We start from the raw sequence: 69,686 nt of genomic DNA on the forward strand, positions 1-69,686 counted from the left end.
GGTTCACTTATAATTAATTTTGTTATTAAAAATATTTTTTGGCACCTTGGTCCAATGAAGTTCTTTCCTTCTGGCCCAGAGCTCCCGTTGGGACCCAGACCCCAGCCACCCCCACTCCCCCAGCGGCCTGCCTGTACAACCGTCTGTCTGGTTCCTTCTCTTCCGAACTCAGAAGGGGCTGGACCTACGTTATAGGTGTGCTTTGCTCCCAGGGTCTTGGCTGCTCCCATGGTCTTGGCGGCTCCTTTCTTTCCCAGATATGAGGTTAGAACCTCCTATTTAGAATACGGCAACAGCCTGACCTGTGGTGGCGCAGTGGATAAAGCGTCAACCTGGAAATGCCCCGGGCTTGCCTGGTCAAGGCACATATGGGAGTTGATGCTTCCAGCTCCTTCCCCCTTCTCTCTCTCTCTCTCTCTCTCTCTCTCTCTCTCCCTCTCTCTGTCTCTCCCTCTCCTCTCTAAAATGAATAATAAAAAAAAAAAACCCAGTTCACAGTTGTACACCCATTCAAAAATTAAAAAAAAAAAAAAAAAAAAGAATACGGCAACATCCGACCTAAGGACTCCTCGTGCACGGGAAAACTTCTCATGGTCATTCACTTGCTCGGTCACTGGCCGTGGTTGTGGGTCGGCACCTGTGCTCTGAAGCCAGTAGCCTGGATATGAAGGCCAGACCTGCCCCCTCCTAGCTGTGCAAACCTGGGAAAATAGCTGGACCCTTCTGAGCCTCCATTAGCTCAGCGGCAATGATAGTATCTTTTTTGTTTTTCTTTTTTTTAAGCAGAAAGCATTGAATTAGAACTTGTAAGGAAAATGCTGAGCACAGTAGCTATTGTAATGGACAGGGCTTCCCAGGTCCTGGCCGATTTATTGGTGGTGTGTTCCCGTGCGGAGCGTGTGCCCCTGGCTCTCCGGGGCCCTTTCCTAGTCATTCATTTTTCATCAGACTGAGTGCCCACTACCTGCCAGGCACTGTGCAGGGGCTGGAAATGCCCATAGGACAAGGCGAAGTCCCCGCCCTCCAGAGCTTACGGGATAAACACAGTATGTTGGGGCTCCACAAGGGGGCAGTGTGTGGGACTTTTTCTTCCAGGTCCTGTGTAAGAGTCTTGAAGGAACAGTGCTTGCTGTCTAGGTGGAGGGGGTAGGAGGGGGTAGGAGGGCCGTCTGGGGCAGACCAGAGCATGCGCCCAGCTGAGAGGAAGTGGGAGAACAGCCCCGAGCCACGGGTGGTCAGCATGATGGCCTGAGGTTTCTGGGGGAACCAGGTGACAGGAGGCTGCAGGGGCTGGGAGACCCCATTGCAGAGGGTCCCCTCCACTATTCCAAGGAGTCTGGGGGCAGCATGGAGGCTGTGGGGGAAACTCGCCTCTGGGGATGGGCTAGGAGGTGGAGGTGATGAGGAAAGTTGCTGACCAAGAGTGGCCGTGGCTTCTCTGTCCTTTCCCCTACTGCCCTTCGGCGAAAAACAAAACAAAACAAAACAAAACAAAACACTCGAGGTCCCATCCTCGGCCAAAATGTTAAGTGACTGTGACAGCCTTTCCTTCGACCCCTCAAATCAGGCCTCCGAGCAGCGATGGACTCTGTCTACTCAGAAAATGTACAGAGAGGGCTTCCTTTGTTCATGAGATGAATTCCCTAGGTCTGCACAGAGAGTTCTGGAAACGTAACTCCTAGGTCAGAAGTGGCTTGCTCGGTGGCCCCAAGTGTGTCCCCTGCGTCTCACTGTCCCATGGGTTATTCTCTCATGGGCTGTCCTGTCCCCACCACGCCGCTCTTGTGAGCGGTGCGTGGACAGAACCCCTCTCCAGCTGTCCCCCACTCAGCAGAGAGGGCCTGGTTCCACGGGGACTCACCTGGGCGCTAAAGGAGAAGGAAGGGGCAAGAATCCAAAAACACACACCTGTCGGGTTTCAGCTGCAGCTCTCCCCTCTGTCCCTCTGACCTCTTCCGTCGGTGGGCTGGACCCATGGCTCAGGGACTTTCCTGACCACACAAGGGCCACCGTCTTTTTCTTTCTGAAAGCAGGAGCTGACCCTTGTGTGGCCAGCTCTCACAGAGCCGCCGCCTGTGCTCTGCTCTGCCACGGGCCCCTCCTCCCTCCGCCACCCCAGGCTGGGCTCCGAGCAGACCTAGGGCTGCCCCCACCCCCACCCCAAGCTGCTGCTCAGCTGCGTGAGCACCACGACCAGGCAGCACGAGGCGCCCCTCCAGCAAGTCTTTCTCTCCTCCTGGGTGGGTGGTGGATAAAAGGGGGGAGGGTGCACTTTTTAGAGTGATCCACACAGACTCAAAGCTCACTATAGAGCGAGAACACCTCGTTTCATTAGCACACAGCCTCCTAGAGATCGCTCGCTGTGACTTCCTTCTCTAAAGCAGAGATAAAGACAGCGGTGGCAGTAGAGACATCTACGAGGGGCTGCTCTGGAAGCCAGCGAAGGAGCTTGAGTCCCGGCAGCACGGGGTGCGGGTGGAGCCAGCAGCGGAGGACCCTAGAGCCAGGAAAAGGCCTCAGGGAGGACTGTCCCTCCACATTGGGGGAGTTTGCTCAGCGAGACAGGGCAAGTCTTGCAGGGATGAGCAAGGTGCTCAAACGTGGACCCGCCTGGGCGAGGTGGGGGTGGGCGGTGGGGATCAATGGGTGACCAAGTAGCAGAACCACTAAAGGAGACCTGGAGGGCCCAGCAGAGGCATCTGGTCAGTGCCCCAGAGGACAGTGCTTGTTAGGAAGCCCCGGGACAATGCTTTGTCTTCGCTGAATTTCCATTTGGGCTGTACATGAGTTGGTGCTTTATGGTACATACTACAAGCTCTTCAACCCACAGAGTGGGCTTGGTCCACCTGTTTCTCTAAATCACCCCTTTGGGCAGCACCGAGAAGCACCTGAACCAGGTGGCCCTCAAATAACAATTGCCTCTGAGTATCTGGTTCCCAGGAGTTGAGACCAGGTGAGCAACTTCAGGGAAAAGGCCCGATTTCCAAACAGACACCGGTTCCTGCAGGGTGGGTGGGGTTTGGGGCACGAAAGGAGGCGGGAGGCCATGTGATCGTGAGCCCACGGTGTCCGTTCTCTCCTTTCCGCATGGCCGGTCCTGCGATTCCTCAGACAGATCTGGCTCAGGTGGTAGGTGGTGTGAGGGCCTGATGAGGTGGGGGCTGAGAAGGGGCGGCGGAAGGGCGGGGAAAGTGATGCTTATGGGAGGGGCTGAATTTGTGCCCTTGGGGGACAGGGAATCTTCGGTTGTCCCTTTGGCAAAAGAGCTTTGATACAGAGACTGGGTTCCAGGTGTGCCCAGCAAAGATGGTGGTTTACAGACTACAGAAATTTGCTTCTAACCATTAAGAAGGCTGGGAGGTTCAAGACCAAGGCTCGGGCAGAATTGTATATGATGAGGAGCCACTTTTGGTCCATGGATAGTGGGAGGGGCAGGGGAGCTCTGTGGGGTCTCTCCTATAAGGACACCAATCCCGTTCATGAGTGCTCCACCCTTATTACCTGAGAATCTCCCCGAGGCTCCACCTCCAAACACCATTGTGAGGGGTGGATTTCAACATGAATTTTGGAGGGACACAACCAGTTTCTATGCTGTGTGCCCTACAAAGAGTAAATCCTGCCTAAGGTGAGGGGCCTGCCACCAAAGACTATCCCTTGTTCCTCTGTGTCCCTGTTGGCCTCTTTTTCAGGGTTTTGTATTGTTTTTATTTGCTAAGCCAGAAGAAAGCCAGTTACACTGTTACATCATCAGTGCCTCCAGCTCCTCTCCCACCTGTGTGACGCACCCATGCGGGTCCAGTCCCGAGCGAGTGAATGCTGAGCCTCCCCTGGGCCCTCACACTGTCTCCTCTCCTCATTCTGTCTTCTCGCTGGATGTTCCTGGCTCTGCGCTTCCTCTTGGCCCATCTCACTTCCTGAAACACCCCCGAAGAGGCTTGCTTATCTTGATGGGGTTTGGGACAGGGGAAGGCGGAGTCCCTGAGCGCATCTGTCTGGGGAACTAAGAGCGGTAGCTCACTCAGATTCAGCCCACGGCGGAGAACTGTCCTCCAGGCTTTCGGGAACGTGGGGATGTGTGGCCGGCAGAGGAGCTGGAAATAACTGCCTGTGATGGGCTCTCTTCTCTAAGGAGAGGAAGTCCGGCAAGAGAGCACCCCACCACAGGCGAGAAGGAATGGGCGAGCTGTGAGTTTTAGACCGCGGCTGCTGCAGCTGGACCTCCGGCCAGAGCAGGACTTGCCGGCCCGCACGGGTCCTGTTCATGTGCGTGTCACCTGGGAGGCCAAGATGACTTTCAACAGCACCGCCGGGTGGTTGGCTGACATTTCCTACATCACCATGGAGATTATCATTGGGCTCTGTGCCATAGTGGGCAACGTGCTGGTCATCTGGGTGGTCAAGCTGAACCCCAGCCTGCAGACCACCACCTTCTATTTCATTGTCTCTCTAGCCCTGGCTGATATTGCTGTCGGGGTGCTGGTCATGCCTTTGGCCGTTGTCATCAGCTTGGGCATCAAGATCCACTTCTACAGCTGCCTTCTCATGACCTGCCTGGTGCTGATGTTCACGCACGCCTCCATCATGTTCTTGCTGGCCATTGCTGTGGACCGATACCTGCGGGTCAAGCTCACGGTCAGGTAACCTGCTTGGAGAGGGCTGGCGTGGGGCAGTGACAGAGGCACCTGGGAAAGGGGACTGCAGAATTCAGATCCCAGACTTGTTTAAGTGGAAACAAATCTGACTTGGCCTCTGAGCTTGAAAGAAATTCTTTTCACCACTTGGTGTATGAGGGGTTTAGCTACAATGGACTGAGACTCAAGAACAAAAAAACACCGACTGAGGGAGTGTATGCTCTGTCAGCCGGGGGAGCTAACAATGACTAAAGCTTGATGCACCTTTAATTAGTTAAAAAAAAAAAAAAAGCTCTTGACTTTTAGAAGTGATAGAAACTTACTAGATAAGATAAGATGCACACAGATCAGAATAAGAGGAGATAAACTCATGCTTTTGTTCATTGCACATGTAGGTTATTCTACAGTTGTTTTAACTTTGCTTCCTCTGCCCTGTTGAGAAGGGGGCCAAAAAGAGTTCTCTGTTGCACAAAGTAGTGACAATCTTTCAGGCCACCATGTGAATGGAACAGACCACCCAAGAGAGACATTTGATTCCCCAGGTGCCCTGACTGCACGGGTCCTGTGTTTCTCCTCTCCCCTCCAGAGCAAAGAGCATGACAAGGAATCTTGAGACGAGCTTCTGATGTGAACAAGCCTGGGTTCAAATCCTAGATCTCAATATCTAATCTTGGGCACGAGATAGAACTTTTTCTGTTTAAGTCCCTTATCATAGCATCGCGGTTAGGACACTGTGCGCCCAGCCTCATCTCTTTTCAACCTTAGCTTCACCACTTCCAGCTTGTACAAGTGACTTAGCTTGCCTGATTCATTTTTCTCACCTATAAATCGGAGACAGTGATTGCACCTTGCTCGTATGATTGAGTTTGCATATACAAAGCTCTTAGAAAAATGCCTGGCACACAGTCTGTGCTCAATTAATGGTAACTCTACCCTTTATTTTCACTATTATCATCACGAGGAAATGGAGATTATCATACAAACAGCCCCAGTTTGTTGTGAGATTTCATCCAGAGAAAGTCTGCTGAGTGCACAGTACTAAACAAAGCCAATGTTGTCAGGAAAGGTGATTTAAGGAGAAATGGTGACTCTCTCATTGAGCTTTCTATGTTCCTGGAAGCGTTTCAACATGACCTGCCCAACTCCATGGATTCATTTCAATCAAACACCAAGTGTGGGAATCAGTGTAAGAAGAGAAGCAAGGCATTCAAAGAATGAGGGGGTGGCTGGGAGGAAGAGTATAATTAAAGGACATCAGTACAACAAACAAAATAAGGCAGGCAAACACGCTTTCAGGTCAGGTCTGACCAGGTAAGCAATCCCAGGAGACTTAGATGGCTCCTACCTCCTAGGAATTGGAGAATTCTTGGGCAGGAAATGGACTTGTGAGTGGGGTGTGGAAGCCCCTGAGTCTAGATAACATATTCCTGATCCATTATAGATCATACTTTGTGTGTGTGTGTGTGTGTGTGTGTGTGTGTGTGTGTGTGTGACAGAGACAGAGAGTGATAGAGAGAAGGACAGACAGACAGAAGGGAGAGAGATGAGAAGCATCAATTCTTTGTTGCAGCACCTTAGTTGTTCATTCATTGATTGCTTTCTCATATATGCCTTTACTGGGGGGCTACAGCAGACTGAGTGACCTCTGGCTCAAGCCAGCAACCTTAGGTTCAAGCTGGTGAGCTGTGCTCAAACCAGATAAGCTTGCATTCAAGCCAGCCACCTCGGGGTTTTGAACCTGGGTCCTCTGCGTCCCAGTCCAACACTCTATCCACTGCACCACCACCTAGTCAGGCTAGATTGTACTTCTTTAGAAAGCTGCCCCACAGAAGTCTGTGGATTGTTCTCTAATTATGGTCTGCTCATCATGTCTTCATATGTAGTGGCATGTAGCCGAAATCACCATGGAGTGCCCGCATTCTCCATCCCTCTCTCCTTGGTCAGCTGCATCTGCCCCCCGGCCCTTTAGCCAATACTGTGAACTCACCCACTCCCTTCCATCCAAACAGATACAGGAGAATCACCACACACAGAAGAATATGGGGTGCCCTGGGCCTTTGCTGGCTGCTGTCCTTCCTGGTGGGGTTAACCCCCATGTTTGGCTGGAACATGAAACTGTCCTCCGAGTCCCACGGAAATATGACCTTCCTTCCTTGCAAGTTCCGTTCCGTCATGAGGATGGACTACATGGTCTACTTCAGCTTCTTCACCTGGATTTTCATCCCCCTGGTTGTCATGTGCACCATCTACATTGACATCTTCTGTGTCATTCGGAAAAAACTCAATCAGAACTTTTCAGGCTCCAAAGAGTCGGGGGCATTTTATGGACGGGAGTTCAAGACAGCCAAGTCTCTGTTTCTGGTCCTCTCTCTGTTTGTTGTGTCCTGGCTGCCGATATCCATCATCAACTGTATCATCTACTTTCACGGGGAGGTGCCAGAAGTTGTGATAAACTTGGGCATCCTGCTGTCCCATGCTAACTCTATGATGAATCCTATCGTCTATGCTTTTAAAATAAGAAAGTTCAGGGAAACCTATTTCTTGATCTTCAAAGCCTTTATGACCTGCCGGCCCTCTGATTCCTTGGACCCAAATGTTGAACTGATTTAATAGTCATCCATGAAAGATGACCGTCTGTCCCACTGATCTTCAGAGTCAGCGTCAGCACAAGCTTCAGGTCCTATCCACCGGGGCCACGGTCTTGCACATCCTTGATTCCTTCCACTGATGGGAGCATTTGTACCTCTTCTACTTCCGTCTTCCTCTAATTCAATGATTTTTTTTTTTCTGGTCCTTCCTCTGGATGCCCCACTTGAGGACAGCGTTCTGTTGTTAACATTGTCTGTGCGCCTCCTTCCCAACCAGAAGTCATGGAATCAAAGGACGCCTCTCTGACTTCCTGACAGAAGGCCCTTTCAGGCTGGGGGGTGTGTATAGATGGTGACTCAGGCCCTCTCGATGGCAGAACTGAAGCAGAGAACTCTGCTCTCAGCAGGTCCCTGGGAGGTGGTGGCAACAGCAGTGAACTGAGTTTAAGGGGGTGCTTAAACGACTGAGTTCACCTGTCAATGTAGATGAGTAAATAAAAGATGACAGCCAACTATGATGTAGCTCTTTGCTGAGGGTCAGTGTCACCTGGGGCTTGACGACCCGGCTGGCTGATGGTGGCATTCAGGCTGCTTGCGACCTGGAGCCCTGTGGCACGTTCACCCGTGTGAATTCTGGGGCCCTCACCCCTCGTCTCAGAACACTCTGCTTTTTTTCTCCTGGGCTGATCAGAGCATTTGTCAACCTTATGTTCCATTCACTGATTGATAAAGAGGAAATGACTGTCCCTCTAGAGCTCAGTCTTGTATTTCCTCTGGTGTTTCTTTGTAACAGGAGCAGTGGGAGTGGGCAGAATGGGACCCTGCTTACTTGTTATCAGCCAAGCACTTTCTTTTTTTTTTTTTTTTTTTTTTTTTTTTTCATTTTTCTGAAGCTGGAAACGGGGAGAGACAGTCAGACAGACTCCCGCATGCGCCCGACCGGGATCCACCCGGCACGCCCACCATGGGGCGACGCTCTGCCCACCAGGGGGCGATGCTCTGCCCATCCTGGGCGTCGCCATATTGCGACCAGAGCCACTCTAGCGCCTGGGGCAGAGGCCACAGAGCCATCCCCAGCGCCCGGGCCATCTTTTGCTCCAATGGAGCCTTGGCTGCGGGAGGGGAAGGGAGAGACAGAGAGGAAAGTGCGGCGGAGGGGTGGAGAAGCAAATGGGCGCTTCTCCTGTGTGCCCTGGCCGGGAATCGAACCCGGGTCCTCCGCACGCTAGGCCGACGCTCTACCGCTGAGCCAACCGGCCAGGGCAGCCAAGCACTTTCTATGCACTAAACACTTGGCATACATTCTCTTTTTAGGTCTTGGTGATCCTAGAGGTAGGCACCCCAGTACGGTGGTACCTTGAGATACGAACAGACCAACATCCAATTTTTTTTTTAAGATACGAGCTGCAACTCGTTTCGTATTTTTGTTCCAGATCCGAGCGAAATTCTGAGATACGAGTCGTGATTTAGGAAGCTGCCGCTAGTTGGCGCATTGGCGCACAGGTCCAGTATCGGCCGTTGACTGACTTACGAGCTCGGTTACAGAACGAATTAAATTCGTATCTCAAGGTACCACTGTATCCACATCTCCACACTGCAGATGAAAGAACTGCAGCACAGAGAGGTTGGGTAACGTGTTCAGAGTCACACAATTAACAAGTAGGAGAACCAGGATTTAAACTCACCCCTGCCCTATGGGGAAACCCCCAGCTTCTCATCACCTGTTCTCAGATATGAAGAGGGACTTGGAAGGTCTCCAAAGTCCAAACTGTCAAGTTCACCTAATGTACGATTAGCAGATACCTGGGCATAAGCTACCATTTGTAAACTCTAGGACTGCTGGTTTTTTGTTTTATTTTGCCTCCATTGGTACTGATGATCTCTCATTAAACAGGACACTATATACAGGGACAGAGTCTAAGTCACATTATTCACTGAGTGTGGCTTTGGAGAGGTCAGTGGGCATTTCTGGCTTGGTCTGTCTGAATTTATTATATCTGTGGACGCTTGCTCCCGAGACAATATATGAACTTGATGAGAATAGTAAGATGGGGATTTCAATTAAACCACATCCAAGGGGACAACGATCCTAAAGTTTTTATGAATTCTTATCCAGTCCTGAAGGTTTATCCTCACCCCAGTCTTAGGCTGGAGCCTAAGCAGATAAAGCCATATTTATCTGCTTAACATTTCAGGGAAGGGTCCTTGTTTCTCCTTCTGTCCCCCTGGGAAGAACTGACCTGATCGGGGAAGTCTTAGCTGGTCACCCCACCACCCACTTCCTGGTGTCACTTACAATCCTGTCTCAGAGACAGAGGGCTGGAACAGAACCCCGCTGTTCCTGCGGGTGCCTCGGAGCGGGACATGGTTTGATTCCTGACCGTCTTCCCTTCAACAACTTGGGGGCTATTCTCCCTTAAGAATTCAACCCGCTCCCCAGTTTTTGTCACAGTGGTATCCTCTTACTTGATTCTACACTTTCCCCTCTGAATTAATTTTTGTGTTTAGTTAAAATGCCCCTCCAGGACCAGGCCCTGGGGTTCCCTCTGGGGCTGCTGGGCGCCCTGGCACACGCGTCTGCCAGGAGCCGCCTCTGCCCGGGTGGCAACTTGAGAGAAGTACAGATCAGTTCTCAGTTCCCGGGGATTTTCACATAAGCTTCTTAATTTACAATCCCAAACTTAGTTGCTATAGTAACAGTCAGCACCTGCCCTTTTTTGGACACTTGATTTAAAGTGATCATTTCCCTCCAAACAGAACAGCAGTCTGTCTGCGTCATCTGATGTTATCACAGGAGCTCTGAGGACTAGAAAAACATGTTTGTTTGTTTTCTCTCTCTCTTCCTCTTCTGTCTTTCTTTTTCTTCCTGATGGAGGTTTATTTGGTTTTTTGGGGTTTTTTTTTTTTTTTTTACTCAAATGAGCATTTCCTGAGCTACAGTGTTCCATCAGCTCAGAAGAAGCCCTTAAAGTGACAATATCCTTTGGAGTGAATTCAAAAAAAGATGAACCAAGATTCATGGGTGAGGAGCTTGGGGAGAAGCGGTGAGGTTCACCCTGGTTTCGGGGTTAGAGAGACTGTCACGGGGGCTCCCGACTCTTATCTCCTCACCAGCTCCCCACAGCTGAGCAGTCAAGGAATAAAGTGAAAATACCAATGAGACAAAACCGAGGTTGCTTCCTCTTCCCCGTATGATTTCACTGGAACAAAGACATATATTGAGTAGCTGGGTTTATTTACCCATTTAAAAAAAAAAAAAAAAATCAAGTCAGCTACGGAAACAAGCGAAGGCCAAATGAGAAAAGCAAAGGCTATTTATTCTGAGTTGACTGCAACAAGGGGGTCAGTCAGCCATGTCACTTGAGCCTTGGCAGAGACTCTGGGCGGACAGAGGCGTTGGAGGGCTCTATGGGGGGAAGAATGGGGACTTCAGGGCGCAGACTGGAGGCTGTTGTCCGGGGGAAGGTGTAGGTGGGTTAACGACAGGGGGCCTCCTGGGTGCTGGGTTAGGGGAGCGTATTTGACCTTCTCCGGCTGGTCCCAAGGCGAACATGAGGGAAGCTGTCAGTTGTTATCAAGTCCTGGCCATCTGGGGCTGTTTACTGGGGCTGTTGTTTGGTGGTCGGGGCTATTGCTAAAGAGGCTGGCCCGACTTCCTGCCAGCCTGACTTGGGGCACTTCCTGGGCCTCTTACTGTAGATAAGGGGCTGGTTTCGGGGCTAGTTTTGTGCCGGCTCACACACTGCCCAGGCTGGGCACATGTGCTACTGACAGTTTCATATGCGACCCCCTAACCCAGTGGTCCCCAACCCCCGGGGCCGCAGACCGATACCGGTCCGTGGGCCATTTGGTACCAGTCCACAGAGAAAGAATAAATAACTTACATTATTTCTGTTTTATTTATATTTAAGTCTGAACGATGTTTTATTTTTAAAAAATGACCAGATTCTCTCTGTTACATCCGTCTAAGACTCACTCTTGACGCTTGTCTCGGTCACGTGATACATTTATCTGTCCCACCCTAAAGGCCGGTCTGTGAAAATATTTTCTGACATTAAACCGGTCCGTGGCCCAAAAGAGGTTGGGGACCACTGCCCTAACCCCACCCCCCAGTGAGGCTCCTGGGCCAACTTGGGAGCCAGGAAGTTAGGAATCTCCTGATTTGTCTTTATCTCAGCTAAGGAGGAATCAGGCCTTCCAGCATGGTGGACGAACAAGGGGAATGGTGTCCAGTGAGACCCGGAACGTTGGCAGGGTGAGGCACTGTACACACGATGTGTGCCAGCAACGGCGTGTGCACGTGGTCCTCAGAGTGTGTGCAGGTCTTTGTGTCGAGGCGGATTCATTCAAGATGGGAATATCTATTCCTGCTTTGAGCTCCGCCAGGAAGCCCAGGATTTTTCTCTGTTGCCCCATTTTATTCTCTCAGTTTATGTCCGCGAATGACATCCCTCTGCTAAGGTCCACTTGTTCAGGGCACACCCTGGACACCTGCCCATGGCAGCAGGGCCTAGATTAACTGGTCATCCCCTTTTCCTTGGTTTCTCCAAACAGGATAAAAGCATCAGATGCTCAGAGATGCCTGTTTCTCTTAAACAGATCCAGGCTTCCCGAGATCACAGGAGACATCCTGCCATTCCATCTGAAGGCTCATTTCTGTCCAGTCATGGGGTGCTTCGTTCTGCTCTCTTTGGCGGTCTTTTCAGGAGGACCCATCGCCAGCCCTCCCAACTTCCCAGAGACCTTGCATTTCCTTCCCTGCGCCGACTTATCAGTTTGAACTGCGGAAGGATTGCGATGGGGAAGTAAAAGAAGTTGAAAATAGATCTCGGCCAAAACATTTCTTGTTCTTAGCTCTGATGAGAGGGCTCTGGGGGAATTTGAAACCCTCAGCTAAAACGAGGGCCCTGTCTTCTCTCTTTCAGTTTAAGTTCCCCTTCCCTTCCCCCTTCTCCCCCTTCAAAATGTTTGTGCAGATCGATGAGGATGGGGCATTCCCCTTCCTGCGGGTTCACATCTCTGAAGACAAGACTCTGAGGACTGGTGGCCCTGGCTCTGCCGCCCGGCAGCCACATGACCTTGGAGAGCTGCTGCCTGTCTCTCTGGTCAGCGTCCGTGCCTGTAAACTAAACATCATACGACCTTCTTTGTGAGGTTGATATGAGAACAAAATATCAAATGATACCAATTGATATCAAGGGCGTGAATCTGCTTTGTAGGCTTGTCCCACTCACCGTGAGCTCCATTGTCGGTGGCAGTTGAGGGGACCCTAGCACACATGTGGAGACTGAGACCCGGTTGGGCTGCCGCCCCCATCTCTCCTCCTTGGTTGGACACTTCCTCAATAACAGTCAAGCAGGACATAGTGTTCATGACTTCCCCATTATGCAATATCCTGAGATGATAGAGATGCTCACACTCGTCTTAGGGGGAGGAAATAGAAGTTCTTGATCATCAAGGACAGAGCCTGGCTCCCTCTGTTTTCAGCCCCATTTAGCCAGCAGAATCCCGACACCTTCTCGTTCTCTTTATGAGCGTTCAACATAGAGTGCGGGGTTAGGGGCAGAGGATCTGTAAGCCTCAAGCTCTTCATGCCTCCCACAAAGCAATGGTGAGAGCTCCCCTCGTTTCTGCAGTGGGGATCCATACTCTACCCATCCTTAGGCCAGACTTCTCCCGGGCTGCTGGGCCATTTGCTAGGCCTGCTGCAACAAACACCACAGATCCAATGGCTTAGACCAGGGGTTGGGAACCTATGGCTCGCGAGACAGATGTGGCTCTTTTGATGGCTGCATCTGGCTCACAGACAAATCTTTAATAAAAAATAATAATGTTAAAAATATAAAGCATTCTCACCTGACCAGGCGGTGGCGCAGTGGATGGAGCACTGGACTGGGATGTGGAAGGACCCAGGTTCAAGACCCCGAGGTCGCCAGCTTGAGCGTGGGCTCATCTAGCTTGAGCAAAAGCTCACCAGCTTGGACCCAGGGTCACTGGCTCCAGCAAGGCATTACTCAGTCTGCTGAAGGCCTGCAGTCAAGGCACATATGAGAAAGCAATCAATGAACAACTCAGAAGTCGCAACGTGCAACAAAAAACTAATAATTGATGCTTCTCATCTGTCTCCATTCCTATCTGTCTGTCCCTGTCTATCCCTCTGACTCTCTCTCTGTCTCTGTAAAAAAAAAAAAATAAAAAAAAAAAAAATATATATAAAGCATTCTCATGTATTACAATCCATTCATTTCCTACCGCTCATGTTCATGGTTGCGGGTGGCTAGAGCCAATCACAGCTGTCCTCCAGGACAACACCAAATTTTTATTGGATAATGTGTAAATTACACGGGTTGTTGTGAGGTCAGGAAGTAAACATTCTCCTTTTAATCAAATATTCAGCTAGTTAATTGCAGAAACCCTTTTGACAAAGAAGATGGCTAAAAGAAAAAAAGATGAGGAGTATCGTACTTTTCAGCAGGAATAGACAGAGAAATTTGCCTTTGTGGAGAGAGCAGGTTCTGCAGTGTGTCTAATATGCAATGATAAAATTGCATTGATGAAATGGTCAAATATAAAGCAGCACTTCGACACACGCCATACTACATTTGCATCGAAATATCCAGCATGGGACAGCAGGAAGAAAGCATGTCAAGAGCTACTGTGCAGAGTGCAAGCTAGTCAGCAGCAACTCCATGGTTGGACTCAACAAGGTGACTGGAATTTGGCTAGCTTTGCTGGTGCTTTAGCAATTGTGAGAAATGGAGAGCCATTCACAGATGGGGATTATGCCAAAACATTCATGCTTGATGTTGCCAATGACCTTTTGATGACTTTTCGGATAAAGACAAGATAATCAAACGAATAAAAAACATGCCTCTGTTGGCAAGAACTGTTCACAATTGTACCATCATGATGGCAAATCAAATTGAGGCAACACATGTGAAGGACATAAATGCAGCACCATTCTTTTCTCTCGCTTTGGATGAGTCAACAGACGTTAGCCATTTATCCCAGTTCAGCATGATTGTAATGTATGCTGTTGGTGACACATTATGTAAGGAAAGTCTTGCTGTTTTGCCTATGAAAGAGACAACAAGAGGGGAGGATTTATTCAAGGCTTTCACTGAGTTCACTAAAGAAAAAGATCTACCGATGGATAAACTTATTTTGGTGTGTACTAATGGTGCTCCGTGCATGGTGGGGAAAAACAGAGGATTTGTAGCGTTCTTCATGAACATGATAAGAGACCCATCCTAAGTTTTCACTGCATCCTACATCAGGAGGCGCTTTGTGCTCAGATGTGTGGCGAGCAGCTTGGTGAGGTGATGTTGCTGGTCATTCGGGTGGTCAACTTTATTGTTGCCCGAGCTTTAAATGATCGCCAGTTTAAAACACTGCTGGATGAAGTTGGGAATAATTATCCTGGTCTGCTTCTGCACAGCAGTGTGTGTTGGTTGTCAAGAGGGAAGGTGTTCAGCCGTTTTGCGGTTTGTCTGAGCGAAATCCGAACTTTTCTTGAAATGAAAAATGTCAAGCATCCTGAGTTAGCTAACACTGAGTGGCTTCTGAAGTTCTACCATCTCGTGGATATGACTGAATATCTGAACCAGCTCAATGTAAAAATGCAAGGCATTGGAAATACAGTCTTATCCCTTCAACAAGCAGTGTTTGCATTTGAAAACAAGCTGGAACTCTTTATTGCCGACATTGAAACAGGTTGTTTACTACACTTTGAAAAACCAGGAGAGTTTAAAGTTGCATGCACAGCAAGTGACCCTGCTCAACATCTTGATCTCCAGCAGCTAGCGGGCTTCACATCTAATCTCCTGCGGTCATTCAAAGCATGCTTTGGAGAATTTCGTGAGCTCACTCATCTTTTTAAGTTCATCACCCATCCACACGAGTGTGCGGTGGACAGCACCGACCTGAGTTACATCCCCGGTGACTCCGTCAGATTTTGAGCTACAAGCTGCTGACCTGAAGGAGTCAGAATAAGTTCAAGTCACTGAATGAAGATTTGGAAAGACTTGCACGACAGCAAGCAGAGTTGGCGAGCAAATACAAGTGGGGAGAAATGAAAAAACTTCAACCCACGAACCAGCTGATTGTCAAAACTTGGAATTCACATACCACACACTGCAGCGTGTGAGTATTGCTGTACTGACCATGTTTGGCTCTATGTATGCATGTGAGCAGTCTTTCTCACATCTAAAGAACGTTAAGACCAACCTACAATCATGTTTAAGGAATGAAAGTCTCAATACCTGCATGAAGCTTAACCTCACCACGTATCAACCAGGCTACAAAGCCATCAGCAAAACCATGCAGCACCAGAAGTCGCATTAATGGTAAGAAGTACTTTATTCATCATTGGTTAGCAACAGCATAACAATATTATTAAAAAGAATTCAGAGAATTATTATACTTTAAAAGTGTTGGTTCTACATAAAATGCACACATTTACTTGTATTTAGTGTTAAACATATTGTATGGCTCTCATGGAATTACATTTTAAAATATGTGGCATTCAAGGCTCTCTCAGCCAAAAAGGTTCCCGACCCCTGCTCTAGTGTCCCCTCCCAGAGCCTTCGGCTGGCCTGGGACTCTTTAGCCCTGGGCCACTTCAAGCCCACACAGGGCTCTTGCGCGAATCTGCAAGGGCGCCCCCTGTCCCTGGTGCTCGGAGCCCAGCGGCAGAGTGTGGCTCAGCACACAGAGTGGCGGCCGGGTCAGCCCCCTCCTGTTCCCTGGTACTTCGCCCCTGTGCCGGGCACATTCACACTGCCGCACTCGGAGCCTCTGCCCAGCCCATTCTCTGGAGATGGGAGGAATGACAGGCAGGGACGCAGAGGCGGAGATGCAAAGGGCTGGGCTGGGCTGGGAAGGGGCTTTGCTCGCCTCTCAACTCCTTTCTGATGCAGACTTGTTGTGGAACAAGAACAGAAGCCGCAGGGCTTCCAAAGCTGTGCGCAAGACAGACAGATCACTCCAGGTGAGCAGTAACTTAGGGGACAGACCCACCTGGCGGGGGGTAGGGGGAAGGGGGGAGGGGGGAGGTGGGGGGAGGGGGGAGGGGGAGGGGAGGTGGGGGGGGCAACCGAACACGACCTTTGACGTGCGCCTGCCACTTTCCAGCTGCGTGCTGTTTCTCCACCTCAACTAGGTCTCTTCCATTTGGTTTCTTTCAAAAGGATACAGCTTAGGGCTCTTGGTTGCAAGCCGCCAAAATGCCCTGTGGCTGTTTTTATTAAGAAGGCGAGTTCATTGTGAGGCACCAGGGTCTCATAAATGCGAGGGCAGGGACGTGGCCACCCTCAGAAATGGCCAGAGCACGGACGGGCAGGACTGCGCCTCCGCCTCCCCTCTGCTACCCTTGTGTGCGCTGCCTCCACTCGGTACCGCCCCTTGAGGCTTCATTTCTGCCCTGGGAGAGTTCACGTCTCCCCTGAAAGGCCCAGCCAGCCCGACACCCACGGCCAGGTCCCATCTAGTGCGGTCGGGAGGAAAGGGGCCGCTCTGGAGGAGCACGCTTGCCGGGAGCTACTGGAACGGGGCCGAGGACAGGGACAGGGCGGAGGGGACTCTTCATCGTCTGCGTGCTGGTCACGGGGGTGGGGGTCATCGCTATAATAGTCATTTGTTCGAAAGGAGGAGCTGTCAGAGAAACAGAATAGGTAAGTAGTGGCTGGGGACGGGTGGTGGAGAGAACGGAAGGGATCAAGAAGCAGCTTTCAAATGAGGGACGTGACCCTCCTCCTGTGGCCTGGGAGCCAATGCAGCCAACCAGGGGCCTGGGGGGACCCTGCTGCACGGTGACAAAGGCTCCAAGAAAGGTGACAGAGAGCACTGTACCCTTTCTAAGTGGCGGTGTGTGTAGACCAGGGAGGAGGGAGGCCCCGAGTCAACCACACCGGAGTTCCCGTGTCTGGAGGGCCACCTGCTTCCCCAGCACACAAACTTTGGGAGACAGCCTTGCTCCTTGGTTGAAACATTTTGTCCGGGCCATCTTTGCTCCACTGGAGCCTCGGCTCCGGGAGGGGAAGAGAGAGACAGAGAGGAAGGAGAGGGGGAGGGGTGGAGAAGCAGATGGGCGCCTCTCCTATGTGCCCTGGCTGGGAATCGAACCTGGGACTCCTGCACGCCAGGCTGACGCTCTACCACTGAACCAACCGGCCAGGGCCTGTTTGTTTTTTTTTAATGCTGGTAAGCCTCAGAAATATCTCGGTCAATGGAGAGACTGTAGGTATAATTACAAAACAGACTCTAACTTCCTCTGGCTAGGAAGACGTAGAAAAGCAACATTTCAGAGAATGAGAGAGAACAAACCTGGAACACCTGTTAGTGAAACACAAAGGTCTACGGCCAGAGGGATCAGCAACTCCGAGCTAAGGCTGAGAGGTCTCATGACCACCCGGGACAATGGGGTGCAGTGGCCAGAGCGGAGCCCGAAGCAGTCAGAGGCCCGGCGCCCCCAGCAGCCCCGCCCTTCGGTCCTCTGACAGCTCGCAGAACTGTGCAGGCGGAGGGTAGACACAAAGCAACATCTTTGTCCTCTCTGTCCAACACCCCCCCTTTGGGACATGGTATTATAGTCTAGGTTTTTGCAAATACCATCGGCACTTAAGGCATGACCTTTTTTTTTTTTTTTTTTTTTTTTTTTTTTTTTTTTTTTTTACAGGGACAGAGAGAGAGTCAGAGAGAGGGATAGACAGACAGGAAGGGAGAGAGATGAGAAGCATCAATCATCAGTTTTTCGTTGCGACACCTTAGTTGTTCATTGATTGCTTTCTCATATGTGCCTTGACCATGGGCCTTCAGCAGACCGAGTAACCTGTTGCTTGAGCCAGCGACCTTGAGTCCAAGCCGGTGAGCTTTTTTGCTCAAACCAGATGAGCCTGCGCTCAAACTGGCGACCTCAGGGTCTCGAACCTGGGTCCTCCACATCCCAGTCCGATGCTCTATCCAATGTGCCACCACCTGGTCAGGCCCACCCCCCTTTTTTTTTAACAGCCTGGGCCACCTTTTACTTCTCTGGACCCATTTTCTTTTCCATTACTTGAGGACCCCGTTCTCATACTCCCCAGGATTTTTCATTCAGACATTCAACTCATCAATTCAATAAACAAGGACCTAGTGGTAGGATCCAAAGATGAGGAAAAACAATGACATGTGTCTCCGTGGAGCTGATGCTGTACAGTGGGAGGGAGACAAACTAGCTCTCTCTCTCTCTCTCTCTCTCTCTCTCTCTTACACACACACACAATGTAAAATTGTCAGCTAGAAGAAGTACGGTAGAGACACGTGATGCTATCCAGGTTGAGGCGATGGAACCCAGCCCTTTTTCGCAAGGAGCAGCCCAACCTGCTCTAACCAGAGCCTGCTTCCTCACCGTCCAGTGACTGAGGCACGGCGGCCTGAATCCCTCTGGCTTTGACAACCCTGGGTCCTGAAAGAGTCCAGTAGCGGTCACACCACCAAAGCCTAGTGAGCGGTGAAGGCTAGCCCATTGTACCCAGCTCTCCTATTGACCAACCGACAAGCTTCTGAGTCATGACAATGTGATTTCAGCCGTGAGGACAAACTTCGGTGTTTAGTCTCCACAAAGACTTCACAAGAGAGTTGGCGCCTTCGGCTGAGACACCCTCCGTTGGACTAGGCAATACACCTCAACTCCGTTTCTCCTCTCTGTGTCCAACAAAGCGGACACCTCCTGGAAAGCCCTCTCCTGTGTCCTGACTCCAAAAGACATGGCTCAAAGTGGACCGATGGGACCGAAGATGTCTTTTATTTAGTTCACAAGCAATGGGATGCTCCACTAGAGTCACCATGACAACCGGCCCACATCTGCAGCTAGGTAAGAACGGTGGTAGCCAAAGGAGCCACACCAGACCACGCCTGTGCAAGGCGAGTCAGAGGACACCTCCAGACCTTAGTTCTCATGCAGCCGGCCAGCCAGAAGCCAGGAGGAGGGGCAGAATCTTGGAGAGGGGGCCCAGGAGGTCACTTGTATTTAATATGTGAGCCAATCAACTTCTAACCAGCGTTGAATGAACTCCAAAGTATGACTAACTTCTCCCGGGATGTCACTGGAAAAGTATTTCTGGAAACATTTCTGTTCAAGCACAGTACCCCAATTTATTCCCAAATTGGCATTAGGTGCTGTCTTACCCCCCAACAGGGAGGGAGACAGGCTGGAGCCGTGGCTCTCAGATTCTCTTGGTGGAAAGATTGTCCTGTTATGGGAAATTGCCCCAGACCGAATGGATGCTGCTTTTGATCAGTGAGAAACCAAAATGCGAAAACTAAAGTGAAATATTCATTCAAATCAGGGAGCACAACTCCAGACCCAGACATCAGCCACTGAGGGTGCAAGTGAGGTTATATCGTCATTAACGCCTGCATCGCCAAAGCTCTGAACTCACGCTCGCATGTCTGCACCCTCTCCCCACGGGAGTTCCCAGGGTGGCCCCATCACTGCCTCTGCTGCCTTCATACAAACCCTGCTCCTCTGGTCTCCTCCAAGAGGGTGCTGGCCAGTCTCAGCTCTCAGGATGCTCAGCTGGCCCTCTGGTCTGAGCAGGGCCGGGACAGGGAGGTTGGTTCTGGCATGAGGCTGCACACACCCTCCATGTTTAGGTCCGGGCGCTCACAAAGTCTTCCATGAACACAGCTCTTTCAGAGTCCACCCTAAAGGGCCCCTCTCTCTAGGCAGAGCACTCGATGCTGGCCGACAGCCTGACGGGAAGGAGAGGGAATGTGGGCATCATCTCCTTCCTGCATCCCTGTGTTTCTGTACAGCCAGGCCCTCTTCCTCCCAGGATCTCAGGTCAAACCTCAAAAGTGCTGCTTGACCAGATGGTGATGCAGTGGATAGAGCATTGGCCTGGGATACTGAGGACCTAGGTTCGAAGCCCCGAAGTTGCCAGCTTGAGCGCAGGGTTGCCTGCTTGAGTGTGGGATTGTAGTCATGACCCCATGATCGCTGGCTTGAGCCCAAAGGTCGCTGGCTTGAAGCCCAAGGTTGCTGGTTTGAGCATGGGGTCAGTGGCTCAGCTGGAGTCTGCCGGTCAAGGCACACATGGGGGGAGGGAGTCAACGGACAGCTAAGGTGTTCGCATCTCTCTCTCTTCCTGTCTGTCTTTCTCTGTCTGTCTGTTTCCCCTTCTCTTAATGAGAAAAGGAAAAAAGGAAATCAAAAGTGCTATCATATTCCTCAGCCACCAAACAACCCCACCCCATCCCCTGCAACCATGTACTGAACTTACATAAAGAGCCACTAGCCCACGGGCTCTGCAAATAACACTCCTGTCTGGGCTCAGTTAGGACCTCTGGTGACACCAGGCAAAACAGCAGACAGCTATCCACCTTCTAGGTGTCTGGGAAGACTGACATTCACCTCCCTGGAAAACTATTTCTCTGAGAGCCCTACGGATTTGTTCCCTCATCTACGAAGACTTTTTCCGTCTTTAGCCAATAATTTTCCACTCATTTTATTCTCCAGCAAGGCTACCTGTACACCATTTTCCATGCAAAGGGGACAAAAACAGCTTCATACTCATAGTGCTGTGCTGTTACAAATGGGAAGCTTCAAGAAACCAGAGGGCAGAACAACGACTCTGACCTTTCATGTGCAAGTGTACTGCCCTAGGACAAGGCTGAGTCTTCCTCTCTGAGCTTTTTTACGGCACTGGCTCTGAACTGGAAGGCTGGAGTGGCTTCTAGCTTCGGGTTTGGTAGCACTGTTTGATGTCAGCCTAGAGTCTGGGATCAGGTGACAGAGTGGCGCCCCCTAGCGGGTGCTCCCAGCCTGGGAAGAATAGAACTCATTGGGCTCTGCTGCCCTCTTGGGGCTGGCCGCTCAGCTGTGCTGCGGGCTCTCCACAAGACCAGGGGTCCCCAAACTTTTTACACAGGGGGCCAGTTTACTGTCCCTCAGACTGTTGGAGGGCCGGACTTTAAAAAAACTATGAACAAATCCCTATGCACACGGCACATATCTTATTTTAAAGTAAGAAAACAAAACAGAAGTAGTACCGTACGTGAGCAACGCCGCGCTTTGCATCCGCATCCTGTGCTCCTCTCACTGACCACCAGTGAAAGAGGTGCCCATGGTCAAGGCACATATGAGAAAGCAATCAATGAACAACTACGGTGTCGCAATGAAAAACTGATGATTGATGCTTCTCATTTCCGTTCCTGTTTGTCTATCCCTATCTATCCCTCTCTCTGACTCTCTCTCTGTCCCTGTAAAAAATTAAAAAGAAAAAAAAAAGTCACAGGAGAGTTTTATGGGAAAGCCTAGTCCTTCCATCCCTTCCCTCAGTCCTTCAGTAATCAAGTGACATGGGGCAATCACCAGACCAGTGAACAGTGTTTTCTTCTGGAGACATACTGAGTATATGCAAATACGGGTGGGTGCATGTGCGCGCGCATGCGCACACACAGCATTTGCTACATGAATAAAGAATATGCAAATTCTGTTCAATAGCGTGCCCTTTTCATACAACAGTATCACTTAGAGATATATATTTTTTTCTTACCACCTAAGTAAAGAGCTGCCTCCTCCTTTTTATGGCTACATTGTACTCCATCCCTTCTCAATAAACATTGAGGGTTTCCTCAGTCTTTCACTGTTCAGAGTCCAGCACAATCGGTAAATGTGTGAATGCCGGGGCCAGCCTACCTGGGTAGGGTCCTTGTGCCTCATGCTGGCGGTGTGACCTCGGGCAAGCAATTTCACCCTCTGTGTGCCTCCATTTATGAATCTAAATGGTAAGAATAACTGTAACCTAAGGCCCTGGCTGGGTAGTTCAGTTTGTTAGAACACTGTTCTGGTATGCCAAGGTGGAGGGTTCAATCCCTGATCAGGGCACATACAAGAATCAACCAATGTCTGGCTTGTGGTGGCACAGTGGATAGAGCATGGACCTGGAACTCTGAGCTCATGGGTTTGAAACCATGGGCTTGCCGAGTCAAGGCACATGTGACAAGCAACCAATGAACAGCTAGAGTGAAGCAACAATGAGTTGATACTTCCCATCCCCCCACCTCAGTAAAATCAATAAATAAAATCTTAAAAAAAAGAATTAATGAATGCATAAGTAAATGGAACAACAAATCCCTCTCTTCCGCCCTCCCTCTTTTTAAAACCAATAATAATAATTTAAAAAACCCTGTAATTTAGTTTTGTGAGGATTCCACAAATACACGCCAAGCATTTAGAATACTATTCAGAATATAATAAGCCTCACTGAGTTTTAGCCAATTTGATGAATGGTATAATTAAAATTAGAGGTATCAGGGAGGCAGAAATGTTCCTCTACCTTTCAACAGAAGACCTCTTAACAGAGAAAATCAAATTTGATTTTGTGCGCACAGTAACCCCATACACATGAGTCAGAGAACCCACATACATGTGAGATCAGAAATAGAAAGGGGGAATGAGGTATATAAGACAGTCTGAGCTGTGTTAGGGCAGCAGAGGAGAGGAGGGTAATTCACGGGATGATAAGAAGAGCAGATATTCAGTAATTAAATGTTTGCCCTTTCATACAAACAGGTCATAAAAAGTTATTTCTGGTGATAACTCTTTTATTTTAAGTGAGAGAAGGGGAGATAGTGAGACAGACTCCCACATGTGCCTTAACTGGGATCCACTTGGCAACCCCTGTCTGGGGCCTATGCTTGAATCAACTGAACTATTTTTAGTGCCTGAGGCATACACTTGAACCAGTCAAGCCACTGGCTGTGACAGAGGAAGAGAGAGATAGAGAAGTGGTAGAGGGAAGGGGAGAAAAGCAGATGGTGGCTTCTCAGGTGTGCCCTGACTGGGAATTGAACTCGGATGTCCATACGCCAGGCTGATGCTCTGTCCACAGAGCCAGCCAGCCAGGACTGGTGATCACTCTTATTATGAGCAAGACCTCTAATTTAAATTCTCAAGGGAGAGGTAAAAAGTTTCTCAATTGCCTTCAGCATGAAATAATACACATGCCAAAGTGGCACATTGTGGCTGACACCTGTTCTGAACCCCTTCACAGGCGACTTTCCACATGTTTAAGTAAGATAAATTTTTAGAAATAGAATTGAAAACATTGTTAGCTATTGCCAAACTGCCTTCCACAGTAGTTGCATCAATGGACTCTCCCACCAGTAATATGTACATGTCTTGGTTCCCACAATCTTGCTCAGTTTGTTAACAAACACTGTGAATTTTGCCAGTCTTATTGAGGGAAAATATCTATCTATAGTTCTTGTCACTGTTTCTCTTATGATGAAATTTGAGTATCTCTTCATATGTGTAAAAGTCATATTTTCTTTTCTGTGAATTGCCCAACCTTATCCTTTGTTCTTTTTTTTTCTTTTGATTGTTCTATTGAGTTGTTGAGCTCTTAATTATACTAAGAAAATCAGCCCTCAGTCTATGAGATGCTTTGCAAATATTTTCCCATTTGTCCTATGTCTTTGAATGGTATTTCCCAAGTTAAGTTCATCTTTTCTGGTTTCTGGGCTTTGTGTCATATATTCAAAGGCATGCTCCATTGTGAGATTATTTTTAATTTTATTTATTTATTTATTTTTACAGAGACAGAGAGAGAGAGGGAGAGAGAGGGATAGACAGGGACAGACAGACAGGAACGGAGAGATGAGAAGCATCAACCATCAGTTTTTCGTTGCGACACCCTAGCTGTTCATTGATTGCTTTCCCATACGTGCCCTGACCGCGGGCCTTCAGCAGACCGAGTAACTCCTTGCTGGAGCCAGCGACCTTGGGTCCAAGCTGGTGAGCTCTTGCTCAAACCAGATGAGCCCGCGCTCAAGCTGGCACTTCGGGTCTCGAACCCGAATCCTTCCGCATCCCAGTCCGATGCTCTATTCACTGCGCCACCGCCTGGTCAGGCTATTTTTAAAATTCATACTTTCTTTTAGTACTTAAATGATTTTCTTACAGTTAAATTTTTGACACATCTGGAATCTGTTTGATATAAGGAGTGAGAAATGGATCCAACTATATTTTCATCTACCTGGCTACTGACTTGTCTCAATACCATTAGTTGAATATGCTATTTCCTCCCAAATGATTGGATATGCCATCTTCATCATACTCTGAATTTCCTATGTGTTTCGGTCGATTTCGGGTCTTCTTATTCTATTCTAATGGTTTATTCATTCATGTACTACTGACACATCATTTTAATTAGTCTTAATATGCTTAATAAAACAGTACTTTCAGTTAACTTTTAGGGGTAGGCTTCCCATATTACTTTTACTTATTTTCCTGGATTTGCTTTTTTGGTTATTGTTAATATAGGAACTTTAGAGAGTAATCTTGCTGAGGAAAAAATAATCTTATTGGTGTTTTTGCTGGGGTCGTCTGGAATTACCTATTGGGGTTGGGGGAATAATAATTAGATTAATTTTGAGTCCCCATGAAATGTTACGCATGTCTCATGCGACGGTGGGGAGGTGAACGTCTGCATGTGAATAGTGGTTTATGCCACAGGGGCTCCTGTTTTTGTGGACCTCCGGGATACACAGAGGACTCACTTACATCTCATTTATTCTCACTCTAAGAGGCGTTTTCTGTTCTGTCTTCAAGATGAAGGAATTGAAGCTTTACAAGCTTAGTGAACTTGCCCAGAGGAATGTAGCTAGTTAACGGGCGGAGCCGAGACCCGTGCCGGGTCCCGCCCTGGGCTTGAGCACCACGGACTCAGTTAGTTTCCTGCAGCTGTGGCAGAGGCTGGACCTCTGGCCCTGATATCTGGAGGAGACAGGGACACGGGATGAGGAAGGAACCAACCCGGAAGGGGGTCTGCTTTTATTTGTAACTCTCGCTGGATGGCTCATTTGGTGAATTCCTCCCAAGTTGATGGACAGCACTGAGTGAACACTCCTCGGGCACTGGGCTGTAGCACACACTCTGGAAGAGGACAGAGGGAGGCAGTCTCGGCCCTCAGGGGGCTAACATGCTGTTAGTCCAAGCGGGAGGGCCAACAATCCTTTCTCAGAAAAGACTGACCCCGGGGTCACAAAACTGCCGGCTAAGACTGCCGGATGGCACCCAAACACCTCCATCTGCGGGTTCATCCAGATCGTGGTCCAAGATGTCTAGAAAGGGAAAGCGACGTGTGCAGATGGAGCTGGCGTGAGAGGACCTGGATTCAAGCTTTGTTGGCGACGCTGGGTGAGTTTGGCACGTTAATCTGAGCATAGACAATGGAGTCCGAGGCTGCAGAACGGTTCGCCATCGAGTGGTCTGTCTTCTCTGTTGAGATGCTGAAAGCCATGCCGGCGGAGGTAGGTTGCTTTTCCCGGCTGGAGGACAGCTGCGGAGGAAGGAGGGGGCGGAGTGAGCGAGGTCGATTCGGAGGACTGTGTCCCTCTAGAAGGCAGGGCCTCTCCACAAGCAACTAGAAAGCTTTGGTTAGAAGAACCACGTGACTGGCATCCGGGAAGCAATAGCACTAGTCTGGGGGACAAGGCACAGAGGGCCCGTCCAACGGCAGTGGGTCTCCAGTGTCACGGAAACCGCGTGGTCACCTTACCTTGGCAAGTGAATCCGAGTGAGGATCCAGAGCCTGGTGACTTGAGTGACCTGCCACAGTGCGAAAGGGACAAGTCTCACCAGTGGGGTCTGGAGGAATTGGAAGCCTCTCCTTCAGTCTTGGGTGAAGGGGTGGGCCAGGTGGAGGGGTTGCAGGTGGGAAAGGCAGAGGGTCGGGAGGGCAGGCGGGAAATGAAGGGCTTCGAATCTGCAGCCTTGTCCCCTCCCTCTCGTTATCCACTCAGGGCTGAGTCTATTCTCGTTGGTTAGAGAAGGAGAGAAGAGCTGCCCCATCTCCTGGAGCCCGCTTACCTTTCCTGTAGCACTTTACAATGAGGAGGACAAGGGCCATCAGCAGCAGGGTCAGCAGAATCCCAGCAAAAAAGGCTAAGACCAAATGAAGTTCTTTGCTGTTGGGGCAAAGGAAGGGGGCAGATGACCTTCTGGGCTTTGTGAAGGCCCTTCCTGAAGACCAGGGTGTAACTTTTCTCTCCTGTGGGCAAACCTCTGAAATGGCTCTCAGATTGGATTTTAATTTCCACCTTCACCCACTGGTCTTCAAGTTTCTGGTTTCGAGTTCCAGATACGTTTGAGGACTCAGTGGAAGCCGTGGACTCTCCTTCCCCTCAAGAAATGTTCCTAGTTCTCAAACTATTCCAAAAAATTGAAGAAGAGGGAAGGCTCCCAAACTCATTTTATGAGGCCAGCATTATCCTGGTACCAAACCCAGGCAAAGACGCTTCAAAAAAAATAAAATAAAACTATAGGCCATGAACACAGATGTAAAAATCCTCAACAAAATATTAATAAACTGAATTCAGACATGCATTAATAAGATCATACATTATGATCAAGTGGGATTTATTCCTGGGATGCAAGGCTGGTTTAATAGCCACAAATCAATTAATGTGATATACCACAGAAACAAAATGAAAACAAACAGACAAACCCCATATGGTTATATCAATAGATGCAGAAAAAAACATTGGACAAAAATCTAACATTGATTTATGATAAATACTCTCAACAAAGTGAGGAAAGAGGAAACATACTTCCATATAATAACCGTTATATGTAATAAACCAGAGATAACATTGTACCCAATGGTGAAAAGCAAAAAGCTTTTTCTCTAAGATTAGAAATAAGACAGAATGTCCACATGCATCACTTTTATTTAACATTGTATTGGAAGTCCTAGCCACAACAATCAGACAAAAGAAAAAAAAAAGAAAGAGAAAGGAAAGACATCCAAATTGGAAAGGAAAAAGTAAAACTGTCATTATTTGCAGATGACATGATTTATATAGAGAGAACAATAACAAAATTCACCAAAGACTATTAAAATAAATGAATTCACTTAAAATAAATGAATTCAGTAAATAGAAGAACACAAAATTAATATTCATAAATTGGTTGCATTTTTATATACCAATAACAAACTCTCAGAAAAAAATTAAGAAAATCCTATTTACTATTGCAACAAGAATAAAATAACTAGGAATAAATTCAACCAAGGAGGCAAAAGACCTGTACCCCAAAACTACAAAAGTTGAAGAAAGAAATTGAAGAAGACACAAATCATGAAAGGCCATACTGTACTCATGATAAAGAAGAATTGACATTGTTAAAATGTCCATACTACTTAAAGCAATCTGTATGTATTCAATGAAATCCCTACCAAAATACCAATGTAATTTTTCACAGAACTAGAACAAATAATTCTAAAATTTATATGGAACCACAAAAGACCTTGAAGAGCCAAAGCCATCTTGAGAAAGAAGGACAAAATTTGAGGTATCACCATGTCTGATACCAAACTACACCAGAAGGCTATCATAATTAAAACAGCATGGCTTTGGCATCAAAAGAGACACACAGTTCCGTGGAACAGAGTACAGAATCCAGAAATAAGCCCACAGCTGTATGGTCGATCTATAACAAAGGAGGCAAGAATATACAGTGGGGTAAAAACAGACTCTTCAATAAACAGTGCTGGGAAAATTGGACAGACACATGCAAAAGAATGAAACTGTATTACTTTCTTACGTCATATACAAGAATAAACTCAAAATGGATTAAAGACCTAAATGTAAGATTTGAAACTGCCCCTGGCTGGTTGGCTCAGGAGTAGAGTGTTGGCCCAGCATGTGGGAGTCTCGAGTTTGATTCTCAGCCAGGACACACAGGAGTAGCGACCATCTGCTTCTCCACCCCCTCCCTCTCCCTTGTCACTCTCAATCTCTCTCTTCCCCTCCTGCAGCCAAAGCTCAATTGGAGCAAGTTGGCCCCGGGTGCTGAGGATGGCTCCATGGCCTCACCTCAGGTGCTAAAATAGCTCGGTTGCTGAGCAACAGAACACCGGCCCCAGGTGGGCAGAGCATCGCCCAATCGGGGGCTTGCCGGATGGATCCCGGTAATGGCACATGCCGGAGTCTGTCTCTCTGCCTCCCCGCTTCTCACTTAAGAAAAATTAAAACAAACAAAAAAAAGTCTTGAAACCATAAAACTCCTAGAAGAAAACATAGGCAGTAAATTCCTTGACATTCACTCTTAGTAATATTTTTTTGGATGTGTCTCCTTGGGCAAGAGAAACAAACGAACAGAAATAAACAAGTGAGACTACATCAAACTAAAAAGGTTTTGCACAACAAAGTTTTTAGCCCTGGCCGGTTGGCTCAGTGGTAGAGCGTCGGCCTGGCGTGCAGGAGTCCCGGGTTCGATTCCTGGCCAGGGCACACAGGAGAAGCGCCCATCTGCTTCTCCACCCCTCCCCCTCTCCTTCCTCTCTGTCTCTCTCCTCCCCTCCCGCAACCGAGGCTCCATTGGAGCAAAGATGGCCCGGGCCCTGGGGATGGCTCTGTGGCCTCTGCCTCAGGCGCTAGAATGGCTCTGGATGCAACAGAGCGATGCCCCAGATGGGCAGAACATCGACCCCTGGTGGGCATGCCGGGTGGATCCCGGTCGGGCGCATGCGGGAGTCTGTCTGACTGCTTCCCCGTTTCCAGCTTCGGAAAAATGAAAAAAAAAAAAAAACTTTTTAAAGGAAACCATAAAGAAAGAGATTAAGCAAAGATATATATATATTATATATATATATAATATATATAATATATATATATATAATATGTATACACAGACAACAGTGTGACAATAGCAAGAGGAAAAGGGGAGTGAGGGGGAGGGGGAGGGGCAAAGGGGGATGGGACGAAAGAGACTTTGCTTGGGGCCATGGGTGCACCATGCAGGCTGCAGATGATGCTTTACTGAGTTGCACGCCTGAACCTGTACTCCAATAAACTCAATTAAAAAAAATATATTTTTTTTAAAAAATGAAAAGACAACCTAATGAATGAGAGAAAATATTTGTTTGATGAGATATCCCATAAGGGGTTACTATCCAAAAAAGATAAGGAACTCATACAACTTAACACCAAGAAAACAAACCAATTAAAAATTGGGCAGATATTACCCAAAGCAATATACAAATTTAATGCAATTCCCATCAAAATTTCAATGACATTTTTTAAAGAAATAGAGCAAAAAATCATCAGATTTATATGGAACTATAAAAAACCCCTAATAGCCAAAGCAATCCTAAAGAAAAAGAATGAAGCTGGGGGCATTGCAACACCTGACTTCAAACTATATTATAGGGCCACGACAATCAAAACAGCATGGTATTGGCAGAAAAATAGACACTCAGACCAATGGAACAGAATAGAAAGTCCAGAAATAAAACCACATATATATATATATAGTCAAATAATTTTTGATAAAGGGGCTAACAACACACAATGGAGAAAAGAAAGCCTCTTCAATAAATGGTGCTGGGAAAACTGGAAAGCCACATGCAAAAGAATGAAACTGGACTAGAGTTTGTCCCCCTGTACTAAAATTAACTCAAAATGGATCAAAGATCTAAACATAAGACCTGATACAATTAAATGCATAGAAGAAGACATAGGTACTAAACTCATGGACCTGGGTTTTAAAGAGCATTTTATGAATTTGACTCCAAAGGCAAGAGAAGTGAAGGCAAAAATTAATGAATGGGACTACATCAGACTAAGAAGTTTTTGCTCAGCAAGAGAAACTGATAACAAAATAAACAGACAGCCAACTAAATGGGAAATGATATTTTCAAACAACAGCTCAGATAAGGGCCTAATATCCAAAATATACAAAGAACTCATAAAACTCAACAACAAACAAACAAACAATCCAATAAAAAAATGGGAAGAGGACATGAACAGACACTTCTTCCAGGAAGAAATACAAATGGCCAACAGATATATGAAAAGATGCTCATCTTCTTTAGTTATTAGAGAAATGCAAATCAAAACTGCAATGAGATATCACCTCACTCCTGTTAGATTAGCTATTATCAACAAGACGGGTAATAGCAAATGTTGGAGAGGCTGTGGAGAAAAAGGAACCCTCATTCACTGTTGGTGGGACTGTAAAGTAGTACAACCATTATGGAAGAAAGTATGGTGGTTCCTCAAAAAACTGAAAATAGAATTACCTTATGACCCAGCAATCCCTCTACTAGATATATACCCCCCAAACTCAGAAACATTGATACGTAAAGACACATGCAGCCCCATGTTCATTGCAGCATTGTTCACAGTGGCCAGGACATGGAAACAACCAAAAAGCCCATCAATAGATGACTGGATAAAGAAGATGTGGCACATATACACTATGGAATACTACTCAGCCATAAGAAATGATGACATCAGATCATTTACAGCAAAATGGTGGGATCTTGATAACATTATATGAAGTGAAATAAGTAAATCAGAAAAAACCAGGAACTGCATTATTCCATACGTAGGTGGGACATAAAAATGAAACTAAGAGACATTGATAAGAGTGTGGTGGTTACGGGGGGAGGGGGGAGAGGGAGAGGGAAAGGGGGAGGGGGAGGGGCACAAAGAAAACTATATAGAAGGTGACAGAGGACAATCTGACTTTGGGTGATGGGTATGCAACATAATTGAATGACAAGATAACCTGGACTTGTTATCTTTGAATATATGTATCCTGATTTATTGATGTTGCCCCATTAAAAAAATAAAATTATTTAAAAATAAATAAATAAAATGGAACAATGAAGTGGAAAAAAAAAATTGGGCAGACAACCCGAATAGACATTTCTCTAAAGGGGACACACAGATGGCCCAACAGACATATGAAAATATGCTCAACATCAGGGAAATAAAATATTAAAACCACAATGAAATACCACCTCATACTGGTCAGGATAGCTATCATCAATAAATCAACCTAGAAGTGCTGGTGAGGATGTGGAGAAAGGGGAACCCTCCTGCACTGCTGGTGGGATTGTAAATTGCTGCAGCCACTGTGGCAAATAGTATGGAGTTTCCTCAAAATATTAAAAATAGAACCATCTTATGACCCAGCGATTCTACTTCTGGGTATTTATTTGAAGAAATCCAAAACACTAATTTGGAAAGACATACTTGTGTACCCTGATGTTGACTACAGCATTGTTTATAATAGCCAAGAAATGGAAGCCACCCAACTGTCCACCAATAGATGAATGGATAAAGATATAATACACATACACAGACAACCACACACAGTGGAATATTAGCCATAAAAAAAGAATGAAGTCTTACCATTTGCGACAACACGGATGGACCTAAGAAGGTATTATGCTAAATGAAATAAATCAGACAGAGAAAGAAAAACAGCGACGATTTCACTTGTACGTGGAATCCAAAAAACAAAATAAACAAACAGCACAGAAACAAACTCACAGATAGATGCAGAGAACAAATTGATGGTTGACAGATGGGAGGGGGGCTGTCAGGATGTGTCATAATTTATATAAATGTGGAGTCCGTATGTTGTACACCAGAAACTAATATAATATGGTATGTCAACTGTAACTTATAAAAAATGCTCATAGGTGGCCCCGCACAGCAAATTTTATTTATAAACTTAGGCGATTCATGGATCTCTTGAGGCTTGGGGGGCCCTAGGTTAAGAAAAAACGCTATGAGGATAAAAAGCTGATTTAGTTCTTTCACTGTTTCTGGCCCCTCCTCCCCAGACGTCCCTCCCCAAGTCCCTAAGGCAAAGCTGTCAACACACAAAAATCAAACCCCATGTGGTACAAGATGAAATGGTGGGAGCCGCTCACTTACTTGGGGCTGTTGGAGAGGCAGGGTGGACAGGTCAGTCTTGGGGTTCTCGTGGTTTGGAGTCTCTGTCTGTCTGTGAGAGAGCAGGAAGAGGATTAGTGTATCTGCCACTTCTCATGAATATTTCCAGCTTTGGGGTCCCTGGGGGCCCCCCCACTATTGAAGCGACCTGGCAGAGAGTAATAATGGGGCTACAGCTCTGCACATGAGGCAACATTGTTCCTTAGATCCTGGATCCTTTAACATGGAAATCGGAGGTGGAACTTTTAAAAAGCCATCAGCTACATAAATCAAAGAAAGCCTAGCGTTTCTGCAGCCCGTATATGTTCCTTGATAAACAAAAATATTTGATAAACAAAACGATTTAAACAGGACTCCAAGGGAGATATGCTCCCGTGGATTTAAGCGGAGAGTCTCAAGGCCAGGGAATCAAGTAGCAAAACTGAATTTCAAAACTAGTGTTTCTCAAGGTCTTTGGGAATCTGACTTTGCACCTGTTGCCTTTTCTTGTTTGCTTGTTTATTTGTTTGCAGGGAAGCCAAAGACGCGATTTTTCCCAACACCTACACCACAAATGGGGTGGGTAGTGAGGGAAGCAAACTGGATTTCCACAAACTATCCAGCTGGTCCGATTTCAAGCACAGAGGTACCCTTCACTCAGCTTTGGAGGATCAGTGTTCTCTGGTTTCCTTGTACACTCTTGGCATTACTGCATCATGGTAAACTCTGGTCCTCCTGACTTCAGAAATGTGGTCCTGGCCCTGGCTGGTTGGCTCAGTGGTAGAGTGTCAGCCCGGCATGTTGATGTCCAGGGTTCGATTCTCAGTCAGGGCACACAGAAGTGACCTTCTGCTTCTTCACCCTTCCCCTGCCCCTTTCTGTCTCCCTCTCTCTTCTCCTCCCATAGCCATGGTTCAATTGGTTTGAGCACATCAGCCCCAGGAGCTGAGGATGGCTCTGTGGAGCCTCTACCTCAGGTGCTAAAAATAGCTCAGTTGCAAGCATAGCCCCAGATGGGCTGTGCAACCAGACAGGATTTGCAGGGTGGATCCCGGTCGGGGCACATGCAGAAGTCTGTTTATCTCCCCTCCTCTCACTTGGAAAAAAAGTAGAAGACGAGAAATGTGGTCCCATTATAACCTTTCAGCATGGTTTCCAGTTATTCCAGTTCATTCTAACTTGGCAGTGAGTCAGGTAATGGTTTCTATTCCAAACTTACCAGTGTCAGAGTCAGTTTTGGATTGATTTCCTCCCATGTTGTCTTCCCTTGGAAATAAAGATGGTACCTCTGGAAGAAAAAAAAATAGACGATACCTCTGAGAAAGCCTCGGAGGGAGAGGCCATGGGTGGAGGTGGGGTCAGCTGTGATCTCAATCGGAGAGCAGTAACTGAGAGAGAGGCAAGTTGTGGGCAGGTGTTCTAGTGAGGTCAGGGGTCACAGACTTTACATGGTGTGGTCACCCCAGCTCAGCAGCCAGTCCTCAGCTCTGCAGGTCCAGGAGCCTGATCTCATCAGGGCACCTAGAATTGACCGATTCCTCCAGAACTAACTCCCACCAACCCATTCACAGGAGACTGATGTATAAACTGAAATGAGTCCTGGCCGGTTGGCTCAGTGGTAGAGCGTCGGCCTGGCGTGCGGGGGACCTGGGTTCGATTCCCGGCCAGGGCACATAGGTGAAGCGCCCATTTGCTTCTCTACCCCCCCCTCCTTCCTCTCTGTCTCTCTCTTCCCCTCCCGCAGCCAAGGCTCCATTGGAGCAAAGATGTCCTGGGTGCTGGGGATGGCTCCTTGGCTTCTGCCCCAGGCGCTAGAGTGGCTCTGGTCGGGGCAGAGCATCGCCCCCTGGTGGGCGTGCCAGGTGGATCCCGGTCGGGTGCATGCGGGAGTCTGTCTGACTGTCTCTCCCTGTTTCCAGCTTCAGAAAAAAAATACAAAAAAAAAAAAATAAATAAATAAAATAAAATAAACTGAAATGACATAAGGAACACATTGGTGTAATAAATAACATTCTCTCATAACACATAAGGTAGACAATTAAACCCATAATTTTGCTTGGTAAACATTGAATTGAAATAAGAATGGGAAAAGAAGAATGAAAGTTTTTAACATTGTTGTCTAAATCTGATGCGTCCACCTCCTTCTCCCCTGGAGGTATCGAATAAACTGGACAAACTTGCTGTTGGAGGTCCTCCCAGACATTTCTATTCTGTTCACATACTGTCTTTTCGAGTGCGTCAATACCCTGGCCTAGGCTATGGTTCTATTTGCTATGTCAAGCCTTCTATATTTCCCCTCTTTGATTTATTTATTTGTATCAAAATGTATAAAGTACCGCCTGACCAGGCGGTGGCGCAGTGGATAGAGCGTCGAACTGGGATGCGGAAGGACCCAGGTTTGAGACACCGAGGTCGCCAGCTTGAGCGCAGGCTCATCTGGTTTGAGCAAAAAAAGCTCACCAGCTTGGACCCAAGGTCGCTGGCTTGAGCAAGGGGTTACTCGGTCAGCTGTAGCCTCATAGTCAAAGCACATATGAGAGAGCAATCAATGAACAACTAAGGTGTCACAATGAAAAATTAATGATTGATGCTTCTCATCTCTCTCTATTCCTGTCTGTCTGTCCCTGTCTATCCCTCTCTCTGACTCTCTCTCTGTCTCTGTAAAAAAATAAAACAAACAAACAAAAAACCATATAAAGTACCAAAAAGCAGAAAAGTTAAATCATACAAACTCCACTATCCATGGTTAACATTTCAATGTCTTTCCTTTTGGCTGTATTTCTATGAATTTAAAATGTTTTTTTGTATTTTTACTTTTTCCCAGTTTTATTGAGATATAACTGACATATCACATTGTATTAGTTTTAGGTGTACAAGTTAATGATTGGATGTGCACATATATTGCAAAATGATCACCAAATTAATCTAGTTAATATCTATAACCTCACAGAGTTACAAGTTTTTTTTTCTTGTGATAAGAATATTTAAGATCTAGCCCTGGCTGGTTGGCTCAGTGGTAGAGCGTCAGCCTGACGTGCAGGAGCCCTGGGTTCAATTTCCGCCCAGGGCACACAGGAGAAGCGCCCATCTGCTTCTCCACCCCTCCCCCTCTCCTTCCTCTCTGTATCTCTCTTCCCCTCCTGCAGCCGAGGCTCCATTAGAGCAAAGTTGGCCCGGGTGCTGGGGATGGCTCTATGGCCTCTGCCTTAGGCGCTAGAATGGCTCTGGTTGTGGCAGAGCAATGCCCCAGATGGGCAGAGCATCGCCCCCTGGTGGGCATGTCTAGTGGATCCCAATCGGGCGCATGCGGGAGTCTGTCTGACTGCCTCTCCGTTTCCAACTTCAGAAAAATACAAAAAAAGAATATTTAAGATCTATTCTCTTAGCAACTTTCAAATACACAATACAATATTATCAACTTCAATCACCGTGCTGTACACTACGTATTTATCTTGTAACTACAGGTGTGTACCTTTGACCACCTTCAAACTTTCTCCCCCACCCCACGTTCCACCCCCCTCAGTCTCTGACATCTGTTCTCTGTATATACAAGTTTGGCTTTTAAAGATTCCACATATAGCCTGACCAGGTGGTGGTGCAGTGGATGGAGTGTCGGACTGGGACAAGGAGGACCTACATTCAAAACCCCAAGGTCGCCAGCTTGAGCGCAGGCTCATCTGGTTTGAGCAAGGCTCACCAGCTTGAACCTAAGGTCACTGGCTTGAGCAAGGGGTCACTTGGTCTGCTGTAGCCCTCCGGTCAAGGCACATATGAGAAAGCAATCAATGAACAACTACAGTGCTGCAACAAAAAAATTGATGCTTCTCATCTCTCTTCCTTCCTGTCTGTCTGTCCCTATCTGTCCCTTTCTCTGTCTCTGTCACACACACACACACACACACACACACACACACACACACACACACACACACTCTACGTATAAGTGAGATCATAAGAGTGTGTGTCTTTTATGTATCTTTAAAAGACTAGTGCCTGACCAGGTGGTGGCGCAGTGGATAGAGCGTCGGACTGGGACACAGAGGGCCCAGGTTTGAGACCCCGAGGTTGCCAGCTTGAGTGCGGGCTCATCTGGTTTGAGCAAAGCTCACCAGCTTGGACCCAAGGTCGCTGGCTTGAGCAAGGGGTTTCTTGGTCTGCTGTAGCCCCACCGCGAAGGCACATATGAGAAAGCAATCAATGAACAACTAGGGTGTCACAATGAAAAACTAATGATTGATGCTTCTCATCTCTCTCTGTTCCTGTCTGTCATTATCTATCCCTCTTTCTAACTTTCTCTCTGTCTCTGTAAAAAAACAAAAAAAAAGACTAGTGAAGATATTTCTTCATATTTTTTTTTTTTTTAGACTAAGCTTTTTATCATAGGCATTCTCCCATGCCACTGAAAACCTTCTGTAAGCATTTTTCATGGTGATGGGACTTTCTGTTACAGCTATGTACTATAGGTTGCTTAACCAGTTCCCTGCTTGTTGATAAGTGTTGTTTTTACTTTTATTATGATTTACATTTTATTATTATTATTTTTTTTCTTAAGTGAGAAGCAGGGAGGCAGAGTGACAGATGCCCACCTGTGCCTGACCAGGATCTACCCCACAAGCCCCTACCAGGTGATGCTCTGTCCATCTGGAGCCATTGCTCTGTTGCTCAGCAACTGAGCTATTTTAGCACCTGAAGTGAGGCCATGGAGCTATCCTCAGTGCCTGGGGTCAACTTGCTCCAATTGAGCCATGGCTGCAGGAGGGGAAGCAAGATAGTGAGAGAGAAGGGAGAGGGGGAGGGGTGGAGAAGCAGATAGCAGATAGTTGTTTCTCCTGTGTGCCCTGATAGGGAATCAAACCCAAGATGTCCACTCACTGGGGTGATGCTCTACCACTGAGCCAACCGGCTAGGGCCCTATTTTACAATAAAATAAAACAATTATAGGAGGCTACCATTTTACTTCATATTAAATCCATGGTAAGAATTTTTGGCTCTACTCTATCAGTTGTATTTTAAGGTAATTTACTTAGACAACAAATGCCATCAATTATTTAATTGTTCAGCTCTCAAAAGTGAATCAATTTCCAAGTCTTTCGACATGGTGGAGGGTCGGGAGCAGGACCTCGTTGCCACGGACCAGTAGCAACAGCAACGTTATATCAAGGGCCGTACAATTCAGCCAAACTTTTTTTGATCATGCACGTAGGACAATAAGACAGGTGCCAACAGAGGAATCAGGTGAGAACCCGGAGCCAGGAGAGCAGGCAGCCCACCGCGCGCGGCAGATTCAGCAGTGGTAACGATCTTTCCAGCTCTTTTTTTTTTGCTCCTTTTTCATTTACAAGTGGACAGTGCTCTTTGTAAAGCACCACACAGTATTCCTAGACCATTTTAAATGTATTGAAATATGTGTTTCTCCTAAACAGAGTATGAACTTATCCTATGAACTTCCGCGAGACCATACCACTGAAGGGGATAGTAGGTTCCTGTAAAATCTCAACCTTCAGGGCCTGGCCGGGCAGCTCAGTATGTTGGAGCATCGTCCTGAAGCGCCGAGGTTGTGGGTTCCATCCCCAGTCCGGGCACACACAGGAAGCAACCGATGAATGCATAAATAAGTGGAACAAATGAATGCTTCCCTCTCCTTCTCTCTCTCCCTCTCTGTCTCTCTAAAATCATCACTAAACAATAATTAAAAAAAATTAACCTTTGCATCAGGTGCTCTGAATTCACAACTTCCCAAAGAAATGGGAGCACAGGTACCTCAAAGAAGATTTGGGCCACCCCACCCTGAAAGACAAAACCATCATACAAGCTGCCACAGGGTGACAGCTACTCACAGATCCAGGCTAAGAAGAGAAGGAAACACGTTTCCTTGTAAAAATAACACTCACACACGTGATAGAAACATCAATTCAAGTCGAAACAATGCTAAATACAGCTTCTCACAGTTTGTCCGGCACCGGAGAATCTTCCTGATTGCCACTAAATTCAACTCAGTGCAGACATTCAAACACAGCCCTTTCCCCACCAAGTAAAGTTGAAAAGAACAAAACAATGACAGAAACCACTAACAACCCAATGTCACTCCCCTCTGGTGAACGATTATTTTGTCTAGGTGAAAAGCACGGGGTAAACGTTTTTACCTTGTAAGATGAAGTCCCGTCCTGCGCAGCCGCACGGGGTAAACTCATTTACCTTGTAGGAAGTCCCGTTGTGCGAAGCCACGCTCTGAAAGTGGTCTTGCGCTTGCTTCATAGCTCCTCCTAGTTTTCAGAAATGATGAAATAATTCCTGCCACAGCCACCATCAAGCCACGCGTTGCAAAATCTACAAAACTTGAGAGCACACTTCCTCTTTGAGGCCAGCACTATTTTTGTAATCCTATAAGTAGAGCACTTCTGTATCTTCTGAGGCAGGAACGTCAGAGCGCAAGGGATAAGACAAGTGCATTTCTAGTTAAGTACACGTCGCATGCCAGATACTATGGGGATGGGGGGTCACGGCGGTATGACACGCTCATTGTCATCAAGCATCGCAGTATAATGTTCTTTATTCTAACCGCGGAGATGAGGTGAATCATCATCTCCCCGGCAGTAGTGGTCAGGGTTAAGCACCAGTTGTGCAGACTGTGTGTTAGGAGCGTGGGGAGCTCTTCAATGAAAAGCAAATCATTTATAAACATTTTTTCATGAAACAATATTAAAAATATGCTCATTAAGTGAACACAATTCATCGTCCAGCGGGCTAGGTGCTGTATCTGAGCACCAGGCAGAGTGGTGCCTCCCAGAGCCCCGTGGAACTGAGAAGAGACACAATGGCCAGGTGAGCGAGAGATGAGCCGCGGGCCCTGTTACGGGCCATAAAGAAAAGCAGGACACCGTGCCCGAGAGTAAACGGGAGAATGTCTTCAGGTAAAATGGGCGACCTGGGGCGGCCTGTGTGAGGAGCAGATGGTACACCCAGAGCCAGAGGGCAGGATGGAGTCGGCCAGAGCCCAGGCAGGACGGGGGCAGGGCCACCCACAGGTCCAGGGGAAGAGCTAGCAGAGCTGAGCAAGTCACGTGAGGCTGCGTGTGGATGGGGCTTGGATGGAGGGAGGAGAAACTTAGTGAGCAGAGCACCAGGCCCTGGACTCGTTGCTGGGATTCAAGTGATGTGTTTCTGAGACATCAGCATGGTTCAAGGGTGGGCATTTGTAATGGCTGGGAAGTAAAAATCAATAGTAAAGGTGGATGTCAGCCAGGATGTGGAGGTCTTTCAATCCAAGCAAGAAATATATTTTAGCCTGACCAGGCAGTGGTGCAGTGGATAGAGTGTCAGCCTCAGATGCAGAGGACCCAGGTTCGAAACCCTGAGGCTGTTGGTTTGAGTGTAGGCTCATCTGGCTTGAGTGCAGGGTCTCTGGCTTCACTGTGGGATCATAGACATGACTCCATGGTCACTGGCTTGAGCCCAAAGGTCACTAGCTTAAAGCCCAAGGTTGCTGGCTTGAGCCCAAGGTTGCTAGCTTGAGCAAGGGGTCACTCGCTCTGTTGGAGCCCCCTGGTCAAGGCACATATTAGAAAGCAGTCAATGAACAACTAAGGTGCCACAATGAATTGATGCTTCTCATCTCTCTCCCTTCCTGCCTGTCTGACCCTGTCTGTCTGTCTTTATCTCTCTCGCTAGGAAAAAGAAAAAAGAAAAAAGTATATTTTAAGTGTTAATAAGGAACCACTAAAGGTTTTCGAATTGGCCTTTGAGGAAGACTGTACACATCCCAGAAGATAAACTGTGGGTAGAAAAGGAGACAGGGAAATAAGTGGGAGAGTAGGGTAGTGGTTTAATCTTTAACACAGGCGTGAGCAGCAGGCGTGGGGAGGAACCCACAGGAATCCTGCGGTGAGACTGGGCACAGCTAACCAAATAGCGGGTTGAGTCAACGATTAACGTCAAGTGTTTGATTCTCAGCAGCTGAGAGAATCCATGTTTTCATTCACTCCGCCGTGAGCAATTACTTTGTGTCCCATGTGAGCCTAAGTCCTGAGGACGTAATGGTGAGCACAAAGCAGCCCTTTTCCAGCCTTCAAGGATGAGAAAGTCCTTTCCCGACCAGTGAAGGAGGCTGTGACCCTATGTAGAAATGGTAGATGGTAGCAATTCCGTGAGCTGAGAGGGAGCAGGACCCCCGGGCGGTGTGTGCCTGTGACAGGGGACACAGGCCTCCTGGAGGAACACAAGCCCAAATCTGTGGTGTGAGATGGAGTGTCACTAGACCAAGAGCAGGGGCGAGGGGTGGGGACGATTACAGAGAACAGCACATTAAAACTCGAAAGGCCTGTGTCAGAAAGGACAGGAAGTCCAAAGAAAAGAGCAAAATAGTGTGACAGAGAACGTTTCCAGCAAGGAAGCGAGCGAGTGAGTGAGGGGCGCAGGCCGTTGGGGGACGTGGAGCGTGGAGGGGACGAGGCTGTAGGGGCGGGAAGTTGCCTCAGAGCTTTCGTCTTTATTGTGAGAGAAGCGGGTTTATCGATCCTAAAGGTGTTTAACCGAGGGTGGCATAGCCAAACGTGCAGCCTGGGAGAATCACCAGAACTGGCAGAGAGCGGATCGGAAGGCAGCCAGAACGGATCCGACAAGCCCGAGAGGTGGATTGCGGCCAGAACGGATCCGACAAGCCCGAGAGGTGGATTGCGGCCGTCACCCGGCCGAGGGACAGCCGGGGCTTGGACGGGCAGTAGAGAGATGAGTGAAGGGTTATGGATTCATTTCAGAGACATTTAGGAGAGTGGTAGCAAACAAGGGAGGGTGCAACACCAAAGACTGGGACCCTTCGATATCACCAAAGGGCCGGAGGAGGTAAGGGAGCCAGAAGAGGAAACGACGGCAGCTCAAGATTTTGAGTGAGGATGAATGAATGAGTCAGCCATTCACCGACCACCTACCGTGACCCAAACATAAGCCTAAGGAAACGTAGATGCGATGTTGGGCATCTCCCTGGGATGGAGTGGGACCCAAAAGAGAGAGGGGTCAGGATACCCAACAAGGAGGGAGAAGGGGTGTCAAGGAAAGCATCCTGGAGATGACGTCCGAACTCAGAACATCACACAGATGACGTCTGGACATTGAAAGATGACTCATGCTCCAGGCAGAGGAAGGAAGTGTCTTCTAGGCAGAGGCCCAGCGTGAGCGAAGGCATGCTGTCACCGCTGTGTGCTATGGGGTGGGGGTAGGGGGGCTGGAAGAGGAGAGGCTGGATGTGATGGAGGACACTAACGAACTGGACCGCAGAGGGACTGCTGACGAGGAGTGGCGTGATGGCATTCGGGCTTAGGCAGCAGAGTGGAGGAGGGACGGGTGAGGGCCAGTCCGTGGGTCTGCAGCATCGCCGAGGTCCAGACCAGAAACAGGGATGAGCTGACCGGAGGCCGTGGCTGTGGCGCTGACGATGATGAATGTTCCATCTGTGTATTATTAGTTGTGAGAGGAAGGTAAGGGCGAGCGAGGACGCAGGATAACTCCCAGATTTCCACAAGGGCACTGACCAGTAGTGAGTATGGAAGAAGGGAGTGTAGGATTGGGCATCAGTAATGAGCCTGCTTTTGGACACAGTGAGTTTAGGATGCTTGCGGGTCACTCAGGTAGAGACGCCGAGAGGGTAGCTGGAGGCACAGGTCTGGGCTCGTGAAAGCGATCTAGACTCGTGTGGTAGACGGTACTAGCGCTCGCCCATAGCCAGTTGTCTTCTCCTGTCGTCACAGAGCCTCACTTGTGGTTGGGTAGTGCCCTGTAACAAGTTCTAGCCAATGCACCACAAGTGATGCATGTCCCTTTGAGTTGAGTCACTGACTTGCCAAAGACTTCCTCTGACCCCTTCCCCAGGGTGGACTTGGAGATTTGTAATGAGGAAATCTCTAAAGCTGGACCACTGAGGTGTCATGAAACGGAAAGATGACCCGCAGGTCTGGGTGCCTGTAGGCCTGGGAACTAATCACGTGACACGGAAGCTGGTGAGAAGGAGAGAGGTTTATTCAAGTGCTGGCCGCCTGAGGTGGAGAGGCTCCTGTCCTCAAAACCCATCACTCCCTTCTGGTGCAGGCAATGGTTTGTATAAGGAGGGAAGAGGAGGGGGTGGGGAATGAGCAAAACTAGAACAAAGGAATCAAAATGAGGGGGTTGAGATGTAGTGGAATAACCCATTGCATGGCCTTGGATGGGAACACAGCCAACAAGACAAGAATGTTTTGCCTAGAGAATTGTTTTGTGACTTGAAGGCGGGTCACTGAAACAGGTCTGTGACTGAAGGCAGTTGCTGGGCTTTTTCTTAGTAAAACATTCTCATAAGATTTCTGTACCTTCCAAGGTTAGCCCTTGAGATAAAGAGAAAATGTTGTGGAAACCATAGAAGCAATAGCGATTAATGCTTTTTGATATTATGTTGTTATTAAGCTATCATGCAGGTGTACTCCATGTATCTTTAAGTAAAAGTTACGCTTGATGTTATGCCAATTTCTCAGTAAACAAGCTTTTTGAAGTCTTGTGAATAAAAATAGGACACAGCGTGAACTTGGCGCCATTTGCCTGAGCGAGTGGTGGTCCTTTGCTAGTCCACGATGATTTCGTCTGCTGATCTCTCTCTCTGCGCCCCCGACTCACAACAACATTGAGAGGTCTTTGCTCAGGGACCTCCACACAATTTGTTCAGATAAGTGGAGGAAGGTTGCCTATGTCTCAGAGCTGGCATATCTGAAGGTCGGAGTCTGTTCCATTTTTAAAGGAATTGAAACTAGCAAGTAACATAAATTAGGATTTATTTTCTGTAACAGGTGTCCATAGATTTCCACAGGCCAGCTGTCCTCTGGCCGTAAGTGAGAAATAGAACTGCCAACCTCAGCACAGGGGTGAGGGGAAGTGGCTATTCCTCTTGCTCCACGTTAACCCTTGATGTGTGTCAGCCAGAGGGGAACTGGCCTTCTCACTGTCATGAGAACTGGGCCAGAGGTGAAAGCACAGGATTGGTTATATACTATTGATGTACTAGAGAACATAACTGTGATCACTAAACTAGTATTACTGAATCATGGTTATAAGAGCAACAAACTGGATTGAACAGATTACAGAAATTCTTTTATAAGCTTACTTTGTTAATATATATATATTTTTTTCTTTTTTTTGTATTTTTCTAAAGTGAGAAGCGGGGAGGCAGTCTGACAGACTCCTGCATGAGCCCAACCGGGATCTACCCGGCATGCCCACCAGGGGGCGATGTCTTGCCCATCTGGGGCATCGCTCTGTTGCAACCAGAGCCATTCTAGCACCTGAGGCAGAGGCCACAGAGCCATCTTCAGTGCCTGGGCCAACTTTGCTCCAATGGAGCCTTGGCTGTGGGAGGGGAAGAGAGAGACAGAGAGAAAGGAGAGGGGGAGGGGTGGAGAAGCAGATGGGCGCTTCTCCTGTGTGCCCTGGCCAGGAATCAAAACCGGGAATTACATTCTTATTTAGGTCTATTTTATAGCTAGTTAGATGAACATCAACAAATCAGTAGCATAGCATATTTATTCCTGGTTACAATCAGCTGGGGGACAGTTTCCCTGGAGGGTCACCAGGACCTGTGGTGGATTCTTTATGAGCAAGAAAGAAACTCTTCTGTGTTACTCCACTGAGATTCTGGGCTAGTTCCTTAACGCAGTGGTCCCCAACCATTTTTGGGTCACGGACCGGTTTAATGTCAGAAAATATTTTCACAGACCGGCCTTTAGGGTGGGACGGATAAATGTATCACGTGACCAAGACAAGCGTCAAGAGTGAATCTTAGACGGATGTAACAGAGGGAATCTGGTCATTTTTAAAAAATAAAACATTGTTCAGACTTAAATATAAATAAAATCGAAATAATGTAAGTTATTTATTCTTTCTCTGCGGACCGGTACGAAATGGCCCACGGACCAGTACCGGTCCGCAGCCCGGGGGTTGGGAACCACTGCCTTAACAACGCACTAAAATCTAACCAATGCTGCTTAATAGGATGTGAGACACAGATGAGGAAGTCATCAGCACACACCCGGCAGTGGGAGCCATGGGAATGGAGAAGGTCCCCCAGGCACAATGTGTAGAATGAGAATAAACATCCCTAGGGTGGAACTGAGGAACTATGACGTGGAAGAGGGAGGCAGAGAAGAGGAGCCACCTAAGGAAACGGAGGGGAAACAGGCATAGTGAGCAAACGCTAGAAGAAGCCAGGGCAGGGAGAAGGAAGCTAGAAGAGAGGAAGGGAGGGAAGGAAGGGAGGAAGGGAAAGAAGGAAGGAGAGGCTGTGGCCACAATGCCACATGCTGCTGAGAGAGGACAAGTTGACGGGGGCTGGAAAAGAGTTGCTTGGGTTTGGAAATAAAGAGATCATAATCGTTTTCGCTAAAGCAGCTTGGGCGTGGCAGTGGTGGGAAGTAAGCCTCCACTGGCTTGAAGAGTGAATGCAAAGCCTCTTGTTACAGACCAACAATTGCTGGCTAAAACATTTTAAACCCTATAATTTAAGAATACATGGTTGTACTAGATGTTGGAAATCCTCAAAGGTCGGAAAGGAAGAGACTTGAGTGAAGCCCGGAGCTGGTGTTTGTTCTGAAAATAACCACCAATTTTTGGTGACCTGGCGCTTCCGCCTCAAGGCCAGGTGCCCGAGGTCAGGAAACCAAGTGTAAAGCCTGCACAAGGATGGGGACGTGCATTGGACCCCCAGTGGGTGAACTAGGAAAAGCCCAATGCCCAGATGGAAATGGTAGGGGTCTTGCTGTGTCAGTCTTGCATTGCAGCATAACAAAAAAAATCACCAATTCCCACATTGTCTCGGTGTCTGTGGGTCAGAGGCTTGGGCACAGCTTTAACACGGTTCCCTGTTTCGGGTCTCACCCGGCTGCAGTTCAGGTGCTGGCTGTGGCCTCGGTCTAATCAGAGGCTTGACTTTGGGCAGGATCCTCTTCCAAACTCCCTCTATTGTTGGATGAATTCATTTCGTTTCAGCTGTAGGCTAAGGGTCCCAACTTCTTCCTGGCTGCTAGCTGGAGTGTGTCCTCAGAAGTTGCCTTTATTTTTCTCTTCCTTTATAGTCATACTCGTGAACAAAATGCTCCCACTAAGAGCAGCAACGGCCTTGCCGTTGAGTTGAACGGGCACGTCTTAGCACCAGACTTCCCTCCTTGGCCTGCTTGTTCTGCATCTACTCTGAGATAGCCGTCCCTTCTCACTCCACACATTTTCCTAGGTATTTCATCCATTCCCAGGACCTGTCTGTATGCCACTGATGTCTTAACTTTTGATTCTAGCCACAACTTTTACCAGAACACCTGGTAAAAGTGTCACCACAAGGCCATCTGGTTCACTCATATTCAATCACATTCATATTCAGTATGATGTTCAATAATAAAACTGAATGCAGTAACTTTCCCCTGGAAACCTGCTTCCTCTCATCTGCCCTCTATCTCAATTCGAGATACCAACATGAGCTAGAAAGCTAGGAGGCAATTCACACGCCTCTCAACCCCACACTCTTGCTCTCCTATCCCATGAGCAGGCTGTCAGCTCAAAAATCTATGTCAACTCTCGGCCTAGCGTGCGGAGGACCCGGGTTCGATTCCCGGCCAGGGCACACAGGAGAAGAGCCCATTTGCTTCTCCACCCCTCCGCCGCGCCTTCCTCTCTGTCTCTCTCTTCCCCTCCCACAGCCAAGGCTCCATTGGAGCAAAGATGGCCCGGGCGCTGGGGATGGCTCTGTGGCCTCTGCCTCAGGTGCTAGAGTGGCTCTGGTTGCAACATGGCGACGCCCAGGATGGACAGAGCATTGCCTCCTGGTGCGCAGAGCGTCGCGCCCTGGTGGACATGCCGGGTGGATCCCGGTCGGGCGCATGCGGGAGTCTGTCTGACTGTCTCTCCCTGTTTCCAGCTTCAGAAAAATGCAAAAAATAAAAATAAAAAAAAAATCTATGTCAACTCTACTTCTTCCTCAGTATCAGCCTTCTCCCAAGCCCCCATCAGCTCCTACCTAGACAGCGTCCTAACTTCTCTCACCACCCAAAAGACGGAATATGCGACAGAGACTCCATGTGGCTTGCAAAGTCTAAACTCTTACTATTTGGCCCCTTTAGAGAAAAACTTGCTTACTGCTATTTTAATACATTACTGATACTTCCCTATACTTGACACCATTTTTACTGGTTTCCCATTTTTTAAAGATCATGAAGTTCTTTTTTTTTTTTTTTTAATTCAGTAAGAGGAGAGGAGGCAGAGATAGACTCCTACATGCGCCCTGACCTTATTCCATTTGGCAAACCCACTAGGGGGTGAAGCTCTGCCCATCTTGGGTGTTGCTCCGTTGTTCAGCAGCCTAGCTCTTTTCAGCACCTGAGGTGGAAGCCATAGAGCCATCCGCAGCACCTGGGGACAACTTGATCTAATGGAGCCATGGTTGCAGGAGAGGGGGGTGGAGAGAGAGAAGTGAAAGGGGAAGGGGTGGAGAAGCAGATGGGCTCTTCTCCTGTGCGCCCTGACTGGGAATTGAACCCAGGATTTCCACATGCTGGGGTGATGCTCTACCACTGACCCAACCGGCCAGGACCATGTTCTTCAATACAGTTAGAAAGGCCACGAACGTGCATGATTGGGACAATCTACCCTTCCAGCACTGCCTCCTGCTCTCCCCTCCTCCCTTTTCATGCTCCAGGGCTGTTTTTCCAGGTGCCATGCTCTTTCTCACCTCAGGGTCTTTGCACAAACTGTTCCTAGTTTTAACTTCTCCCTATCTTTAGATATCAAATTAAATATTATTTATTCTGCAAGGCCTTTCACACCTTTCACAATCTCCTATACTAGAATGAGTTCACTTTTATATGCCTCTGTTCCGCCCACTCCCTTCCTCCCGTTTTCTTTCTTTTTTTTTTTTTTTTTTTTTCATTTTTCTGAAGCTGGAAACAGGGAGAGACAGTCAGTCAGACTCCCGCATGCGCCCGACCGGGATCCACCCGGCACTCCCACCATGGGGCGGCGCTCTGCCCACCAGGGGGCGATGCTCTGCCCATCCTGGGTGTCGCCATGTTGCGACCAGAGCCACTCTAGCACCTGAGGCAGAGGCCACAGAGCCATCCTCAGCGCCCGGGTCATCTTTGCTCCAATGGAGCCTTGGCTGTGGGAGGGGAAGAGAGAGACAGAGAGGAAAGCGCGGCGGAGGGGTGGAGAAGCAAATGGGCGCTTCTCCTGTGTGCCCTGGCCGGGAATCGAACCCGGGTCCTCCGCACGCTAGGCCGACGCTCTACCACTGAGCCAACCGGCCAGGGCCCCTTCCTCCCGTTTTAACATTAGAAACATATACTGTTCCATGTCCAGACTGCCAGGCTGTAAACTCTGGATAAAAGTATGCTGTCCTGAGTAGCTGCAGCGCCGGCTCGCCGTGCGGAGGTTCTCCCAGCCTTGTTGTTTCTCCAGCGGCGGCAGTTCTCACTACAGCGCCAGGACGAGTCCAGTTCGCGTCCGACCGCGGAGGCCTCTCTCATCTCACTCGGCTGCGGGCAATCGGGCTGAAGCGAATGAGTCCGCGATGGAGAGAGAAAAGAAACAGTTCCGTAAGCTCTTTATTGGTGGCTTGAGCTTTGAAACCACAGAAGAAAGTTTGAGGAACTATTACGAGCAATGGGGGAAGCTTACAGACTGTGTGGTAATGAGAGATCCTGCAAGCAAAAGATCAAGAGGATTTGGTTTCGTGACTTTTTCATCCATGGCTGAGGTCGATGCCGCCATGGCAGCAAGACCTCATTCAATTGATGGGAGAGTGGTTGAGCCAAAACGTGCTGTTGCGAGAGAGGAATCTGGAAAGCCCGGCGCTCATGTAACTGTGAAGAAGCTTTTTGTTGGTGGGATTAAAGAAGATACTGAGGAACATCATCTTAGAAACTACTTTGAGGAATATGGAAAAATTGATACCATTGAGATAATTACTGATAGGCAGTCTGGAAAGAAAAGAGGCTTTGGATTTGTTACTTTTGATGACCATGATCCTGTGGATAAGATTGTGTTGCAGAAATACCATACAATCAATGGCCACAATGCCGAAGTAAGAAAGGCTTTGTCTAGACAAGAAATGCCGGAAGTTCAAAGTTCTAGAAGTGGAAGAGGAGGCAACTTCGGGTTTGGAGATTCTCGTGGTGGTGGAGGAAATTTTGGACCAGGACCGGGAAGTAACTTTAGAGGAGGATCTGATGGCTATGGAAGTGGTCGTGGATTTGGAGATGGCTATAATGGGTACGGAGGAGGACCTGGAGGTGGCAATTTTGGAGGTAGCTAGCCCTGGTTATGGAGGAGGAAGAGGAGGATATGGTGGTGGAGGACCTGGATATGGCAACCAGGGTGGGGGCTATGGAGGTGGTTATGACAACTATGGAGGAGGAAATTATGGGAGTGGAAATTATAATGATTTTGGAAATTATAACCGGCAACCTTCTAACTATGGTCCAATGAAGAGTGGAAATTTTGGTGGTAGCAGGAACATGGGGGGACCATATGGTGGAGGCAACTATGGTCCTGGAGGAAGTGGAGGAAGTGGGGGTTATGGAGGGAGAAGCCGATACTGAGCTTCTTCCTATTTGCCATGGGCTTCACTGTGTAAATAGGAGAGGATGAGAGCCCAGAGGTAACAGAACAGCTTCAGGTTATCGAAATAACAATGTTAAGGAAACTCTTATCTCAGTCATGCATAAGTATGCAGTGATATGGCAGAAGACACCAGAGCAGATGCAGAGGGCCATTTTGTGAATGGATTGGATTATTTAATAACATTACCTTCCTGTGGAGGAAGGACTGTAAAAAAATGCCTTTGAGACAGTTTCTTAGCTTTTTAATTGTTGTTTATTTCTAGTGGTCTTTGTAAGAGTGTAGAAGCACTCCTTCTTTGATAATGTTAAATTTGTAAGTTTCAGGTGACATGTGAAACCTTTTTTAAGATTTTTCTCAAAGTTTTGAAAAGCTATTAGCCAGGATCATGGTGTAATAAGACATAACGTTTTTCCTTTAAAAAATTTAAGTGCGTGTGTCGAGTTAAGAAGCTGTTGTACATTTATGATTTAATAAAATAATTCTAAAGGAAAAAAAAAAAAGTATGCTGTCCTACTAACCCTAGTTTTGAGCAGTGCCTGACATAGTGAGCGTTTTATGATTGTGGAAGGACTTTCTTATTCCCCAGCTGAAAAGCTTCATCCTCACCTTGCCAGTTTCAGTGGGAAGTCTCCCTTCCGTTGAAGGCTACTTCCTCCACTTGTTATCTGAGAACATCCTCCTCTGCTTAAGGATTGGACTGCTTCTCTCATCCCTGTTCATCTTGTCCTCTTCCTTCTGTGGCTTTTCCTTCACAGCTATTGATCCAGCCTGTCTCGATTTAAAACACTCCTCTGAGCCAACCTGTGGCTCCCTCTGGTTACCATCTAGGGCGGTGAGTAGGTCCTGGAAGTCCTCCCACACAGGTCTGTTTCCTCACTGCCTTCCCAGGCCTCACACCACTGTACTCTACCTACCGGCTCTGCCGTTCCACCACATCTACTTGGAGGAGGGCCGCCAAAGACTCCAAGCTATCGACTCCGTGGGTACTTTCAACCCTCTGAATCTCCCCCCAGAAGCGGCTCTTCCTACATGAAACTTTCCAGGCTCTTGCATTCGTGACACCACTCTCTCATTTTCCTCCAGTGACTGGCCACTCCCTCTTGTGCAGAGCCCTCTCCCTGCCATTCCTGCAAGACCTGTTCTTCCGTGGCTCCTCTTATACCCCCCCAATCAGTGACGAGTGCCTCCTTTTCCTTTTCCTTTTTTCTAAATCAAGAAAACTGAGACTCAACTTGATTCATCCCTTCTTGCATATTCTCCCCACTCAAGTCCTCCTAGTGTTTGTTGTCTTTACATTTCTCAAGTCCTTCCTTTCTCTCCACTGCCACGGCCTTGAGTTCAGGTCTTCAATGTCCTATAGTTAAAACGGGCCGGCACCTCTCCAAACCACCCTCCAGTGCTAGCGATTGCTCTCCAACAAGAATCGTCATCCCTCCTCTGCTTAAGACCTTTTTCATGGGCTTCCCTGTCCTCAGAACAACATCTAACCCCTAAGCTTTAGGACCCTAACATAACTCCTTACTATTTATATTCCTAAATTCTCCAGTTTAAAAAATGTTCCGGCCCTGGACGGTTGGCTCAGTGGTAGAGCGTCGGCCTGGCATGCAGAAGTCCCGGGTTCGATTCCCGGCCAGGGCACACAGGAGAAGCGCCCATTTGCTTCTCCACCCCTCCCCCTGTCCTTCCTCTCTGTCTCTCTCTTCCCCTCCCGCAGCCGAGGCTCCACTGGAGCAAAGATGGCCTGGGCGCTGGGGATGGCTCCTCGGCTTCTGCCCCAGGCGCTAGAGTGGCCCTGGTCGCAACAGAGCGAGGCCCCGGAGGGGCAGAGCATCGCCCCCTGGTGGGCAGAGCGTCGCCCCCTGGTGGGCGTGCCAGGTGGATCCCAGTTGGGTGCATGAGGAAGTCTGTCTGACTGTCTCTCCCCGTTTCCGGCTTCAGAAAAATACAGAAAAAAAAAAAAACACGTTCCTCTCCTACAGTGGCTTCTATATCATCACAGGTGCTGCTCCATCTTGCTGGGCTCGTCTCGACACGCTTGGCTGACCTGCTCTCAAACGCCAGCTCAGACACCGTTCTTTTCGACCTGTTGCTCTGCTGTCTCCCCGGGGTTTACGGGATGCTTCGCTGCCTTCTGGGGACTGGAATTCTTGCATTATGTATTCCTCATTCAGGTTAACATTCGAGAGTTGTGGTGGTTCATTAACATGTCAACTTGGTTAGGCTGCACACTTGCCAGAACTCTCTTCCCTGAACATTCTAGTGCGAGTGAGTTGCATGAGATTCTTGAGCAGTTTGAGGGTGGATGCGAGGCAGCAACTGTCCCGCGGCCCATGCCTGCTGAGGCTCACAGCTGCCGCTGGGCCTGCGCCTGTCCAACCTTTCCCTGGCTTGGCCCTCAGCAACTCAACCTCTGCACCAGCTACGTGTGACAAAAGGCCTCGGGGCTTGCAAGACAATCTTACCGTCAAGGTCCGAGGTGATAAAACTGACCTCAGTATGTGTGATCTCCACGCATTCGTCCCCTTACTTCACATCCATCTTCCCGTCTCAACTTCCCATGAACCTCAAGCTCCTGCATTAGAAACAAAGATAACAGCCTTCCAGAGACTGTTTAACCAGCTCCCACCACGGCCTCAGGTCAAAGCCCTTCTACATAAACTATATCCTGGTATATCTGTTTCTCCGATCATGTATCACATGTTCTTATTGCCTTTCTAGTAAATTTTTTTTTCTTTTTTTTTTTTTTTTGTATTTTTCTGAAGCTGGAAACAGGGAGAGACAGTCAGACTCCCGCATGCGCCCGACCGGGATCCACCTGGCACGCCCACCAGGGGCGACGCTCTGCCCCTCCGGGGGCGATGCTCTGCCGCGACCAGAGCCACTCTAGCGCCTGGGGCAGAGGCCAAGGAGCCATCCCCAGCGCCCGGGCCATCTTTGCTCCAATGGAGCCTTGGCTGCGGGAGGGGAAGAGAGAGACAGAGAGGAAGGAGGGGGTGGAGGTGAAGAAGCAAATGGGCGCTTCTCCTGTGCCCTGGCCGGGAATCGAACCCCGGTCCCCCACACGCCAGGCCGACGCTCTACCGCTGAGCCAACTGGCCAGGGCTCTAGTAAATTTTTAACTCCTTGAGGTTCATCTCTGGATGACCCATGCAGCATGGTGCTTAGTAAGAATGAGGAGTTTATAATTGTTACATGAATAATTTAGAACACCTCTGTTGACCCTATCAAAATCTCTTTTAAGTAACAAACAATAAAGAGGTCAATTTGATTTTTATAGATGAATGCACTAGCCATCCATATTGACCCAAATGACTGCTACTAAATTAAAATCCTAGGAAGTCAAGAATATAGCAATAACCCAAGATTCACATTCTCACATGTATCCTAGAAATTGTCCATTTGTGCACAAGTAAATCTTTATACAAGTTTTAATTAAATGCAGACAGACCTGTGGAAGTGCAGAATTTATCTGCTGGATTCTTAAGAGTGACTTCATAACACATTGAGTCTTTATTTTCTGAAGTGAGAAGCAGGAAGGCAGAGAGACAGACTCCCGCATGTGCTTGACCAGGATCCACCTGGCATATCCACCAGGGGGCAATGCTCCATTGCAACCAGAGCCATTCTAGTGCCTGGGCCAACTTTGCTCCAATGGAGCCTTGACTGCAGGAGGGGAAGAGAGAGACAGAGAGGAAGGAGAGGGGGAGGGGTGGAGCAGATGGGCGCTTCTCCTGTGTGCCCTCGCTGGGAATCGAACCCAGGACTTGACTTCCACACGCCAGGCTGACACTCTACCACTGAGCCAACTGGCCAGGGCAAATCTATACTTTCTTTCTTTTTTTTTTTTTTTGTATTTTTCTGAAGTTGGAAACAGGGAGAGACAGTCAAACAGACTCCCGCATGCGCCCAACCGGGATCCACCCAGCACGCCCACTAGGGGCGACGCTCTGCCCCTCCGGGGCATTGCTCCATCGCGACCAGAGCCATTCTAGCGCCTGGGGCAGAGGCCAAGGAGCCATCCCCAGCGCCCGGGCCATCCTTGCTCCAATGGAGCCTTGGCTGCAGGAGGGGAAGAGAGAGACAGAGAGGAAGGAGGGAGGGGGTGGAGAAGCAAATGGGCGCTTCTCCTATGTGCCCGGGCCGGGAATCGAACCCGGGTCCCCTGCACACCAGGCCGATGCTCCACCACTGAGCCAACCGGCCAGGGCCAAACCTATACTTTCTATAGACATACTACTAACATGGTAACAAAGTCAATGATAATAATATGATGTACAGTATTTCCTTTAGTTTTTTTTAAGATTATTAAAAAGCTTTAAATTTCCCATAACCTATCAGCCAGAAGCAGATTACCAATAACAGTCTTACAAACAACAAGATTATCAGTTCAATGACATTTTTAATTTTTACCCATGACAGGTGTTGAAAGTCAGAAGATTATGCAATTTGAAAAACTTGTTTCAACTGTCACTTTCCTGTAAGATAGTAGAATTAATTACAAATTTAAATTATCACTTGGTAGTCTTTAGTCAGGTACCAAATTTTATTAAAAGCAAACTGCTTATTTAAAAATGATCACAGAACTCAAAATGCAGAACAGGGACAAGAACCATATCAATATCACTGGCCAACAGACTTCTAATTCCCTCACTAGATGGACGCAAGCCTTTCATTTTAGGTGGTCAACTCCAGCCGATGGCAGCTCAGAGGGTGTCACAGCCTCGCTTCCTTAGTCCGTCAGTGTCTCTACTGTCTCAGTCCGGACAGCTGCATTCACATAACGGGCTGTGCCTGAGCCTTCTTTGCAAGCAGCTTTAGATCGGTGATGCACTTGGCAATTGTCTCCTTTTCCTGTGGTAAGGAAAGAGAAGTCTAGTTAGACCTTCCCAAACCATAGAAGGCTATAAACACCATAACTGTAAAGGGTGCCTCTTACAAGACCTCAAGGTTCCTATAGACTCAACATGGATTATTGGCTGAATAGGACTACTAGGAATTGCTTCATTATTTCCATAAGGAAGATGCAATTGATATTAAGCTATTCCAGGGCTTAATTAAAATCCCTGGCTCATAGCTTTTGAGTGAAAACTAACTAGAAATTGTAGCCAGATACTCCACTAACCATGTGCCATCGGTGTTGGCTTATACAGCTACTAGCTACCTGAAAAAGCCCAAACTAACACTGGTAACACAGAAATGTTAATGAAAAAGATTGCTGATTTCATAACTGGACTTTTTGTATTTTTCTAAGTTCCTTGCTTTTACATAAAAGGTAAATTAAAAAAAACAATTAATTAGCCTGACCAGGCGGTGGTGCAATGGATAGAGCATCGGACTGGGATGCGGAGGACCCAGGTTTGAGACCCTGAGGTCGCCAGCTTGAGCCCAAGGTTGCTGGCTCGAGCAAGGGGTTACTCGGTTTGCTGAAGGCCCCCGGTCAAGGCACATATGAGAAATCAATCAATGAACAACTAAGGTGTCACAATGAAAAACTGATGATTGATGCTTCTCATCTCTCTCTGTTCCTGTCTATCTCTCTCTCTGATTCTTTGTCTTTGTACAAAAATAAATAAAATAATTCATTTAATATAATACATATCTGGTACAGAAGAAACCATGTCATAAGTAAATAAGAATATACATTTTAAAAAGGAAACCAAGTTTAAGTAAGCAACAGAAATGTATCTGCTCCAGACCAGCGAGTGAGGCGGGGGAATGGGCGGGGGGAACGGGCGGGGCTCGGAAACGCCTGCAGTCTCTGTGTCAGGGAAATTGAACATGTTGGTTCATGTTTCCCAAATGACGGAACTTGAACACAAGTCTGCAACAACCAGTGTTCTGAACATCTTCTACCGCTGCAACCCGGGAAAGTAAGGAACCCCGACCGGATTCCGAGGAAGGAGGAGCACCGTGGATGCTCTGCACCATTTCCAGGCTCCACTGCCCAGAAAAGCCATGGAGCCGTCACGGTGAGGACTCCGCCAGCCCTTCCTGCCCTCACGCAGCAGCCCCGCTCCAGAAGCTCCAGGCGGCACGCACCTGCTGGGCGGAGATGCTCCGCACCACGTGCTTCTCCACCCAGTTGATCATGTGCTCCTGCTCCTTGCGCCGCATCATGTCCTGCACAGCGATGTGGTAGTCCAGGCGGCTCTTCACGTCCCGGTACACCCTGTGCAGCCGGTCCCGGTACGTGACCTCCAAGGTCATAGCGATGTTATTCTGAAGCAAAATGAAGACGTGATCAAGACTGTTGGCACGGTTGAAGATCACGTCCATTCTGAGGCTTCTGCCTCTTCCAGTTTCCAAACTTACTTTTCTTACTGAGGTATGATTGACATACACTATATTAATTTCACATATACAAGCAATGACTTAGTATCCATGTACACTCTGAAATGATTCCCAGTGAGTCTACTCAACATCGGCCACCACACCTAAGTTCCCGATGTTGTCTTTGTTAGAAAGGCCCTATCAGCTCCAAGGATGCTCGATTTCATGTTCTTTTTCTACTTTTATGATTTTACTTCTCAAAGTCTTTAATTGATTTGAAGTTTATTTTATTATAAGGTAGAAAGGCAGGAAACTCCCTTTCCACTAATGACGCAGGTGCCCATCTGTCCTTCCTCCCCCGAGGTGAGTGTGCCGTCCGTCCAAGTGCCTTCCGCGTCTAGTCCAGCTGACCCTCTCAGCCCCGGGCCGTCTGCCTTTCTACTCACACACCGCACCTCGCTATTCCAAGTGCATTCTCGTTTACAGTTCACTTTAATGTTCGGTAGGGCTGTTCTCATGACTACTTTTTCAGAACACTCCTAGATAGTCTTTTTACTTTTTCTATAAATCAATTTGTCCAAGTCCCAACACCCTGCTGCTCCCATCTGTCAGTATTTTCTTTCTAAGAATATGTTAGATTTAGAGATTAAAGTAGGCAGAGTTGTTGTCTTTATAATATTGAGAGTTCTGACCTTAGAACCTTCATAAGCACTTCACAAAGTAAAAAGATTAAGCACTTCTGGTTCAGTTTACTCCCAGGCACCTTTCCCTGAATGGTGTATCTTCTTCCAGTGTTTCCTAATGGACAGCCATTTGTACACTGACGGCTACTGGGCTTGTCTGGCATCCCTTTTGTACCCAGACACCCTACGGAATTTGCTTATTGCTTTAAGTTATGTTGGTTCTCCTAGGTTTTCTAGATATATAACCAGGTAATCTATAAGCCCGAAAACTATGCCTTTTTGAATTTTTATACCTCTTGTTTCTTTCTCTTCTCTAATAATATCAACTACTGCCTCCAGAACAGTGTCAAATGAACGGTGACAGGGACATCACTTCCGGTCTGTGACACGACCCCTGGCTTCTCCCTCCCCAGCAGGCCGGCACTGCTTCCGGGTGCAGCCCTGCGGCCCCTGCCCCCTGCTCTTCGCCCTCCTTCACTGCTTCCACCTCTCGGCCGATGGCCCTCTGGCCCGTCTCACCGAGAAAAAGGAAGCAGCAGAAGAGTTTCCACAAACTCCGACCACGTAAAGCAGGCTACCGGAGCTCTCCTCGGGCCCCCGCCTCCTTTCTACTCACCAAGCCCGGGAAGCCACCGCTCCACTCGGGCGCTCTTTCAAGCCCTCTGCCTGTGGAAGGACATCGCTCCAGCAAATCCCTGCCCTTCTTGCATTAATTTTTCTCTTTCTACTAAGTTCTATCGATGCTCACATGTAAGGATAAACCAGCTGACACTCATCTCTGATCAGTTTCTTCCCGGCCTTCTCTCAACCCTGGGCTAGAAAGCAGGTTCTAGGAAGGCAGACTTTGTTTTGCTCTCTGCTGTCACCCCAGAACCCTGCCTTGACTGGTGTCTTCATACAGGACGAACTCAATAAATATCTAGTAAATAAATAAAAATGTTAATGACTATCATTTGATTTTTTTGAAAAAGTTGCATCTTCTAAGCCAGATTGTTAGTGTGTACATAGGATATGCGAGGCAGAGAGCATTCTCAGCTGCAACCTAAATACACATGGAAAGGGGTTTTCCTATTTCCTGAGTCAAACAGTCGTGTGTTTAAGAATCTTTAGGGATCTTTGTTTTAAAAATATAAGCTTTTTGGCTAGCAACAGCAGAGGTTCTGATTCCACAGGTCTTAGAATCAGGTCCTAAAGCCATAGGTCCCAAACCTTTGCTAAGCGGCTAATGCACATGTGATACTAAAGCCACGCTGACACACACTGAACTGGGGTGCTGGCTGGGCAGCTCAGCTGGTTAGTGTCGTCCTGATACGCCAAGATTGTGGGTTCAATCCCTGGTCAGGGCACACACAGGAGTCAACCAGGGAATGAATGCACAAATAAGTGGAACAAATCGATGTATGTCTCTCTCTCAAATCAATAAATAAAAATTAAAACAAACACACAAAAAAGAAATACTAGATGACAGCCTTATTATTCAGATTCTTACTTTACCTTAGCATGTTATTTTTCATTTCACAGGGGCCTCTGTGACATAAACTCTGGCATAAGAAAACCTCACTTTACATATCAGGCATAAAGTAAAATAAGAACACACTTGAACCTGTTCCTAAAGTTGCTTTAGAAACTGAACACTTTAGAATCTAACTGTGATCTGACCGAGGAAAAAGCCCCACTGCTATCCGAGTCTGCTCTGTGAGTCTGGAATGTAAGGTACTGGACTTTTTTATAGCCAAGTATGTTTCCTCATGACCTGCCTTCGACCCTGTTTTAATCAACTCTAACTTAATGATTATTTTCCTTATGTGTGCGTCCAAACTATGCTCTTTTTATAATTTTTACTTTTTAATTTTAGAGTAATAATTCTAATCCTTTATCCTGACAGGTCTTAAATGTCTAACAGCCAGAACTGCCAAAGCTGACCCACATCTTCTCTCTCCTAAATAAAATATGCTCCGCCTAGTCAGCCACTCCTCACGTGAGAGTCTCCACTTTTGTTTTAAAGCACACGAACCAGTAACTTCCTTCTCCTCAGGAAGTTCTGAAACCTACCCTCTGGACATCGAAGAGGTAATGGCGCTTCTGTACCAGCGCCTGCTGGGACTTCTCCTGGTCAATTGCATCCTGGATGCTCTTGATGGAAGCCTGTTTTGCTGCTTCTAGCTGGGCAATGTTTTGCTGCAATGATGATATTGATAACAAAGATCAGTGGAAGCACCAAGGGTAGCTTAAGAAGAACAGATTCATTTGGTTTCCCTCAAAGTTATGCCCCTCATTTATAAAAACACCCACAAAGAAACACACACACATAGGAAGAAATGCACAAATCCCTAAAAGAACAGCCCATGACAGCAACACAGTATCTTGCTGTATGAACGAAACTATGGAGAAAGTTGGTAGCTTTTCAAAAATTTACCTAGACTTTTGGTCTCAAATCTGCTAGCGTTAACACCTATAATCATATTCATTATAATTTATTTCTAATTATACTGAATATATATACATTCACTTCAAAAACATCTCGATAACCTTGATGCTTCTACTAGGCTCTAAACTGTGAAGCAAGATTTATGGTTCTTACCTCATTGAGTTTATCAGCAAATTCCCCAATAGAGGCACCATATTTTTTAACTACATAGACAAGCAACCCTATTGTTGATACGGCAGAGATGGTCTCTGGAGTAATCACATATATTTCTTTGGATAGAAAATGCAGGATAAGCCCAGTTCCAAGTACATAGGGTCCTAAAAGAAGAAAAAGTTATTTTATGATGGATATGGTAAGTCTTAAAGGAGGAAGATAGAAGGGTACTTCTGCATTTAATTTGTTGAAGGCAAAGTTAAGTAAAAATTAAAATAACTGGATTCAAAGACAGAACACTGGATTGAGACTCAAGAAAACCTGCCTCTGAAACTTGTAAGAAACTGAGCATATAAATGATCTCTGAGCTTAAGTTTCCTAATCTGTAAAACAGGAACAGTACCTTTTTCATAGGGTTGATGAAATTAGAAGTAATGTATGCAAACTGCCTAGCACAACTGCTCAACGAACAAGAATTATTCCACAAAGATGTCAGGTAACTTTCCAAAGTAATTTGCACAGCAAAATGTATAATTTACTAAATGAGAACTTCGGTCAGGATAAAATTTATCTACTACTGCTTACTTTTATTGAATAGAAACCTGACATTGAAGACAAGAAGAAAGCAAAAACAAACCAACAAAAAACAAAAACAAAAAAACAACCTCCTGATAATGATCAGGTAGTGTATGTACTGTAGCGGGGAGGAAGACAGAATACCAGGACTGTCAATTCCTGTAGTGTCTAATTACAATGCTTCAACACAGCTATATCTTCTTGCCTCACCAGACGCTAGGCAGAGACAAAGCAGGCTTTTCAGGCAGCATTTCCCGGTCTCTGAGCAACGCTACTATCAAAGGACACTGGGCTGTATTCTGAGAATAAAAGGGTTATGCTGCTGACCCTTGCACAACATGGTGGACACTAGGGAACTCAGGGGTGCTGACCCCTTGCACAGTCCAAACTCTGCATGTAACTTCTGACTCCCCAAAACTTAGCTACTAATAGCCGACTGTTCACGGAAGCCTTACCGATAACATGAGCAGCTGATGAACAGATATTTTGTATGTTTTATGTATTACAGCTGTATTCTTACAATAAAGAAAGCTAGGGGGAAAAAATGTTAAGAAAACCATAAGCAAAATACATCTTGAAAAATATCCAGCACAGAGCAGGCGGACAGCTGTTGGGGGGTGGCAGGCTGGGTGAGGGGCAGGTAGGGGAATTGAGCAAAAAGGACAAAAAGAAAAGAAAAAAAAGGAAAAGAAAAACCACGTGGACATGGAGAGCAGCGGGGTGTCTGCCAGGCGGGATGAACACGCCAATGGTGTGCTGAGATGTGTGTGGAATCGGGCACCTAAAACCTGTGTGCGAATTATATTAACCAGTGTCACCCAATAAAAACCCCGCGTCTAAGTAGACCCAGGCAGATCAAACTCATGTCATGGTCAACTGTAGTCTCATACACAGTTTACCCAAAAAAGTGTTTTTTTGCCTTCAAATATATTAATTTTAAATGTGATTATCACATGTAACATTTTAATCCATGGAGATCTGAGGACAGTAATGTTACTTGCAATTTCAGTTAGGAAAATGCTATGTTAGGACACTGCTGGGAGGATTAAAACATCTCTCTGGTTCCCAACATTCCCCAGTGACAGCCGCACGTGAGTGCAGCAAGGAAGATAGCGCGCACAGCAGGACGGACACCGAGCCTACGCGGGGAACCCGTGTTCAAGTAGAACTTGGCAAATTCTTGGTTTTCTAGTCTTTCTGGGGAATAAAAATGTCTTCATAGGACTGTTGTAAGAATTAAATGATGTTAAGTAGAAGCATACTGCATTATAAAAATGCAAGATTTCAGAATGTTTTTTTGAAAGGGGAGAACCTGACAAATACAGCCCAAAAGCCCAACTTCTGTTTTCATACTTACATGTATAGTTTATTCTCTACTGCCTAACCTGGATTTATTTCAGTCCAGAGCCCTTTCCGTTATCTGACAGTACATTACAAGGTACTCGTTTCTTTATCGTCCGTCCTACAACAGAATGCACGTGGGCACCTTCGTTCCCCACTGCATGCCCAGCCCAGGGCTGGCATGAAACAGGCACTCAATAAATCTGGTATATCAACAAATGGAGACACGCTAAAAATCAAGTTAAAATCCCAAAGAAATTTATTCCAAAGACAAGTTAGAGCAACCAAATGAACTTATTTTGAATCACTTCTGCAATTTACTTTTCAAACAGCTGGTCTGATTTTGGGGTATATGTAGAGATAAGAGGCCACCAAAATCCTAGGTTCACATAAACCGTACCATCCAAACATACTATCGAACCCTAGCAAATGCTCACCTGTTACACCGGTTTTGGGGTAAAGGAACTGGAAGAACTCCTCAGGGATCAGCCCGTGACGAACTTTCCCTCCGTGCTCAGGAAGAGGCGGCACCGGGGCCAGACTTGGCTGCCCAGTGTGGAAGATCCGTGTCGCCTGCAACACCCTACAAGCAGCAATCACACAAACTTAAGCCTATTCTTTAAAGAGAACACAGTGTACGAACAGTTAGTAAAACAATGGGGAGGAGGACTGAGGCAGTTTCCCAGTGTCACAACAGAAAGCAGAGACCAGGAACAAGAAGGTCAGGGGCTCACAATCAGCGGTGTGACAAACGCAAGAGGAAAGCCGCATGTAACCTACTAGAATCCCTTCTGTAAATCCTCCTCAGTCATCCGTCTAGCACACTGTGTGTCTTATCAGCAAAGAAACATCTAAGAACACAGACTGTAGCCAGGCTATCTGGGTTCAAATCCTAAACCTGCCGCTTGACTTTGAGCAAGTGATTTAAACTTTTGTAATCTCCAATTTCTCTAAGTGAACGGGGAATAAAGGATAAGGCCTCACAGGGTTGTCGTGAGAACTGAGTTAATACACGCAGAGTATTTGGAACGGGGCTTGGCATATGTGGTTAGCTCTCATACATCCACTCTGTTGTGACCCCCTGATGCCAAGAACTCTGACCGTGAGGAACGACCTCTGTGAGGGGTGCTGACCAGCACTGTGTGAACAGGCTTTTCCAGCGCTAGGGAGCTCTACTATGTTCATCTTTGAACTGAACCGCTACAACCAAGTCCTCGAAACCTCCTTCTGTTGGTTCTCATTTTATTGTTCACTGTAAGAAAGATAATTTATGTACTTATCTTTACCTCACTCCCCCACAGTCCTGGCTGTCTAAGGAGCTCTCTGATTTTGTTTACAAAACTGAGGTATGCAGAACTAAACATAAGACTCGAAGACAGCATGACCAAATCACTCATTTTACTGGGCTTGAACTACTGTATGATAGGGGACTTGCAAATTCTTCTTGTATTGATGTAGTCTAAGACTGCTTTTTAGCAGTTAGAGCAAATTGGTGTCTCATTAACCAATCTACTGTCTAGCTTAGTCTCCTTCAAATACTCAGCATGTCTTTGTTCCCCCTCCCCACTCTGTACCTCTATCCATTTGCAATGTTAAGAGTTTGTATTATTCCTTTGATTTGGGGCCATTGTTTGTCTTTTGAATATTATTACTCTTTATTTTTTTCAGTTACAGTTTATATTCAATAGTATTTTGTATGACAGTAGTTTCAGGTATACAGCAGTGTGAATATTATTTCTGCCTCCCAATGCATTAGCTACCCCAACAAATCTTGAAATCTGAGACTCATGCTCCAGATTTAAATCAGGGTTCTTACATTTAAATCGGGTTCCTCAATCTCAGTGCTACTGACATTTTGGACCACTGACAATTCTGTTGTAGGATACTATTCTGTGCACTGTAAGGTGATTAGCAGTATCCCTGTGGCCTTTACACACACCAGAGGCATCTAGAGTAGCATCCCCACTCCCAACCAGTGCTGAAAACCAAGAATGTTTCCAGACATATGCCAAATGTTCTATGGAGGGCAAAACTGCCCCAGGTTGAGAATCACTGACTTTAATCATAGCACCAGAGAACTTGCTTCAGCCTGATACAAATCTTCTCCCCAATTCATTGTCTTAGTTCAAGAGCTCATCTCTAGCCTGAACTTAATAATCCAAAACAAGGCCTCTCCTTTGGTCAAATACCCCTTAAACCTACCCCCCCTTCACACTGCTGCCAATGTTTTTTAAATGTAAATTTGACTTCACAGGCTCTCTCCTGCCTTCAGAAAACAAGCTACTTAATACAGCAAATAGGATTCAGCACCTGTCACATTTTATACCCTCGCCTTCCTTCACTCTCCTACCCTCTAGCCATATGCAAGCACTTACAGCTCTCAAAAACAAACATAAAAACAAGAACATGCCTCACACTGCTCCTTCTGCCTGGCAGGCCTTTCACTAAACAACTACCAAGCCCATCCAACCTTCAGATCACTTCATGTATATCCTTTATAAAGGCCTCTCCAATCTTGGGCTAACATTCATTCATTCCACGAAACGTTCACTGACTTTCTACTTATGTGAGGCCCAGAAACCATAGTAATAAGCAGACCAAGTCCTGGCCTTCAACTCTCTAATAGGGGTGTGGGGTGTGTGTGTATAGCTCCACACACAATTTCAGGCAGTTGTTTCAAGTTCTATGAAGAAAAATGGGAGTAAGGTAAGGGGGCAGGGAGCAACAGTGAGGGAGCAAGCTTTTCCGGTAGAAGGCCAGAGGACATTTGAGCCAGTGACCTGGGGACGGAGCGAAGAGCAAGTACAATGATCCTGACTCAAAAATAAGCCTGGCAGTTTTCAAAGGAACAGCAAGAAGGCCAACATAGCCACAGAATGAGCTAAAAAGAAAGGAGATCAATAAAGAGGTAGGATGGGATCAATTCATTTTGGGCCTTCTGGGATAAGTTTGGGTTTTATTTCAAGGGGGATGGGGAGCTCTGAAGCGTTTGTGGGGGTGCAGCGAGGGGACTGACATAATCCCTATGGCTACTGTGAGAATGGGGTGTACAGTAACGGGAAAGGGGAGACACAGGAGACTAGCGAAGAGACCTCGGAAACAGCCCCGGTGGAAGCTGCCGGAGGATCCCACCACGGCAGCAGTGGCAGTGGAAGAAGTGGTCAGAGTCCACATGGTGGGAGAGCCCTGCTGACAGATCACAGGGAATGTGAAAGAAAACATTATCAGGGACGTTTCCTGAATCTTATGTATGTTTCCTGTGTATTTTATTTAGCACCTATGTGTGATTATTTACTTGTCTATATGGAATATATATTTTTTTCTGATAAGTTGGAAGCAGTCATATAGCCTCCCTTTATTACCTACACAAAAAAATAACTAGATATTAAAGCCATTTTTCAAGCCATAGTTATCATATTTTGCAAGTTTTAGGGCTAAAAAAAAAAAAATCTAAGGCCCCCCCTCCCCAACCGACGTGTTTATGAAATAATGTTAACAATAACAGCTACTAACATTTACTAAGCACATACTATATGTATCAGAAACTGGTTTTATAGTTTCACAGGAATTAAGTCTTTTAATTTTCATAACCCATAATGTACTACTATCTCCGTTTTGCAGATGAGGAAACTGAGGTCACAGAGCGGGAAAGTGGAGAGGCCAGGTGGACCTCATTCTTCCAGCTTTGGTGCCCCCACTCTCAACCACTGCTCTGTAGCTAGCTGCCTCCTCTCTAGCCTGCCTGAGATCCATAAAGGCGGGTACTTAGCCTGACTCATTTTTCTCTCTCAGGTTACATGGGTGGCAAATAAGTACCTACTGAATCAATAAACTTCTCTCTTACGATCTGGCAGTAAAAGTCCTAATCTAGGTGACAGATGGAAAATGAGCTTCTTTGTTTTTATTTAACAAAACTTACTCCTGTGTGGACTAGAAAACAGAAAGCAACAAACAAACAAAACAAGTAAACCACTGACACAGACAACAGTTACCAGAGGGAAAGGGGGTGGGGAAGGATGAAGGGGTAAAGGGGGTCACACACATGGTGAGAGGAGACTAGCCTTTGGGTGGTGGGCACACAATGCAATATACAGATAGATGTACTATAGAATGGTGCACTTGCAGCTTAATGTTATTAAAAGTCAATGTCACCCCAATAAATTAAATTAAAAATAAGACCTAGACCTTGTTTTTGGGTAGGCAAAAATTCTGGTTCTGGGAACTCTGATTCGGCCTATGGCTGATCCGTCTCGCTGAAGGTCACAAGGGAGAGGGGCGGGGCTTAGAAGACAACAAAACCCAGTTTCTAGTTTAGTTACAACACCTCACTTATACTCTTCATCTTTGCCATTATGTGAAACGAAGACGATGTTCCAGGCAGTTACAAAAGTCTGCCTCTGAATGAGGCTTTACGCGTTCCAAAATTACCTACAGAAAGGTAATTCTTGGCCCAAAACTAAACGGTCACCAAGAATTGAAACGCGATGATAAACAAGGACGAAGGGGAGCATCACGCCCCTCTCACTTACCCCGGACCGAGGAGGGCCGCGTTCTTCAGAGAGGGGGCTGCAAACACACAAGGCGCGGGTCAGCAAGGTCAAGGTGAAATCTGGTTTGCCCCTGCCTCGGCCACCGCGGGGTTCGATCACTAAAGGCAATCACCCCTCTTTCCTGTCCCCCGAAACCCCACGCTCACGTTCTGAGCGGCGCTAATAACCCCACTCAGGCCCAAGTCTCGCTGCGCCTTTCTTCACCCCTTTTCCTTTTATCCCGTCTAAGCAACCTTAGACGCCATTCTTTACAGTTACTCTGATAGCCCGGACCAGGGTCTTCACTTCTCACCCGCTGTGGCGGCAGCAGAGAGGACCACCCGAGACAGCATGGTCAGCAAGGGTCCGCTCAGCGGTCTCGGCGTCCCAGTTGACCTGGACAAGACAATCTGTCAGGGGCAGGAGCAAGATGGTCGCTCGCCAGTCTCGCGAGAAGAGAAACGAACCCTCTTTCCGTTCAACTTCCTCTCGCTTTTTTTTTTTTTTCTCGCGATAAGAGGCAAACGGCGCGGAGAACCTGTTGCCTAGGGCGGCAGCCAGACAGCGGAATGGGAACGGTAGAAGTAATTCTCGCGAGATGTAGAGTGCCTGTAGCCTGTCCAGAGGGGCGGAGGCCCAGAGGGTACCACGTGGGGACTGTTGAAGCTGACTCTCCCGCGGGCGTCCAATTTGGGTCTAGGTTGGCACTGGAACCGGGGAGATGAAGAAGGAAACCCCGCCTCCTCTAGTGCCCCCGGCGGCCCGCGAGTGGAACCTTCCCCCTAATGCGCCCGCCTGCATGGAGCGGCAGTTGGAGGCTGCGCGGTACCGGTCGGGTGAGCCGAGATCCCGGGCCTGAAGCTCCCTCACCCCGGCACGGGGTGACCCTTCTCAAGGCTAATCCCTCGTCCCTGCCCCGCCTGCCATCCTGACCCTTCCTTCGCTGAGCTCAGCCCCAAAACGTGCCCCGCGTTCCTGAGCTCACATCCAGACTCGGCCCGCGTGGTTCTCCGTGCGGTCACCACGGAGACGAACCCTTCAACTCGCACGCTCTGACAGCTTGTACCTCCCTTAGATGCGGCGCTCCTGCTCGGGGCTTCCAGCCTGAGTGGCCGCTGCTGGGCTGGCTCCCTCTGGCTTTTCAAGGACCCCTGTGCCGCCCCCAACGAAGGCTTCTGCTCCGCTGGAGTCCAGACGGAAGCCGGAGTGGCTGACCTCACATGGGTGGGCGACAGAGGTATCCTAGTGGCTTCCGATTCAGGTGAGTCACTCTGTTCTCAGCCTCACAGGGGGAATGAAGGCCGATGGGTACGGGTCGGGCAGGGTTCAATCTTTCATGCCCCACACTCAGTGCTTGGGGTAGCTAGAGGATGTCGGTCCCTAAGGAGAACTTCTGTGTAGGTGGAAATACCTTTCCAAGATGATAAATTGCCCTATGGGAATTCCCAACAAAATCCATAATAAAATTAAGAAATGGGTTGGAACCATTTTATCCCCCCAATCCAGATCAAGGTTAATCTTAATCTTAAAGATGGTGCTGAAGCCAATCTCTGCTGTCCCTTCCCGTATCTTCCCATTTTCTTCTTAAATGTCTACATTCTGCTTTGTTTTGTATGTCAGATTCAGCAGTGGAGACTTTATCAAATTATTTAAAAAAATGTCAGAATTGGGGTGTTGGCAGGCATGACACAGAGGTGTAATTGTGGACATTACAAATTGAGCCCCTCTCCGACAGTTGAGCTTGAACACTACATATTTTCAGGACAATTTTGAGGGCATTTTCAGTACTTAGCCAGTCACTGTGGAAGACATTGAGTTATTCATCACATTTTAAAAAGATGCTGTGAGACATGTATTGAAATTGTTCCAATAAATATTTATTATAATTGGGCAGCTTGAACCACACTGGCCTGTGTGTTACATAGAAAGTTGTGGAGATGCCATCCTTTCCTCCTGGGCACTTATTTTCCAGTGTGTTCTTACTGTAAGCCACCCTTCCACCTTTTTTCTGTCCTTTCCTAGAAGCCTTCCCCACCTTATCTAGACTGTCATTAGGAAAAGAGTAATGCCAGCTTAAAGGCAAATGGCTTGGAAGTTAGCTAAACCCTCTAATAATATGGACTGTGCTTTTATAGAAATAACTTAACTTGGTTAGTTTAGTGACTGGACCGCTTGAATCCCAGAAGTGAATTACTGTCTTGGTATAATTCAAGCTTGTTTCCTTCCCCCTCCATCCCATCCGTAACAGGTGCTGTTGAATTGTGGGAGCTGGATGAGAATGAGACACTCATTGTCAGCAAGTTCTGCAAGTATGAGCACGATGACATAGTGTGTACGGTCAGTGTTCTGAGCTCTGGCACGCAAGCTGTCAGTGGGAGCAAAGACTTCTGGTGGGTCCCTGTTCTCATCACTCCTCTCTCTAGATCTTCATTGGGTATCTTTCCTATTCGAGTAGCCTTATTATAGATCACTTTGGACCCGTTATAAGAACACAGTGACTAATTATGACATGTCTGTAAGGTTTCCTAGAGATTTTGCAATCTACTGAAGTTTGTTTCCTTTTGCTTCTTAGCATCAAGGTGTGGGACCTCGCTCAACAAATGGTACTGAATTCATACCGGGGTGAGTGTCCGTTCTTTCTTTCCCATCCTGGCCTGGGCTGTTTTGTTTTTATTTTTCTCTTTGGGACAGCAAGTCCTTGCTCTCCTGCCTGAGGGCTTTCTTTTCAAACTAGACCCTACTTGCCATTCCTGGCCCTTTCTTTCTTTTCCTGTTTTGAAGATTTTATTTATTGATTTTACAGGGAGAGGAGGGCGAGGGACAGGGAGCGAGAAGTACCAACTCATAGTTGCTTCACTTTAGTTCATTGCTTGTCGTATGTGCCTTGACCCGGCAAGCCCAGGGTTTCGAACCAGTGACCTCAGCGTTCCAGGTCAATGCTTTATCCGCTGTGCCACCACCAGTCAGGCCTAATTTCTCTGTCATTGTCTTTGCTAATTAACTTTCCCCCAAGCCTTTTTCGGTTTTATAACCCCAGCAACATTTCCTCTTCGGTTTTGTCTAATTCAGAATCTCTCCTGAAATTGATTAAATGCATCGTGAGACGGGGTCTGTCTCTCACACCCTCCCTGCTACCCCTCGGTGGGAGCTGGGCTGCTTTGTAGCAGTGCCTCCAGCTCCCTCTCCTCATCTTTCTCTTTCTCCTCTCCAGCTCACTCTGGGCAGGTCACCTGCGTCGCTGCCTCTCCGCACCAGGACTCCGTGTTTCTTTCTTGCAGTGAGGTGAGGTGCAGCCTCCTCTTCCCTGCCCTCCCCCCAACCACGCTCAGACCCTTTAGGCCAAAGTCTGGTGTGGAGAACTCCCGGCCCGCAGCTGCTGCTCCGGATTCTGAAGCCCTTTTTCTGTTCCTCTGCCTCCAGGACAGTAGAATCTTACTTTGGGATACCCGCTGTCCCAAGCCAGCGTCACAGTTGGGTGAGCCTGGGAGCCAGTGGTGGGAGAGGTACTGGGAACCCACCTGGAAGAGGCCTTCCTTGGCCAGAGTCAGAGGAAAAGTTGCCCAGTGCCCACTGGCTGTGACATAAGTTTCATAGCCGCTTCCTTCCCGCTGAGGCTCTGCTGCCCACTCTGCACTGGGTACCCAGAGGAAGGGCCGGGTCCGGAGTGGGTGTTTACTCCATTTCCTAGATGGGCACCCAGAGGAAGGGCCGGGTCCGGAGTGGGTGTTTACTCCGTTTCCTAGATGGGTACCCAGAGGAAGGGCCGGGTCCGGGGTAGTGTTTACCCCGTTTCCTAGATGGTCGCAGAGGAAGGGCCGGGTCTGGGGTGGTGTTGACCCCGTTTCCTAGACGGTTGCAGAGGAAGGGCCGGGTCCGGGGTGGTGTTTACCCCGTTTCCTAGACGGGTCGCAGAGAAAGGGCCGGGTCCGGGGTGGTGTTTACCCCGTTTCCTAGACGGGTCGCAGAGGAAGGGCCGGGTCCGGGGTGGTGTTTACCCCGTTTCCTAGACGGGTCGCAGAGAAAGGGCCGGGTCCGGGGTGGTGTTTACCCCGTTTCCTAGACGGGTCGCAGAGGAAGGGCCGGGTCCGGGGTGGTGTTGACCCCGTTTCCTAGACGGGTCGCAGAGGAAGGGCCGGGTCCGGGGTGGTGTTTACCCCGTTTCCTAGACGGGTCGCAGAGGAAGGGCCGGGTCCGGGGTGGTGTTTACCCCGTTTCCTAGACGGGTCGCAGAGGAAGGGCCGGGTCCGGGGTGGTGTTGACTCCCGTTTCCTAGACGGGTCGCAGAGGAGCCAGAGTTGGTATCTTCATGCTGTGTGCTGGAGGCTTGCCTGTGGCTTGTGTCTAGGAAGGGCAGGAGGCTGATGGAGAAATGGAGGTTCTGGGGTCAGGGATGAGGACACGGCTGCCTTGGTGGGGTTCGGGAAACCGAGTAAAGTGCTTCTGGGGTTTAAGGTGTCTTCATCTGGGAAGCTTCTTTTCAGAGCTGGGCTCTGAGTCTTGTTCCGAACCCACCCCCCTCCTTTGCAGGCTGCAGTGCCTCTGGCTACCTCCCTACCTCCCTGGCTTGGCACCCTCAGCAGAGCGAAGTTTTTGTCTTTGGTAAGGGTGCGCCTCAAACTGGGTGTTGACTTGGGGGTGGGGGGGAGAGGGAGCGCTGACTCCATACGCACCAGGCTCCAGCTGCTCCGTCTCATCAGCACACCTGGGCAGCAGGTGAGTTGTGCTGATGGGGGCTGGGGGTTAGGGGTGACCGAGCAGTGGTTTTAGTTTAGCTTTGGACACCATGGTGATTTCTTTCCCAGTGGGTCTGAGTTCTGATTGTTCTGGGTCTTGTATCCTGGGCATGGTTAGAAGTCGGGGCCACAAAGCACATGGATTACTACTATACGGCAGGTCTTTGAATAATGTCCTTTCATTCGGCATCGTTTCATCGTGAAGCTGATAAGATGCCACGGGAACTTAAATCTTGTTTATACCAGTCAGCTGACAGTAAATTGGTGTCCTTCTACATTGTTTCACTTACAATCACGGAATCAATTGATCACGTTAAGTGAGGACTTACTGTGTAGGGAATTTCATTCTACTGTGGATAGTTGATACAGTTTGAGGTTAAAATAGTAACTGCATCATCTATTAATTTAATTTTACAACCACCC

General features: G+C 47.6%; 4 protein-coding genes and 1 pseudogene across 5 annotated transcripts in view; 3 read left to right on the plus strand and 2 right to left on the minus strand.

The window, feature by feature from the left end:
- The first annotated feature begins 3,935 nt into the window (after positions 1-3,935).
- Positions 3,936-7,994, plus strand: ADORA3 (adenosine A3 receptor). The gene is made up of 2 exons (XM_066352478.1): positions 3,936-4,637; positions 6,641-7,994. Exons 1-2 carry the CDS (start codon positions 4,288-4,290, stop codon positions 7,239-7,241), a joined length of 951 nt encoding a protein of 316 aa, XP_066208575.1. The 5' UTR covers positions 3,936-4,287; the 3' UTR covers positions 7,242-7,994.
- A 17,009-nt stretch (positions 7,995-25,003) lies between these two features.
- Positions 25,004-38,246, minus strand: C11H1orf162 (chromosome 11 C1orf162 homolog). Of its 2 annotated transcripts, none has more exons than XM_066352611.1 (6): positions 38,080-38,246; positions 33,156-33,224; positions 31,940-32,009; positions 26,076-26,173; positions 25,765-25,814; positions 25,004-25,545 (listed from the first exon to the last, which is right to left on the minus strand). In XM_066352611.1, exons 1-6 carry the CDS (start codon positions 38,189-38,191, stop codon positions 25,381-25,383), a joined length of 564 nt encoding a protein of 187 aa, XP_066208708.1. In that variant the 5' UTR covers positions 38,192-38,246; the 3' UTR covers positions 25,004-25,380. The 2 variants fall into 2 exon arrangements, with proteins under 2 accessions (XP_066208708.1, XP_066208709.1); XM_066352612.1 differs by having other exon boundaries at positions 31,940-31,999; positions 33,152-33,224; positions 38,080-38,243.
- Positions 38,247-47,348: 9,102 nt separating this feature from the next.
- LOC136383294 (heterogeneous nuclear ribonucleoproteins A2/B1 pseudogene) lies at positions 47,349-49,050 on the plus strand (annotated as a pseudogene).
- Positions 49,051-52,929: 3,879 nt separating this feature from the next.
- On the minus strand, positions 52,930-64,997 carry ATP5PB (ATP synthase peripheral stalk-membrane subunit b). The gene is made up of 7 exons (XM_066353410.1): positions 64,844-64,997; positions 64,531-64,567; positions 60,439-60,584; positions 58,085-58,248; positions 57,556-57,681; positions 54,590-54,769; positions 52,930-53,401 (listed from the first exon to the last, which is right to left on the minus strand). Exons 1-7 carry the CDS (start codon positions 64,881-64,883, stop codon positions 53,324-53,326), a joined length of 771 nt encoding a protein of 256 aa, XP_066209507.1. The 5' UTR covers positions 64,884-64,997; the 3' UTR covers positions 52,930-53,323.
- Positions 64,998-65,085: 88 nt separating this feature from the next.
- The window catches only part of WDR77 (WD repeat domain 77), a 6,812-nt gene continuing 2,211 nt past the window's right edge, over positions 65,086-69,686 (plus strand). Inside the window, exons 1-7 of the mRNA XM_066353409.1 lie at positions 65,086-65,366; positions 65,606-65,791; positions 66,779-66,920; positions 67,103-67,152; positions 67,742-67,812; positions 67,951-68,005; positions 69,058-69,129. Coding sequence (XP_066209506.1) covers positions 65,252-65,366; positions 65,606-65,791; positions 66,779-66,920; positions 67,103-67,152; positions 67,742-67,812; positions 67,951-68,005; positions 69,058-69,129 — 691 coding nt within the window. The 5' untranslated portion in view covers positions 65,086-65,251. The remainder of the gene's footprint in view (positions 65,367-65,605; positions 65,792-66,778; positions 66,921-67,102; positions 67,153-67,741; positions 67,813-67,950; positions 68,006-69,057; positions 69,130-69,686) is intronic.

Source organism: Saccopteryx leptura, chromosome 11 (assembly GCF_036850995.1).
Source record: "Saccopteryx leptura isolate mSacLep1 chromosome 11, mSacLep1_pri_phased_curated, whole genome shotgun sequence".
In the NCBI taxonomy this organism is placed as follows: Eukaryota; Metazoa; Chordata; class Mammalia; order Chiroptera; family Emballonuridae; genus Saccopteryx; species Saccopteryx leptura.

Bases quoted from the DNA above. Each gene is read 5' to 3' on its own strand.
- ADORA3 (XM_066352478.1), top strand. From the start codon at position 4,288: ATGACTTTCAACAGCACCGCCGGGTGGTTGGCTGACATTTCCTACATC. The intron at 4,638-6,640 runs GTAACCTGCTTG...CCATCCAAACAG, and splicing joins CGGGTCAAGCTCACGGTCAG to ATACAGGAGAATCACCACAC.
- C11H1orf162 (XM_066352611.1), bottom strand. From the start codon at position 38,191: ATGAAGCAAGCGCAAGACCACTTTCAGAGCGTGGCTTCGCACAACGGG. The intron at 25,815-26,075 runs GTAAGCGGGCTC...GCACTGTGGCAG, and splicing joins TGTAAAGTGCTACAGGAAAG to GTCACTCAAGTCACCAGGCT. The intron at 25,546-25,764 runs GTAAGGTGACCA...CTTCCTCCGCAG, and splicing joins ACTCGGATTCACTTGCCAAG to CTGTCCTCCAGCCGGGAAAA.
- ATP5PB (XM_066353410.1), bottom strand. From the start codon at position 64,883: ATGCTGTCTCGGGTGGTCCTCTCTGCTGCCGCCACAGCGG. The intron at 64,568-64,843 runs GTGAGAAGTGAA...GTGTGTTTGCAG, and splicing joins CTCTGCTGCCGCCACAGCGG to CCCCCTCTCTGAAGAACGCG. The intron at 57,682-58,084 runs GTAAGAACCATA...TCATCATTGCAG, and splicing joins TTGCTGATAAACTCAATGAG to CAAAACATTGCCCAGCTAGA.